At 35.8% G+C, this 72,089-nt stretch overlaps 4 protein-coding genes and 1 non-coding gene across 7 annotated transcripts; all 5 read left to right on the top strand.

Annotated features, from left to right (window-relative positions):
• The first annotated feature begins 31,137 nt into the window (after positions 1 to 31,137).
• On the top strand, positions 31,138 to 31,328 carry LOC128615224 (U2 spliceosomal RNA). The gene has a single exon (XR_008387161.1). It is a non-coding gene; the product is annotated as a U2 spliceosomal RNA (small nuclear RNA).
• Positions 31,329 to 37,611: 6,283 nt separating this feature from the next.
• On the top strand, positions 37,612 to 44,322 carry LOC128615186 (leucine-rich repeat-containing protein 15-like). 3 transcript variants are annotated; one of them, XM_053637060.1, is made up of 3 exons: positions 37,612 to 37,800; positions 40,559 to 41,708; positions 44,245 to 44,322. In XM_053637060.1, the coding sequence occupies exons 2-3, from the start codon at positions 40,565 to 40,567 to the stop codon at positions 44,304 to 44,306; spliced, it is 1,206 nt and encodes a 401-aa protein (XP_053493035.1). In that variant the 5' UTR covers positions 37,612 to 37,800; positions 40,559 to 40,564; the 3' UTR covers positions 44,307 to 44,322. The 3 variants fall into 3 exon arrangements, with proteins under 3 accessions (XP_053493035.1, XP_053493034.1, XP_053493033.1); XM_053637059.1 differs by lacking the exon at positions 44,245 to 44,322 and adding an exon at positions 39,728 to 39,851 and having other exon boundaries at positions 40,559 to 42,453; XM_053637058.1 differs by lacking the exon at positions 44,245 to 44,322 and having other exon boundaries at positions 40,559 to 42,453.
• Positions 44,323 to 44,825: 503 nt separating this feature from the next.
• LOC128615187 (leucine-rich repeat-containing protein 15) lies at positions 44,826 to 49,642 on the top strand. The gene is made up of 4 exons (XM_053637061.1): positions 44,826 to 45,099; positions 45,230 to 45,610; positions 45,955 to 46,045; positions 46,643 to 49,642. The coding sequence occupies exon 4, from the start codon at positions 46,651 to 46,653 to the stop codon at positions 48,061 to 48,063; it is 1,413 nt and encodes a 470-aa protein (XP_053493036.1). The 5' UTR covers positions 44,826 to 45,099; positions 45,230 to 45,610; positions 45,955 to 46,045; positions 46,643 to 46,650; the 3' UTR covers positions 48,064 to 49,642.
• Positions 49,643 to 50,797: 1,155 nt separating this feature from the next.
• Positions 50,798 to 54,222, top strand: LOC128615184 (leucine-rich repeat-containing protein 15-like). Its single transcript, XM_053637057.1, has one exon. The coding sequence runs from the start codon at positions 50,806 to 50,808 to the stop codon at positions 52,822 to 52,824; it is 2,019 nt and encodes a 672-aa protein (XP_053493032.1). The 5' UTR covers positions 50,798 to 50,805; the 3' UTR covers positions 52,825 to 54,222.
• A 3,118-nt stretch (positions 54,223 to 57,340) lies between these two features.
• On the top strand, positions 57,341 to 69,252 carry rtn4a (reticulon 4a). Its single transcript, XM_053637063.1, has 7 exons — positions 57,341 to 57,770; positions 61,714 to 61,921; positions 62,039 to 62,177; positions 62,268 to 62,337; positions 65,928 to 65,974; positions 66,553 to 66,611; positions 68,811 to 69,252. Exons 1-7 carry the CDS (start codon positions 57,491 to 57,493, stop codon positions 68,851 to 68,853), a joined length of 846 nt encoding a protein of 281 aa, XP_053493038.1. The 5' UTR covers positions 57,341 to 57,490; the 3' UTR covers positions 68,854 to 69,252.
• The last annotated feature ends 2,837 nt before the right edge of the window (positions 69,253 to 72,089 follow it).

The raw sequence follows: 72,089 nt of genomic DNA, 5'->3' as shown, positions 1-72,089 counted from the left end.
TGCATTAAAGCTTCTGTGCACTTCTTATGGCATTGTATTATAGTCCTTTTTTATTCTTTTTTTTTTTTTTAGGTTGGATTTGTTGCTGCATTAAAACTTTAAAATGAACCATTTCCACTTTTTGAAACCTTTGTAACCATTCCTTTTACCACAATTCAGATATAATGGAAATCTGATATTAGTTTGAAATTAACACGAATCCAATTTGCAGGCAGTAACCGCTAAAATGACAGACTAACCTGGCAGACAGTGTAAATCCAAATACTACTGCCACACATTGATAATGAACCTAATTAAACTCTTCATTACTGAAACATCATACATTATACCACATCCCTAGTATAATATGTATCTACTACTAAAAATGCTATTGCTATTTGTACAGCAATCAGAATCTAATTACTGATAATTCATTTTATTACTATTTTACATCAAGAGATCATATAAGACCTCAATGTAAACTGAAGAAAAAACAAAACAGTTCTTTCCTGTGGTTCTGGAGTAGAGCAAAACCCCACCCCATCCCTAATACACTCCATTGGGCAATGATAGAGAGATTCCTTAGCAACTATATCACTTTCTGGTTTGGGAATTGTAAAGTCTCAGACTGCATGACCCTGCTGCAGGTACTGAAAATGGCAGAGAACATCATTAGGCCTCCTTTCTCTTCCTTTCAGGACATTCACCACTGATACTGTATCCAAAAAGCCTCCAGCACTATAGACCCCGCTGTCCCTCAGCACTGAACAAAGGTTTAAAACCCACCATTACCACTTGCACCAGCACTTAATTATGCATTTCTGAATTCCTCATTTACCATTCATGACCATTCTTTACCCATGTTATCTTGCCAGGCCTCACTGAAGGATAATGCAGCAGTTGACGCATCAGGGAGAAGGGTTCAGCATCCAGAAAGAAGGCTTGACAAATCCACCTGCAGATTTATCGGTTCCAAAATGGTAGATTACAGTTAGCTAACCCAATTCCATACAGACTGAATCAGGATTATGCTTGTTGCCAGTAGAGTGCTGAAAATGTAATCAATTATGGCTTGCTGTAAAGAAACAATGCTTTGAAACAAGAGAATTTTAACAAGGACATATTTACAGTGAAATTTTATTAAAAATAAATATACATACAAACCTATTGGCATCAGCAAAAAAAAGTGAGATTGCATGGTTACAATGGTTGCATTGTTATTTCGTTTTCTTATTTCCCTAATTTGGGTGAAATCACAATGATATTGTAGACAGTTAATAGCTAATAAAAGTAAGATAAAGATACATCATCCAAACACCTTAGCTAATGTTTGATTTATGTAAAAGGTTTCCTGATTAATCATAAAGAAAGGTGAAGCATTTTTTTTTTAAACATTTTGTACCTATCATGATTTCTACCTCTCAATGCACAGTGAGGTTCTGAGTGCGGCAAGCATTGCTTGTGCTCGCTCTTTGATTTTAGTCCTGTCTACACCACTGTTTTGTCATTGGTTAATTTCCATATTGTGTTCACCAGTTCTCTGTTTAATCCTTGATTAGTTTGTCTGTTTATCTCCTTTTGCATCATAGTATCTTTGAAAAGTCTTATGCATTTATAGTCATTAAGTCAGAGCCTTCTTTTCCACCTTTTGTTTTCTTTGTACTTCCTGATGTTGACCTTTGCCTTTTTTGGCCTTTTGTGGAATTCAGATTATGGAATATCCTAGTTTGTTTCTGCATGCCTCTGTACTGAATCCTGTTATGTATCTTGACAACAATTGATGGATTACCTTAAATAAATATCACACTGTGCACTCACATTTGTGCCCTGCATATACAGTAGCCAAGAGGAAAAATAGCAGCATTCCACAATCAAGGTGTGTGCAAGGCCATTACCAATCCTGCCTGTTACTGAAGAAAATCTCACCCACTTCTGTAACATTTTTGACTACCCCACCCACTCCAGAAGAAAGTCTGACTTCTTCCACCCCCTACCACAGGCACGTTTGACCAATCCCTCCTGCTACTGAAGTTATTGTTTGTGTTTGTACTTGCTCAAGACTTTTTCTAAGAAACATAGTTGGGCATTTTTCCCAAAATATACACAAATTAGTAAATTAAATCACAGTGACCTTGTCTGGCATAAATAATTTATGAAAGACAAGAAGATGAATGAACACAGAAAACACATCATAACAGGACTGTGTCCAATACTATCCCTTGTTAATCAGCATGGCATTTCTTTTTCCCATGAGCTTCATATCTGACCTCCCATACCCACCCACATGGGAGTAAAAACTACCCACTCCTAGACATTTTTGTTGGGTCCAGCAGGATCTCAGTCTTGATGTACACCTCTAGTCCAGAGGACCATAAAATGTTGCCATGTTTTGCTCTCCTGAGGATAATTAAGGACAAATTATAGAAGGCTTTTCAAAGGCTTACTCATCAGCGCTACCCCAGAACATAAGAGCCTATGTAAAAATCTGATCTTTAAGGTTTAAAATAATGACTAATTCATGTCCAAAAACCAACAAAAATGTGCAAAAATATGTGTGCGTCTTCTAATGACCTGTCACACATTGTAAAATGTCCTGTAAAACAGTACAAAGCAGTGTTATAACCGATAATTGTTTATACTCCTGTAAATGCCATGAAAAGGAAATATAAATATTTTTTGTGTATTGCAAGCTAAATTACCCAGCTAATTTGCAAGTCCTGCTTTCTATAACGAACACTAGAACAGAGAAGGGTACCTCAATTGACAGACTGAACAGCTCGCCAAACAAAAACAATGCCACCTGCACATGAGAAAGAGAGCACATGGCTGGTGGGCAATTATTGCTCTCATTCTGTCTGGCTGGCTTGATCGGGATTGAATAAAAGGGCCGCATGCTGACTGCATTGGCATAACCATAGAAGACATTCACATTTACAGCTGTTGGCATTCTTTGCATTTGAATGTTCTCTCCTTTACCCCTTCTCAAGCTCTCTGAAGGAATTCTGACCTCCAGTCTGTCACTAAAGACTTACAGACATCAAGGTTCTCTCATAGGTCCTACATAAGCGCAAACTGCACTTCACCTTCAGCATCCACTTACACTTTTTATTTGCATGTGTAAATAAATCCACAACCCACAGGGTTACATCTGTACCTGAGTCACAAGTGTACATGTTTATGCTCAGCTCCATATCTTAAAAATGCTTTTCTTAGGAAATTTAAAGTCAATACAATTATTGAAGAAGTTGTAATGCCATGATTACATGGCTGTATTCAGTCAGCCAAAGTTATATCAATATTCATGCAGGGATAGTTACTCATATTTTCAGAACAGATTACGCATGGTTTTGGTCAATTTTCTGAGTGGCCCATTCACATAATGCCAATCAAGTTGCCAGATTTTTCTTGAGTAGAAGTGACAAAGTCAGGGTTTTCAATAACATCTAGACTACCACCTCTAAACACAACCACTGTCATTTAAGCCTGAAAAAATGGGGGATAGAAAATATAGACTAAAGAGGTAGACAGTACTATTATCTTTGTCAAATGTAATACAATGTACAAGCCCAAGATTATTTCAAATTGAATCAAGTTGAATTTAACAATCAGCTTTTAAAATAGCGCTTGATCTAGCCCATCCTATTATTTAGCATTTAAATTGTTGTTCATATTTTGTGCTTGCAGTTAATTGTGCACACAACATAATGTAGCTTCAAAATACTATATCAAGGTCATGAAATGTGTAATGTATTTGTGGGAAGTAAGCTATTCCTATTTGTATGTTTTGTTTAGTTTTTTGTTAATTCAGTGTGCTCTCCTGTAAATCTCTCAAATTCTATGCTTTAAGCTCTTTAAGTCATTTTACTTTTAATTAGTAGTCTCTAAAATAACTCTGATTAAGATATTGTCTCCTCCAACGACCTCTGTGTGAAAAAATACAGCCTTTTTGTTTTTAACTTAAACTTATTAAAGACATGAGTTTGGGTTAATAAACTAGTCAGTCAATTAATTAAGTAATTCATTGTGTCTTTTTATTTATTTAATATTGGCCTTAAGTGGCCTGCCATATTCTTTTGTTTATTTATAGTCCAAAACAAACGTAAATAAATTGTCAGACAGTGGCGCTGGACTTAATACCCAAGCTGATATTGTGCAATGTGCTTAAGTTCAAGTTCTAAATCATGTGTAACTTAGTCACAACTTTGTTTTACCAAGACCTACAAACTTCTGAATAGCAAAGTAGTCTGAATATTAATTTGTGCAATATTCAGGCATATAATATCTCAGGGTGAGATATGAAAAACCTTATGGAAGTCCTTAGAGCTTCTCAATCAGTCACCCTGGATGGAAATAACTGTGTCTCTGTGAGGCAGAGCAGAGACTTGTGACTGGCTGAAGTTCTCCCATGATGTAATTGTTACTCATTGTTTATTACATTGCATTGCATCAACACAGATGGCCTACAGGCATTACATAGCTTTAGTAAAAGTGTCCATGTTTGCTAGGTCATTAGACAGTTAGAGGTGTTTTGGGTAATTAACTAAATGAAAAATATGAATGAAATACCAAAAAAAAAAATTATAATAATTGTCATTTACACTTGATTGATGCTCGTGAATTGGAAACCGATAGAACTGCAGAGGTTTAATATAAAGATAATCAAAGTCTCCAAGCTATGAACTAATTAGTAGGCTAGTACAATACATTTCATTTAATAATATTTTTGCCAAACTTTGGACTAACACCAGGTCTACTGCAAAATTTTTGACACTTCATCAAAAAAGAAAATTAATATGGTGCACCACTTAGCGCTTGTTTTTATATATATATATATATATATATATATATATATATATATATATATATATATATATATATATATATATATATTTGCATTTAACAATACTGTACATTTTTTCATGCAATACTTTCATAAATTTCTCATCTAATGTCCCACATAGAAACCATGAAAAGTTTCGACATGGTTGACATTTCCACTGTTAATCTGCTAAAGCTGTTGAGCTCACACTTCTCTACTATTCAGCACAGGAGAGAAAAGGAAGCAAACAGTGGTTTTAATCACGTGCAAATGATCATCGCCATTAAAATTATTTGTATAGTGTTGGACCTAACACTTCGTGTATGCCTTTCGAATCTTTTCTTTTTGGTCAAATTTTCTGTCAGGGGTTATATCATTAAGGCAACTACTACAGTATATAGTGTACATTTGCATAATCAAATACATTACAATGATACATCATATCTACATTTTAATTAACACATTACCTGAAAATAGTGTAATCAAAAACAAGTTTGAAGATATAAATCTTATTGCGCTCTGTGGCTTGAGGCACTAAAAGGTGTCAATATAGAAAAATACGTTTAGAGAGAAAAAAATCAAGGGCTGAGAATAGCAAAAATATGTTTATTGATTAAGCATTAGACAGGGAATCCATCACTATTGGCAGATGGTGTTGATGATTCAAGAAAGCATGACAGTTTTATAGGTGCAGTATAAGTGGATTGTCGGGTCCTTTTTAAAGCCACATCACTCAGTGAGTGCAGGAGAATTAAACCTCATATGCATTAGTACTTGGCACAGGATTCGAGCGCTTACGGTTCTGAACTCCTATGGGAGAGGTACTGGAAGAGAATGAGAAAGCAATGTTAACCTATCTAATGCCAAGAAACATACTAGAGGTTGTGTAATGCCCCTAAAAATGGGGAGAGAATGTGAGAATTATTAGATAGAATCACACCCAGGACTCGCTGACTCACTGCTCACAGTCACATTGCTTTATGAATGATGCAAGCAAGGTGAGTTCTCAATTATTACTTTCAGCTTGGACCAATATGGTAATAATGTCACTCAAATAATACAGTGAATTCAAGTACAAATCCAAAATATTAACCATTATTATGGTTATTGTAATATTTATGTGATCCCCGTTCTTTCATGCATTACAGGTGCACAATTATCAATTTAAAAAAGTAGTCAACTAATCATATTTTACATAGACTGAGGACATCTCTATTTTAGCCTATTTTATCAGTGAATTTGAATGCTGATAAACAACAGAAAAGAACACTTAAATCCATACTTTAATACAGCCATTCTCAGGTTACAATTTATATTACCAGCTTCAATGCTGTTTGGGTTACATTGTTATGAACCAAAATAAATAAGTCATGGAAATAAAATAAAATGTATAATAACAAATTTGTTTATCATATTACACTATTTAAGGACATACCAATTCTTAAATAGCACTCATGTGGATGAGCTGGAAATGGTGATTATGGAACTGAGACTGCGCAGCATGGAAGCTCATGTCCATCAACAGAGTCCTTCTTAAAGATCAATGGCTGGTCTTCTTTGGATGGAAAATGCTGTCTACAGGATCGATCTGGGATGTTTTTCCACCGTTTTGATCTCTGAACTCAGTATGGTCTGAAATCAAGTCTGTATTGACCTCTGTCAGCTGGCATGCACTGCTCAAAACTAGCCGAGTGAGACTAGATAGTGACATGCAACCTGTGGCATTCAATTGTTTCTTTTGCACAGCAACAAAATTCCCTCTGTCACCGCAGAAAGATTTTATTTACATTTTATTTAGGTTCAAAGTACAACACAGAAACCTCGACTAATCTGTGCAATTTCCAGACAGGCTTGGGGATTAACGGAATATAGGTAATGGCATTAAGTAATCAGGATACAAAAAAAAACAACAACAACAAAAAAAAACTGGTAACCGTAATCCATTACAGTTACATCAAAAAACAAGTAATCAGATTACAGGTACATTTAGTAAAAAATGGGAATACTATCAGGATTACATTTTTTTTTTCCATTTAAAACCAAATAAATGAATCTTTTGATATAACACAATATAGACAGCTGCTTGATTATAGTTCTGATTCTGGTAGAAATTAACACAAATTGTTATGTTAAATGCTTTTGTTAGCATGATCATATATCCACTTTTTCAGACCTTAAAAAAGCATCCAGAGAGGATTTCTAAATTTGAGAAAATGTCAGGATTTGGCTTTAGTTTCATTATGATGCGGTTATGGTCCAATACTGCCTCATGTGTGTGCATATTTGCATTGCTTTAACCCCTCTCTGTAACTCCCGTCTTTTCACACACCAATTGGTTGATTATAAAAAGCTTACAGCAACTATTGGCCAAATTCCGGCCTCCCAAGCATTACGCTTAGGTGAAGCACTGTTATGTACTGCATCAAACAGTTGCTTGACAATAGCAGCAACACCCCCCCCCCCCCCCCCCCAACCCAACACACACACACACACACACACACACACACACACAAAAGGTGTTTTGTTCTGGAAGACCAGAATATGGTCTCCCCAGCTGTTGTGATGTAATGTTACCCACACCAGGGACTGTGATCTTTTTTTATTATTTATTTATTTATTTATTTATTTTATTAAAACAAATCCAAACATTGAAAATGTTTTTATGCTCTAAAATAAGCTCTAAAAGTATTTTAGATTATCTTGCTTTTCTCTTGACTTTATATACATATGACACCTTGACGTAATGCAAATATAATCAGATTACATTACTTTCATATTGTAATACTTGGATTATGTTACTGATTACATTTTTTATGAAGTAATTTGTAACTGTAACAGGATACATTTTTTAAAGTAACCCTCTTGTCATAATTTCTCACTCTGAAACCCGAACCGCGAGCTCGAAGTGCAAGTGCACGCTTCCGGGTTTTCAGTGATATTGACTTTGTTTACTTTCTACATGTGCATCTCTTATGCTTTCTGTCTTGTCTCTGCCCCTGTATTGTCACTGGTTGTTCCCTTATTTGTTATCATTAGTCTCAGCTGTTTTTTGTTCACCCTTGATCATGATTGTTATTTAAACCCCTTGTTTGTCTATATTTGGTACGAAGTATTAAGTGTTCTCACCATGCCAAGCCTGTGTTCCTCATGTTTTGTGACATAGTTTTGATCCTGTTTCTTGATTCCTATTTAGCCTTGCTCATGTTCATGCTATTGCTCATGCTCATGGTCATGCTTGATGTTTGCCGATCGCCTGACCTATTGCCTGTTTTTGACCACGCTATTGTCTCAAGTTTTGGAAGCTCTTATTTGCATTTGCATCCGCCTCAGCCCACATTAAGTGACACCTCCCAACCCTGTTCCTAAAGCACACAAACATCCACATCAAAACTGAAAATTGGTATTTTGAATAGTTAAAATAAAAACATAGTAAAATTAGTTTTAATGAAATATGCAGTTTTGTTTTCACCTATCCATTTATTTATTGTTTTATTTTTATTTTTTTTAACCATAGTTAGGGCAACAAAGTTGATTATTAGGGAGAGCAGGGCACAGTATAATACTTTTTTTTAACTAAATAATTTAACATATATTTAAGTTAATATGACAAATATGACAAATATAGTGTTTATACCCTTCCGTGCACAGTTTAATATATATATATATATATATGCCACAACAAGTAAGATAAATCTTGCGTGTTGTGCTACCTCTGTCCCTGGAGAGCAATGGGTGAAGTGTGTCTTCTGTGAGGGGTGTAATTATAAACTGAGAATTTGAGGGAGAATTCATTAGTTTTCATTGTTTATGAACGGCAGCTTAGTTACAACTACAAACTAACCCAGCAATATGGAAGTTGTACTTAAGCCTATCTAACACTTGCTGTGAGTTGGTCACATTTAAAAATTGTGCTACTTTGTAAGCAAGAAGATTGTGATTAAAGTTATATAAGGTTGGATTTTGTAATTTACACACATAGCTCAGAAACCAAAAATAAAATATGTGTGATGAAAAAAAAAAAAAAAAATTGCCCTGAAACTCTCCCCTTTAAAACAGATTTCTTGAAAACACTGGCACATCGTTCTGAAACTTGGCTGTAGACCATTGCTTGCAAATATGCTAATATGAGCAGAAGTACACATTGCTTGACATTGTGTAATACCATAAAAAGTCCATGTTACATTTTGCCCCACATTAGGTTGTTCCCTGTGCTCCCCTATTACAAATTCTGCCAGACTGAGTCAGGAACAAGGAGACGGGTGTTGATCTTCAGACTTCAGATGTTTATTTCCATGCTGAAAGCCCTCTCCCTTAGTGGTTAGCACTTTTGTCTCGAACCTTTAGGGTTGGGTGTTCGATTCCAGCCTCCACCCTGAGTGCACGGTGCATGTTCTCCCTGTGCTACAGGAGTTTCCTCCCCCAGTCCCACGATATGCATTGTAGGCTGACTGGCAGCTCTAAATTGTCCGTAGTGTGTGAATGTGTGTGTGTCCACGATTGTGCCCTGAGATGGATTGGCACCCTGTCCAGATTGTCCCCTGCCTTGTGCCCCAAGTTCCCTGGTATAGGTTCCAGGATCCCTGCGACCCTTTGTAGGATAAGCGGTACAGAAAATGGATGGATAGATAGTACAGGTTTCATGGTTCATGAAAGTAATCAGGGTTCATGAAAGTCTCTTAAACAATTACGGGTAAATTGACATGAGCCTGATCAAATTATCTCATGAATTAAGATCCCACTAACTGCATTGCATGTTTGTAAACTTGATTAGACAATCCAGCATTTACTTATCTTGGATAAGTGTGCACACTGGCTCTGTTTTAAGGGGAGGATGAATGACACACCAAAGTAGGACTGCATTCCATTTATGTTACATGTTTTTTAAAGGTTATACACTTATATACGTCCACAAAGCAGCAAAAGCAAGAAAATGGCCACATTGTAACTGCTAAATCAAAACATGCAAATGTTAGATAATATAAGTGCTTAAGTAATTTTTATTTAATCTAGCATTTTAAAATTGAGTGGGAGTTGAGACAGTAAAGTTGTATGTAAAGGTTTGCATAAGCCAGAGCGAACTAAAATTTTCTGCCAGGTTTACAAACGTTTTAGAATCTTGTACTCGCATATGTATGCTGATTACCTGAACCTGCAAAGTGCATTCCTAACACAGCTCATTTCCGTTCATGCCCACAAAACTAGCTGAAAGTTCAAACAGCTGGGAGCATGAAATGAACAATCAGAGTAAAGGCAAAACAGAATCGGAAGTTATTTGGCAAAATTGAATGTTTTATTTGTCTTAATTTATGGGTTTGAGTTGGCTCGCCTTCTATATGTTTTATATTCTTTAGTTAATACAAATAATATAAAATGACTGGTTTTCACAAAATGTTCTTAAAGGTATTCTCAATCCCTGACCTAGTGAACTAGGATGAGGATGTGTTTTTGATAGAGACTCCAGTGTTTGTCTGTAAATTGCTCAGGATAAGGGCATCTGCTAAATGCTGAAAAATAAGCAATTTAAACTCGACAGTATTATTCAGATATAAAAGTGCAGTAATCCCTGCAAATTACATGATTCGAAGTCAATCAAGTTGAGAATTACATGAATTAGTCTTTTTACGTATAAACACACACAAACACACTCCGAAGCATGAGTAGGATACAATTTTGTTTTTTTCTGAATGTACAGGATTTTCATGAATACCAAATATATTGTGTATTTTTATTATTATTATTATTATTTTTAATGATTTACACATAAATCTGTTTGTATCCAGCTTGATATGGCCAGAGCCACATGAAGCTAAGCAGGGTTGAGCCTTGCCAGTACCTGGATGAGAGAACTCCTGGGATAAACTAAGGTTGCTGCTAGAAGTGGTATTAGTGAGGCCAGCAGAGGGTGCTCACCCTGTGGCCTTTGTGGGTCCTAATGCCCCAGTACAGTCACGGGGATCACTCTCCTCTCCTCACCACCATTAGCTCGCACTATGGCTGCCATAGCATCATCCAGGTGGATGCTACACACTGGCGGTGGTTGAAGAGATTTCCCCCATACATTGTAAAATGCTTTGAGTGACTAGAAAAGGACTTAATATAGGCAATAGAAACAATTTTAATTTTTAATTTAACAATTTTAATATTTTAATATTTTGTTTTTACTTTGAAGGACAATAGTCCAAATTCCACAATTACTTAAAAATATGTATGCTACTAAGTATGCTAAACAGGCTACTGCAGAAATTAAAGAGAAAACTTCCAAAACGCCAATGATGAATATAGACAAATGAGTTCACAAGCTGTGCATTGCAAATACATGCACTCACATGTGTATTTCCCCATCTGCATGGTTTCCTACTATAAACCGTATAAATACAAGATTTATTGTGTTCTTCACACAAGTTTAAATGAAAACTTTAAGTTAAGCACAGCATATTAAAAAAGTAAACAAAGTGCATTAACTATATTAACTAAGTGAATATATTTAAAGATTGTTTCCTCCAAGTACACAATAAATGCTAAATTCTCACTAGATACCTGTTATGTATGACGGGCATTGCAAGCAAACACATGTTTAAAAGGCTGAATAAAAATAGTGATCTCTCTCTGTCTCTGTCTCTCTCTCTCTCTCTCTCTCTCTCTCTCTCTCTCTCTCTCTATATATATATATATATATATATATATATATATATATATATATATATATATTTAGCAGGGGAAATTAAAGTTCCATTAATCATCTCCTTCACTCCAGCTCAACAGAAAAAAAAAACAAACAAAAACAATTTCACACTATTATAGTTTTATATACAGTATGTATTATAGTAGATGTGTGTGTTCCTTGATTGATCTTTATGATGCTAAATATAATCTTTTTAAAAAAAAACAACTTTTAAAATCTTGCCTAAATAAGCATCAGAAAAGTTCATGCAAGAGAGAAAGTGAAAATGCAACAAAAAATTTAAGTGAAGTGCAAAATTGACAGATAATGCTACTGATATTCTAATAGCATTGCTATTGCAGACTATTATGTACTATAATTTTATTTTAATATAGTGACTTTATTTTGTACTTATTTTTTCTATGAGGTATACACTCTACGTACTGTATACTAAAAGAAAAATAACTCATTGGATGAACACAATTTAATTGAAGGCAGGATATCTATCCAATAAATATGTATAGCCCCAACTCATAAAAAACTGATTCCTGCAATGAAATTATAATAATTAAGTTGGTCCAAATTAATTTGATCAAATACAGTTAAATAAAATGGACACATTTATAAAGTGAACTTTTTTATGCTTATCAAATTTCTGGTAAATGGTCAGCACTTATATAGAGCTTTTAACCAAAGCGCTTTACACTGTGTCTCATTCACGCATTCACACACGAATGGTAGCGGAGCTGCATTGCAAGGCGCTAACTTACCATCGGGAGCAACTTGGGGTTCAGTGTCTTGCCCAAGGTCACTTTGGTATGTGGAGTCATGTGGGCCAGGAATTGAACCGCCAACCCTACAATTAGTGGAAAACCCGCTCTACCACCTGAGCCACAGCCGCCGGCTGGATTATTAAATTAAAATTTTCACATTGGAATTGGAAAATAAATTATTAGGTAGAAATCCTTCTAATTTTATTCCCCCTATATAGACACAGAACAGAGAGACAGAACTTGGTTCAGATGTTTTAATTTAAACACCTAAAAACAAGAATAAAATTTGTGTGCAATACAGGTATTTACTGTTAAACAACCATAATATTAGAAAAAAGGGGGAAAAAAGTCAATAAGCTAAATAAACATTTGCTGTTTGTTGGTGACTTATTGTATTTAGAACTTTGAAAAAAGTTTTAACCAAATAAGCTAGTAATTGTGACAGTGAAAACATACATTTTTAAAACTTTTTTTTTTGTTTGGAAATTTGCATTTGTCTGCATGAATGACACACAAACAGTCAGTGGAAAGCCAAAGTTAAAATAAACTTGACCATCAAGACTCTACTTGGTCATTTATTTATTAAGGAAAATGATCCAAAGTGGTAAAAGTATGTGAACCTCTAGGATAAGCAGCCAATTTAAAGGTCAAATTAGAGTCGGGTGATTTAAATCGATGCAATGACAATAAGGTGTCCGTGAGCACTTTTTTATTTAAAGAACAGTGATCTATCAAATTCTGAGATCATGAGTTCATAAGTTCACCATCAAGACAACACTGGACTATAATGGTGTGCATGACAGGTTTGCAAGGAGAAAGCCACTGCTCTCCAAAAAAACATTGCTGCTTTTCTGCAGTTAGAAAGTCAGAAGTCTATTGGAAAACTGTTTTGTGGATAGATGAGACCAAAATAGAATTTTTTATTTAAATGAGAATTGTTATGTTTGGAGAAAAGAAAACACTGCATTCCAGCATAAGAACCTTATCCCATCTGTGAAACATGTTAGTGGTAATATCATGGTTTGGACCTGTTTTGCTGCATCTGGACCAGGAAGGCTTGCCGTCATTGATGGAACAATGAATTCTGATGTATACCAGCAAATCCTAAAGGAAAATGTCAGGACATCTGTCCATGAACTGAATCTCAAGAGAAAGAAGGTCATGCAGAAGGACAACGACCCTAATCACACAAGACATTCTACCAAAGAATGGTTAAAGAAGAATAAAATTAATGTTTTGGAATGGCCAAGTCAAAGTCCTGACCTTAATCCAATAGAAATGTTGTGGAAGGACCCAAATCAAGCAGGTCATGTGAGGAAACCCACCAACATCCCAGAGTTGAAGCTGTTCTGTACTGAAGAATGGGCTAATTTGCACATTGTGTGAGTCTGAATTTAAACGAAGGGATGCTTGGAACAATTCACCTAGCACAATTTCAACACTATTGCATATTTGACTCAACATTATGATATATACATTCTTTGATATCGAGGTCAATTCTTAACTACAAAAATGAATACTTCCCAACAACAAACATGAAACATCAAGTGCATCAGCCACATCGGTCCTTGCAGAGCCAGCATGAGAAAATGCCGGTCACACACTTTGAGCACAATGTCTGAACTTGTTTCACACATGCTCAAATGGCGCTCCCCAAATAACACTAATTTGTGTTAATCAATTTGAAATAAATCTCGTAGATGACACTAAATACATTTTATGTTAGACTAGTTAAATATACATATGTATTACTCCTAATTTGATATGTTTGAAGAAAGTGAACAAAATTTAAATGTGTCATATCTATGAAGGGCCTGAATAATTTTTTGAGTGTATGTAAGTTGAGTGCGTACTTCACAGCAGGATGGAAAGGTTTGTGTTTTTTTTACTACACTAGTCACAGATGATGTGGTTTTACACTTCATGAAATCCATCAGTATAAATTTGCCTTTAAAAGTGACATGTTAGCTCTTAACCAAATGAAGTCTGATATATTTAGTTAATATTTGGGTAAAGTAAAGTGTTCTGGTGAAGTGGCGTGATATAAACAGTGACCATCCACAAGATCATGTTTTAAGAAATGGGACACATTTGTTAACATGAAGAAACCAAGAAACCATGGAATGAATATGCATTAATCATTAGCCATATGTATTTCATTATTTAAATAATTGTCAATTAATGTATTTTGTTACTTCAATTTTATTTATAATTTATTAAATGTTCTTGGTTAATTCATGTTAACTAAAACAATAAATAATTTTATTTATGGTAACACCAATGTAAAGACTCATGAAGTCAGGAAAATACCATTTTATACCTTTGTCTCTGATAAGACAGGGTCTTGGGAGACTGCAAAGCGCACTTTTTTATAAAACCAAAATAGGTCAGGAAGTCTCATTGTGTGTCAGATTTAGAATGTCACAAATTATTTTGTGCTGCCCAACCCATGTCAGGAACCGAATATGAATCCATCATTCGGATAGCAGATAGTATTCTAAACTGATTAAAAAAAAACATTTTTTTTTTTAAAGTGTGCCAGAAAGGTTTACAGGGCATCTTGTTGTGACTAGAGGTATTCATCAGACTGGGTTCCTTTGGGATGCAAGAAAAAATTCACACAAGAGGGAGGATTTTATGTTCATGTGGGCACAAGCAAGCGGTCAGATAAGAAGCTCATGGGACAAGAAAGACCACTGACATGAATGTGCAGCCCTGCATATTTTTATTACCTGCCTGCTCAGGGTTGCAGTGGTTTAATTTAGGCTACTACTTTGTTTATATATTGGATAAAAGAACCAACTAAATGTTTTATATATTTAGGATATTGCATGCATGTACAAATAAAAATAGTAACTCAAAAAAATGAAATAAATGAACATTTTTAAAATGCTCATGACCTTCTCTAGATGAGATCAATTTTGAAGTAGAGTGATATAGCTGAGGTTGAGTAACTGTCAGATCTAGAATTCACAGAACACGCTGACCATGCTGTTATTTCCATATCTAAGTATCCCCCCCAGTGTTTTCAGTGTTTCAGGGAGCATAGTGGTAGGATTCATATCTGTCTGTCTGTTTGTTTGTTTGTTTGTTTGTTTGTTTCCTGTATTTATTTATTTGTTTTTGTCCACCTCCCCCCAATATAGTTTGTGTCTTACAATCCCAAAATTTTTGAGCTGCACACCAATGAATGAAAAAAAAAAAAAAAAAAAAAAATATATATATATATATATATATATATATATATATATATATATATAGATAGATAGATAGATAGATAGATAGATCGATAGATAGATAGATAGATAGATATAATGTTTCATTTTACTAAATAAACAAAATAAACTATGGTATAACTGTTGTTTCTACCCATCAGGTGTATTTTATTGTTTCCTTGTTGGAACATGATTTTTTGATGATAAAAGTATTTGGTTTGTGATGTCCTAATTACTTGGCTACATTATGTAAACCAGTCCTGTGGAGACACGTTTGTCCAGTTATTGAGTGTTCCACAATAGAAAACAAGAGAAAGCTCAAATTTCACATTCAGATAAATAACTTATTACTTTGAAAGATGACATGCAGCTTTTGTTGTCACTGAACATCACTATTTTCTTTATTAAAAAAAGCTATTTTTGCACAGTAGTCAGACTGTAGACACCGGTGTCTACTGTACACCACTAGGAGGGCTGAACAAATAGGCTGCATACAGCATACATTACAATTCACAAGTCAGAGTGGACACCAATGACAATTATTATGTACAAAGAGGGTCTTAGACTTAAAAAAATATATATATAAATAAATAAATAATAAAAAAAAACTTTGGCAGCTGCTGCATTAAGTGACTAGAGAATTTATCATTCAAGTCATTAGCAGCTGAGCCAAAACAACCAGACATTGAACATGTCAGTGAAGGAAAACAACAGCAACTGATGACAAACATTGTAAGAGATGTGAAGAAAACCCCCAAAACAACAGTCACTGACCTAAGCAACAACATCCTCCACAGGGCAGGGGTGAAGGTATCACAATCCACTGTTCGAAGAAGACTTTGAGAGCAGAAATATAGAGGCCATACCACAAGATGCAAACCACTCATCAGCAATAAGATTCAGAAGGCCTAATTAGAAATTAGAAAGAAATACAGAGATGAGCAACAAAAATGAAACCAAGATTGAAGTGATGGAAAGTGTTGAGAAAGAAATTATCTGCTCATGATCCAAAACATACAAGCTCATCAGTCAAGCATGGTGGAGGTACTGCAGTGTCATGGCTTGGGGTTGCATGGCTGCTTCTGGAACAGGCTTACTAATCTTTGTTGATGATGTTACTCATGATGGTAGAAGCAGAATCAACTCAGAAGTCTACATTCTGTCTAACAATCATCATGTAGTAAGACAATGACCTAAAAAGCACTGCCAACACAACAAAGGACTTTATCTGGGGGGGGGGGGGGGGGGGGTGTAGAACATTTTAGACTGGTCAAGTCAATCTTCAGATACTAACCCAAATGAGCATGCATTTCACCTCCTGAAGAGGAGACTGAACAGAGAAGCCCCTCCAAAACAAACAACATCTGAATCAAGCCTGGAAAAGCATCACAAAAGAAGAATGCTACAGTTTGATGATGTCAGTTGGTCACAGGTTTGATGCAATTATTGAATTATTGCAAGGAAGGGATATTCAACCAAATAACAAGTGTTATATACTTTAATTTACTTCAAGACTATATGTTCCAATAATTTTCCTCACCTAAGGAATAGGTGGTCTGCCATTAAAGGTGCCATGTTCTAAGTTTAACATATCTAGATGTAAATATCAGGAAAGCTCAAATACTAATCTGTCATTTCATATTCATTTTTTGATCTCAAACCCAAATGTATTTAGTATATGGCAAAAAACAAACAAAACTAGACTTGCCATTCTAATACTTTCAGAAGGGACTGTAAATAACAAGATGTTTTTTTTTTTTTTAAAAAATGTGATTATTGGATACAAGTCCCTGTGAATCAGTGGTTACAATAGGAGCAATAACGTATTAGAAAGCATTAATATAAAAATGGGATTTGCCTGGCACAACTGTTATAGAAAATTAATCAATATCTTCTGACCAGTCAGATTCAATATTTCAGCAGCACTCTGGTTTAAAGGGAAATGTCAAAACTCAGTAGAAACTTAGAAAATAAAACTGAGTGATGCAGCAGTAGTGATTCAAGGGACAAGCAGTAGCCAGCTGTGCGCATTTACATGATAGTCATTGATTTGAAATACGTTCAGGTCCTAATTTTAGCCAGCCATAGTCTAGGACTCGAACAAGCTAGCGAGAGAGTGCCACACTGTGGTAAACATGACATAAACAAATACACACACACACACACACACACACACACACACACACACACACACGTCTTATTTGCCTTATGAGGAGCTTCCACTGACATAATTATTTAATAATTATAACCTTAATCTTAGTTACCTCTTCTATTTGTTTTTTTTAAATAACATATATATATATATATATAATATATATATTATAAAAGGTGCCAAGTGAAATGTACCCACAAATGTATACGATCTCATATACACCAATCAAACACCCCACAAGACCTATTGCTTTTGACACAGTCATCTAGGCATCACAATTTGGCCCTTGTCAAAGTTACTGAGATCCTTATGCTTGCCAATTATTCCTGCTTCCAAAACATGCACTTTGAGAACTGACTGTTCACTCACTGCCTAATATATTCCACCCCTTAACAGGTGCCTGTCATTGGTTTTAATGTTAAGGCTGATAACATTACCTGTGTGTGTGTGTGTGTGTGTGTATATATGTGTGTGTGTGTGTGTGTATATATATATATATATATATATATATATATATATTACATCTAAAAAATAATAATATTGTGAAAAAGCTCATTTTTTAAAATAATTGAATTAAAAAAGTGGAACTTTCATATATTCTATGCTCATTACACATAAAGTAAAATATTTCAAGCCTTTTTTGTTTTAATCTTGATGATTACAGCTTACAGCTTTATTGTAAAATATTACAATAAATACTTTATAATACAAAAATGTCAACCTTCTGAAAGTATGTTAATTTATTCTCCTTTTGCACAAATTACTGTGTCAATGCGGCGTGGCATGGAAGCAATCATCCTGTGGCACTGCTGAGGTGTTCTGGAAGCCCAGGTTGCTTTGATAGCGGCCTTCAGCTGCTCGTCTGTATTGTTGGGTCTGGTGTCTCTCACTGCTACTCTGCTGTTGCTGCTGAATGAGTACGAATACTTGCTCTGATAGACATGCACAGACATAGAAAAGAAGAGATGCATGCTGCTGCTGCAAAGTGTCCAAAAGGAGGAACCCCCCCCCAACACCCCTGTAGCAGATCTTGACAGTTGTGCTGGGGAGGAGGAGGGTATAGTGTGAAATTATAAAGGGATTAAAAAGGGTTATGTAGACAAAGAAGTGTGGCCGATTGGCTGCTATAGAGTTTCAAGGCTGAACTAGACATTATTGAGAGGTGATACAATTTTGAATCATTTGACATTTAAATGATATTACACAGGGGTGTACTTACTTCTGTTACATATTCTATCTATCTATCTATCTATCTATCTATTTATCTATCTATCATTAGATGATAATTCTTTTATGTCACTACTCATGTTCAGTCGTTAAATATGGCTCATATCCTAAATCTCATTTATCTGTTGGTGAACAGATGAAAACCAACTACACAATTCATTACAGAGTTCCCAGGTGTACTCATCTTAATTACAAAATGTAATTAAGAAATTAATTATTCTATTCCTCTGACTAATTCAGCTTTCTACCTTTTTACTCACAGCTTGGAAAAAAATCCTTGTGTTTTTATAAAGGATTCTACCGCATTATTTATTCAGTGTGTTCTCAGTGTTGCTTCAGTTATTTAAATCTGAGACAGACCAATGGTTCAATTCTCTGAACAACATAGCTCTGTAATGTTTTGCATCCTAATCTAACAGAGTTTCCTCCTCTCACTGTCACCTTGGTTTAAGAAATAAATATATCTCTAATAATGTACAGAGTTCTAACTGATGATACAAAGCATATGTCATAAAATATAAACTGAATAAATTTGTTTACAGGAAAAGACAGTTAACACATGAATTGGAGGAATTTGTGCTTGTGCTTGTTGGTTATTTACAATTATCTCATGACCTTCAAAAGCATTCACATTTTTAGCTTAAACTTGTTTTGCTGGCTCGAATCAAGCTTGGTGTAAAAGAGATGTGGGCAGGGTGACTCGGTCTACAGACAGACAGACAGACAGACAGACACACAGACACACACACACACACACACACACACACACACACCCACATAAATAAGCCATTCATTTAGTCAGCAGTTATGTTCTCAACCCATTCACAGACTTTCTGTCCTCTGAGTTGTGCTCCTCACATTTGTCCTTGAGTGTGATGGACTTGTAAAAAGGTTTGCCATGAAGCGGGTCAAACATCTTTAAGGTACTTCAAGGTTCCACTGCTTAAAAATAATAATAATAATAAAAAAAAACAATAAAAAAATAAAAAATGGCAGTGAAATAAAAAATAAAAAAAGGAAGAAATGTGTACTGCTTTAAGATTGGTTAATTTCCTCAGTGTCATACAGTAAATACAATCCTTAATAGTTTCACTGTAGATAATAAATAATAATGTATAGCAACAACTGAATATTGAAGGTTTAAGTAAATAATAAACCATAACAGGACATGTTGTTATAGGAAAATAATCAATTATGGAGTGGTGTGACACAGCCCAAGACAAAGTAAAGTTACATTTATCACCTTGAAGTTGATTATTTTCAATAACAGCATGCCCTGAAGTGTTTTATTCATGTTATTCCACATGTTTGGCACTTATTGCATGTTTTTATGTATTAAAGACCTACAGCACAGATAACTATTTATAGTTATATTTAATGTTGTAGTTGTCCAGAAAACCAGTTAATTCCTGTTAACTCTTATCATAATAGCAGCTATAAACTGTTGTTCTCTCACCAGATTCTCTGTTTTTTCTTTAAGTTAAAAAAAAAAAAAAAACAACGAAAATATAGCTTATCATGCTCCCAAGAAATCAGTGTCACAAAGCACTGATACAGAAATAAATCCATAAATGTTAAATAAAGCCATAAAATCCTTCCATAAATGTTAAATAAATGTCTCCTTACAACAACACATTTTTAAAATATTCCGTAGATTATTTGAATTAAAGTTAACACTATTGTGAGAGTTGCTATTATAGAAAATGAATCAACACGCTCTGACCAATCAGATTTTAGAATTCAGCAGCACTGTGTGATAATGATGCATAACATATATAATTAATTTTTACACTCCAACGATACTGGACTGCTATGTTTCATTTCTGTACACACTGGCAACAAATTAGTTCTGTTAATTCGCTTGCTAATGTGAGGTTACAAACTTGTGTTCCTGTATATCCCATTTACATGCAACCATCATAATCTTTGATAATGTGTTTCTGCCCGCTGTGGCCCTGTGCTAATTATGTTGTTTGTATACTAATATAATGACATCACTGCTGCTTTAAAAATATGAGCACCATGAGCTGTGGTAAAAATCAAATCTTCCTCGTACTTCCTATCTTGGCCATTTAGCTTCTTTTTTTTTTCTGCCCACAAGCAAAGAAACTCCATCTTGTGTACATCACCCTAGAGTCAAATATGATAACAGACTTTGCAACATGTTTATGTTCCATTTCAGAAAGAAATCTGTCACCTATCACAGCTTGCAAAAGCTTCATAAAATAATTGAATGACCATGATTTCTATTGCTATTTAACAGTTAAGATATTATTACAGAGGAAATGTAACATCAGCAGGCAATTTGAACAGAGATGCACCATAAGAGTTAGAGAAGTGGTTGTATTATGTCCCCAATTTAATCATGAACTTTTGTCCATTTCTCACAATTCTATCTCATTTTACCAGACGGTGACACAGTGGTACAGTTGGTAGCATTACCGTCACACCAGGGTCCCTAGTGTCTGTGTGGGTTTCCTCAGGGCTCTCTGTTTTCCTTCAACCTCCCAAAAACATGCCAGTAGGAGGATTGGCTATGTTCTACTGCGCCTAAATATAAATAAGTGTGTGTGCATTTGGCCCTGCAATGAACTGGCATCCCATCGAGGATGTATTCCCACCTCAAGCCCAGTATTCCCAGAAGAGGATCCTGATCCACCACAACCCTGACCAGGATAAAGCACTTACTGAAGTTGAATCATTTTGATTGAACAATGTCTTCACTTTTCACTGAAAGACATTTTGCATGCACTTTATGAAGTATACATGTCTTTTGTTTCTAATGCATACCACTCGTAGATTTTCCACAGAGATTTTCCTCTGTAGATTCCCCAGATATGTGAAAGAAAACTAGGAAAATGGGAAACAGGTTACCGTAGTGCACATTTAATCTTTCAGTGATTAGTGTCACTCTCCCCACTGTGATTTATGTAAAGCCATTAGCATGAGTAATGTCAGAGCAGACGCGTTTGTGTTTGTATGTTCTCCCAAATGACCACTGAAAAATTAGGCACCTGCACAGATCTATAACTAGGCTAAGTATTGTAGAAAGAAACAGCTGAGTACACCAAGGCCTGTGATAGCAATTTACAATTACAGTGGATTAGATATTCAGCCAGTTCCAAAATTGCAAAAGTTTAGAATCCCAGAAGGCAAAGCAATATAAATTTATGGCAGCAGAATATATTTCTGATTGTGGACTCTATTGGCACTTTCTCAGTGCTTAACAATAGTTGGCTATACAAACAATGGATATGGTTTCTAAGCGGCTTTAACAAACCATTTGAGAGCCTTATTGAGACTGAAAAACACAGGGTGCTGAAATTCAAAGCCCTGTAGCCTTATGATAACCAAATTATTTTAAAACACTTTGGTTACTCTGTATAATCACCAGAAACACATGTTACAAATGAGCTGACCTGCAGGACTGTTATTCGTGGCAGTCTGAAGTCATGTGTAGAGGCAAATACTATGATTTTGTGCTACTGATTAAAGGGAAGTAGACCAGTGGATTGTCTGCTAAACACAATGCACAGTGCCATTAAAATATATATATATATATATATATATATATATATATATATATATATATACATATACATATATATATATATATATATATATATATATATATATATATATGTGTGTGTATGTATGTATGTATAGCGTAGCTACTTATTTGTTAATGTGTTTACAGTATTTTCTCATTTGTAAGTTGCTTTGGATAAAAGCGTCTGCTAAATGAATAAATGTAAATGTAAATGTAATGTACTGATGATATACATATTAATGTATGGGAGGCACAGTGGTGTAGTGAGTATATTTTTCAATCCTGAGCTTGGGTTACTGACTGTGTATTTCCGTACATGTTCTGTGAGTTTCTGTGCATGTTCTTCAGTGTCCGTCTGGGTTTCCTTTGTGTTCTCTGGTTTCCTCCCAAAACCATGCCAGCAAGTGGATTGGGGATTGGTGTCACATTAGGCAAGTCAAGTGGCTTTATTGTCATTTCAAACATACAGCTGGTACAGTACGCGGTGAAACAAAACAACATTCCTCCAAGACCATGGTGCTACATAAAACGACACACTAACTACATGAGACAACAGAAATAAATAAGGCACACAGAACTAAATAAGATTAGTTGGTGTCCCTGTCTTGTGTTCCCAGGACAGGGTCTGGATCCACCACAACTCTGACCAGTATAAAGCACTTACTGAAGTTAAATGAATTATATATTTATGCTAGCTGAATCTCATGCAGACTATGATAAATTGCCCTTAGCTGTGAATCACTGTATGAATGTTTGTGCATGGTGTCCTGTGATGGACTGGTGGCCCATCAACCGTGTATTCCCCACTACATCCAGTGTTCCCAGGATATGCGCCAGATCCACCACAACTCTGACTAGCAGAGGGAGGTTACTGAAAGTTAGTGAGTGAGAGTGAGTAAACTCATGCAAGGATGGCAGTTCATCAAATCACTATTGTGCTAAAGGTCTTTTGCAATTGATTTCTAATTTATTTAAATTATATTGTAAGAAAATCTATGACTCTGAAAACCCACCCTTTTGCTAACGTTGTTGCTAAACATAACTTTTCATTTGTTTAAAATGAATTTGCAATCATGAGACAGTTATGATTCACATACAGCTAATAAAGAGCATTACATGATGTATGAGTGTCGCAAATATGAAACACAAGCCCTAGGTAAATAGTATGGTCCTTATACAACTATATGTATATTTATATGTATAACCATGATGTATATTTTGTCATCATGTATAACTTTCTCATTTTCTTTGCTTTCTTCTGCATAGCAAAGTAACATAACTGTATGTCTCATTTTCCTCATATAATACACTTATATATCATTGCACTTTTCATCAATGTGTCATCCCTAATTGCAAACCATTATCTCTTCATGTCCTTAATTGGTCCTTGTGGCTTAGGGGTGAAGTAAGAATTTAATCAGTTTATTTATTTATTTATTTTAATTGTTCTTGCTACGTCTTGCTCCATAATTATAATTCAGAACTTCTTCTCAACACAATCAGCAAAATCTCAGCTGAGGCCAAGGACTGTCTCTGTCAAACTTTACAACTCTTAATTTCCTATACTTACTGCAGAGGGAATCAGGACAGCCAGTTCTACTAGAAAACAGTTAACCATTCTTGGTAGTCCTAAGCTGAACCCTGTTCTTCAGTACATTTTTCAAGATGGATATGTGTGGATATATTTTGTAAATTAGTCCTAGGGGCATTTACACAAGAAATGTGATATTCACGAGAATGCCCTTAGTTTTGAAAAAAGAATCGTATCCTATAAGAGCTCCCAAGTGTAAATTTAAGTGTAAAGACACTCATTAATGATGATCAAATGATCAGCTTAAAATTGTGTAATTGCTAACAAGTGTAATTTCATATACGGATTACACTTGAAGTTTAAACCTCTTATTTATTTCAGTTACACACATGAATTCAGTGAGAATTTTATAAAAATTCACAATCATTTCACAATCAAATACAAATATATAAATGAAGACAGATAAGCCTAGCTATTCAATCAGGACAAAAGTAATGGTGAACTACAGTATTTAAAAAAAGGGGTGTGTTAGTGTGTGTCTGTAGTAGTCGACTCGCTGCAATGGCTGAGCTGCATTACTGGAAATTTAGCACACACCACACTTAGGTGTTCTTTGACCATATAGTCATTATTTTGTCCCTTTTATGTGAGCTTTACCTTTTATTGACTTTTGTGAGTGTGACTGAATGTAAATCAGCTGTGCCATGAACATGCCTGATACGTTACAGGTGATTGGCATTAAACAACAGAGAATCAGAGATCTGAAACTTTTGTTAAGCTGTCATGATTTTTTTTTTATTTTGATTTGACCTCTAAAAACATTTACACACAACTTCACTGTAACATTGATAACTGAGGCCTATGTTGCCATATGTTGTCTAGGTGATTCTTGCCACCCCTGTCAGTTTGGACAGGTGAAATACAGCACAATAGTTATGTGTATCACTGTGGATCTGTGAAACCTGAATAACTTCCAAGGCTCTTTGTCATTCAGAAGCTGCCCCTGACCTAGCAAAGACTCTCTGAGAAGTTTCCAGGGAAAGATGGCTTCCATGACAGCAGCATTTACTGCAAATCTTACTTCAGATGTCACAAGGTACATTTTTTGAAAGGTCTCAGCATGCATGTACTGTATATGTGTACAAGAAAGTATCCAGGTGGCTCTTCCCATGAGTGATGTATATATAGGGTTCATAGAACCACATATACTTGCATAACTACTGTTTTTAGTGTTCTCGTGCCCTGATGATGGCTTAAGATTTCATAAAGCATGAGGGAGAGTGCAGAATCATGTATTTTTGTGAATATTGACCAAGAATTTGTTATTAACCAGAAGGGTGCTTAGATTAGTACAGACACAGATATCAATGATAGGTCTTCATAAGCATTCCCATTTACTCCAAGACCAACCTTTTAGGTGTGTGTGTGCATCTTATGACTGTTTGTTTATAATGCCATGTCTTATCTGTTGGTGTTGATTTCATTTGAAAAAAGTGTTTTAACCTAGACATTTTGGTATAAAGTGAGATATCAGTTGAATCCCCATATACTCTATATCTTTCTTCAGAATAAGGAAATACCATTGTTGAGGCAAAATTATATATTTTTCGGATAGGTAGAAATATTCTTTAACCTTAGTCAAAATTCTTTCACATGCCCAGTGAAGGGCACAGAATATGTTTTAAACATTCTTCACCCATACCACTTAATAGCCTAAATTCAGCTGCTATCTTCCTACAGACCCTGGCATTTCTGAATGCCATTCACTGTGCTAACCCCTTATACTTTTGGGAGATTACTCTAATATTGTCCGTTTTTAAGCTGGCTGTGTACTTGAGACTATGCTGCTGCTGCCGGTGTGTTCTGGCTAACTTTCTATCGCACTGGTATGCATCACTCCCAGCGGGTGTTCTTAGCCTAAATGGATTCAGAACATTGAAGCTTGCTGTGTGCTGCAGGAACCTTTCCTTAAGTGCTATTTTTTATATTATATCCACAATGTTCTTTCTGACTACCTCCAGCAAGCTTTTGGTGTTTATCTGGATAAGCTTTCATGTGAAATGTTAACATTCTACCTCATTAATAGATTGAAACATTTGGCTGACTGCAATAAACTTTATAATTTACTACATGATCAACAGAACATGGCAACAGCTTGCTGTATCACATTATAATCCTGGCCCTGTCATCCAGGTCCAGTGAACTGCACTGCATAATGTAAATGCAAATAAGATTGAAAAATCAGCCCTGGGGAATGTGACTTGATTGTAGATATGGATTTGGTTTTGAGATTGCAATGTATCCGTCACTGAAGCATACATATGGTATACTGTATGTACGGGTCCCTCCATGAAAACCGCACCCATTCAAATATATATAAATCATTGGCAATAAAATTTAACATTGCAGTGAATTTTGTTAAATATCGTGATTACTGCAAGGTGAAACTTAATTTTGGAAATTTGTGGCATTATTTACCTTACCTAATAAAATAATTAGTTTTTGCTTTAATTCCTACACTTTCCTATAATTAAGTCTTTCTATTTTATTTGAGAGACTACATACTACTTATCTATGGGTCAGAGCCAATTTTGGGTGAGTGGTCTTGTAAAAGTCGTTGCGAACCATTGGCCTCTGCATGGGTTTTGATTATACTGTTTTAATAAAAACGAGGCCTCCATTAGTAACAGCAATATTTCTCTGTCGGTCAGTCAAGCACAATTTATGGTGGAGAAAAATTACCTTAAGATCATAGATAAAATCAACATTTTAAAGTTTGTAGTATTATCATGTTTTGACAATGTTCATGTCAAGGTAAGTTATACCATGTTACACGTGTCATGTTGTGTGCAGGGTAAAGTGAAGTCACTTAATTAATATACTGTATATTGCAACTATATTATCATTAAAAGTAAAATAACTGATATGGTCTTACCTTAACTTCCTAGAGATGCACTCTGTACTCAAGTGTTCTGAATCCTTCTTTTTGATTGGATCAAAAATAGACAAAAAAATTATCTTGAAATATTCAAGTTAACAGATATTGAGATCCATACTGTTGATTATTTCCAAACTTCTGTTAATGTTATTTATTGACTTGTCAAATGTTTTCCTATTTTTATTTTATTTTTTTTTTAAAACGAATGTTTATTGATACATTCATTGTTATTTTTGTGTCCTTGTTAAGTGCGCAACACATTAAATGTGATTCTTCATAACTCATGTTTAAGTTGTTTAAGTGGAAATATTATTTTTGACCTATATACCTTTATGTCTGATGGTAATGTCAGTGCAAGAGTGGGAATGTTCTTCAAAAAGAATTTTTCTGGAATTTTACCCTAGTGTCACAGTTTGGCTGCAGTTTTCATGGTGTGACCCATATATGTGTGTGTGTGGGAGGGGCATGATTTTATAACTTTTGTTTGTTTGCCGGTTTGTTTGTTATTTAAACAAAAGCTGCAGCTTTATATATATATATATATATAAAGAAAAAAAAAAACGGCCATTTCACATATGCTGGGGTGTGTGTGTGTGTGTGTGTGTGTGTGTGTGTGTGTGTGTGTGAGAGAGAGAGAGAGAGAGCGAGAGAATGAGAAAATACACTGAGAAAATGTACATGGTGCTTTCACAAGGTGAACATTTTCACAATCACATTCACTTTAGATTTTAGGTTTTAAATCATACTAATATGTATGTAAGGAATAAAACATTTTAGCTTGTGCTGTTATTGGAAAATAATAAATTATTGTGTGGTGTGAAGCAGAGTTACTGTTACTACCATGAATTTGATTATTTTCCTATAACATCACACCCCAAAGTGTTTTATCCCTCTGATACCACGGTTGTCTGACAATTACATCTTTTACATACATACACAGCAAAATCCCCAGTCTTGATTTAACATCCAGAGTGTTGAATGCACATTCTACAGTGTTTATATAAGTCCACTGGACACAAATGAACACTCTGGGTGTTAATTCAACACTAGGGATTTTACTATGTAGAGAAAAATGAAGGGATGTGCAAAAACTTTTTTTTTTCAACATAATTACTTGATGACAATGCATTGTATATTCTTTCTACATCAATTTTGCTCCCTTGAAGAAACACTGAGCTGATCGTGCTGTTAGTTTTTGTTTGTTTGTTTGTTTTTCCCTTTTCTTGTCTTGCCCTACATGTTTGACACAGGTCTCAGGAAACTCTGGATAAGCATTGCTTTGCTATCTCTGCACTCAGATCTTTGCACATCATTTACATATTTAAAAAAAAAAAAATCAAGCGATCATGTCACCGTATCATGTCACATTAAACCTTTTATGATTAAAAACATTGTGGGTGATTTATGTGAGTGTGGTGACTGATCAGTGGGTGTGTCACATTCTTTTATGACACAGGGTAGCTCGTTCATTTATCCATCTTTCATAACCATAACAGCCAGGCTTGGATGCTACTGTAGTCCATCTCAGGGCATCACATGGTGGAAAACTTCATGACACTATATACTCCTTCCATAAATGTTAAATAAACCTCTCCTTTAAGATCATTTCACCATACAATGATTATATAATTTTCACTTTTTTTTTTATTTGTTGCAGCTGGAACTACTTCAATTTATTATAAGCAGTTACTATAGACATAACATACTAGAGTGACTGCATTATTATAAATCTCTCATTTGAATTAAACACAGTACTACTGTCAGAGCTGTCAGTGTCACGTCAACCATGTGATGGAGGTTAAGGACAGATGCAAATGCAGATACAAACTTTATTAGAGAAAGGCAGACAAAACCAAATCGTCAAACAAAAGCGTGGTCAGAAACAGGCAATGGGTCAGACAATCCACAACTGGACACTAAACAGGCAAGGCAAAGCACGTAACGAGAGACGAGAAACAAGATCAAAAACTATGAAACAAAAGACGAGGAACAAGGTACAAAGGTTTGGTACAGTGGTAACTCTCACGCAAAACTTTGCCCCGAACAATGAGACACGAGGCTTTTAAACCTAATCAGGTGTGAAACACAAAACAGCTGAGAACAATGATACGTAAGGGAAACAACCAATGACAATACAGAGGCAGAGACAGGACATAAACCATAACAAAACACACATGTCAAGAGTAAACAAAGTCAATGTCACTGAAAAACCCGGAAGTGTACACTCACGCTTCTAGCTCGCGCTTCGGGTTTCAGAGCGCACTGCGAGTTCAGAGAGTCAGGAGGGCTGGAGTGTGACAAACACTCTAGAAAGCTGTAATTTAAGCCATGTTCTCCCACTGCAGTGACCATTACTCTAATTTAACGGGTTAAAGGCCTAAAGTGGGAAACCAGCTTTTTTTTTTCCTGCCACCAGTTCTGATTTAGTATATTTTTTATTTCCATGTGGAATTGGCATTCATAAATTTTCTTTTATTCTTTCTTTAATTGCACATAATTGATTTTCTGCTTCAAAATGTTTTACCCAAATTCATTTAATTTCACCCTGTATGACTGCTGGCTATGACACATTTAATTAATGATGGTCTCATTCCTTCACCAGGCATATACAGTATACAAAAATGGCCAAAAGGCTGTCTTATGCAGCCCTCTTCTGGTGAACATCAAATGTTGCATGTTTTCAAAATAAAAAGATTACAATAACAACATGCTATACCTGTGTTATGCAACGCACCCTGGTGGTTTTGCTGATTTTTAATCTGTGTGGTGTTATTCACTGGTAGTTGTGTAAAAATTGTTCACATTCTGATCCCAAATCTACATTTTGGCATAGTAAGCTAGCTTATGAACAACAATTGAAACTGGCATCATTCATTGTTTTTATTTGTTTATGTTTTGTTTGTTTGTTTGTTTCCAACACATGATTTTTCACTTGATTAATTTATTTCTCATCTTACTGTTTCATATGTAGGGCACATGATTACATATTATAGATCTAATCACATGTGAAATGTATGTACTTTTCCCATGAAGAAATACAATTGTGCAAATTCTTCCTACCCATCTAAGTTTAATATTAAGAGAAGTTATTAGCATGAACATCCATTAGAAGGAGTGGAGGTGATATGCATTCGTGTAACGGTGAAGATTTCAGCATAACATCGTGTCCTGCTTACTGTGTTTTATTCGTTTTTTGTAGCATCATTGATGTTAAATTATGCCACATGACACAAACTTTGTGTAATTGCAGTGTTTTTTCCTGTACAAATGTTTCCACTACAAACAATTTAAGGTTTTACACATCTTTAATCAGACTGACACATGTTAAATGACTGACTTATTATAAACTAGACTGCATGTGGCTATTTCAAGCAATGAATGTGATTTGGTCAGAAAGTTGTGATTATGAAGTTGTTTAAGCCGAGTTGACACTATGTGCCTATCTGCCATCTTGGAAGATTTACAATGCTGACTTCAGCAAAGTATTAGCATCTGTGCATCCAGCATTTTAATTGTAAATAGTGAATTGTCGTTTGATGACTAATGAGCCTAATGAGGAGCAGTTTTACAGTTCACATCAAGGCCTTTTAGAGTTCTTGCTGTTTGTAATTAACCTTGTCAGTAGGTGGACTGTCAAATTTTCCCTAGGTGTGTGTGTGTGTGCGCGTGTGTGGGGGGGATCCTGTTATTGCTTGGCATCCAATCCGTGATGTATTCCTGCCTCACATGCAGTGTTCCTGTCTAGGCTGCAGATCCACAATAACTCTGGCCATGATAAAGCAGTTACTAAATGATTAAATGAAGGAATGAAAGCATAAATGTTTGTCTGTGCCAGTCTCATAACAGAGCAGCACACCTTTGAACAGCGAACTTGGTGCAAAGATTATCCAAGACATTTCAGAGTTCTATTTAGATGCAAGCACAAGTTCTATTTAGATGCAAGCACAAATATTACTATTTCAACGTGTTAAATTATCCAACGTGTTAAAAAAAAAAAAAAAAAAGAAAAGAAAAATCACGAGTCACCAACGCAACATGTGTTAAATTATTGTCCAATCACTTCTTGCCAAATCCACCTGAACCAGAATAATTTTGCCAGTGCTGATACAGATCTGGTATTGGACTGCATTTTGCACAAAGGTAAGTGCTTTGTCAATGCTATTAAGGTTGTAATACAAGCAGGACCAATCTATCTCCTAGTTGGGAGATTAGGTTGCATGTGTAAAAATACACATACATACATATACAATATATATATGATTATACATCCTGGAAACAAATAAATAGGGATATTTGGTTATTTGCCTTTTGGTGAAGATCAAGTGTTGTATCTGTTTTTATCAGTTTAATAGCTGATACATCCCCCATACGAGGACTTTATATTAAACAGATTTTTAGAGCAGGGAGATGGAAGAGGGGCTTGCTCCACCTGCTCCAAACATCGACTTGGTATTACAGGACTTCCACGTTTCAAAAAGTAAATGGAAAAAAAAAAAAAAGAGAAAAAAATATTTCTCATTTGTAAGTTGCTTTGGATACAAGGATCTTCTAAATGCATAAATGTAATGTGAATTTTGCTTGAGCTTAATTTACAAAATGGTATTAAAAACAAAGAAAAACAAACAAACAATGAAGCAAAAGAAGGCCCTACACTGGGTACAATGCTAGAAACAGAAGCTCAGAAATGCACTCGAAAATGTGGCAAGATTTCGTAGACTAATACTAGATTTGCTGCTTATGTAGGGCAAACAATTAAATCCAAGTGAGCAATGATGAAATTCTCAGGAGATGGTGGTTGGAGGAGCGATTACAAGGTAGCGATGTGAGAATAAGCAACTTTGCATTCCATATTTTTGACTCATTAGATAGTAATTTGAGGAGATAATATGTACTGTAAATTATTACCATTTTTATATGATTAGTATTAATAATATTTTATGGTGTACACTGAACAAATGTGAGTGATGAAAGCTTGCACTGGTAAAACCGCTCTTTCTTCTGAGATTGGGTAAAACACAGATTCTGGCTAATTGCAATTTAATAAGGTACACCTCAGACCCAGGAAGCAGCTTCAACTCATCAGATGATAATTATTCCCTTCATGACTCAGGTGCTAGAGAGATAAACCACAGACATGTGCACTTCAAATCACCCACAGAACTGGAATTGAGAACCACTCTTAATTGTAGGCCTTACTTTTGATATGGTGTTTGCCAAAATATGACCAAATAATTTTTGATATTTAATTATCATGGAGAAAAATATACTGAATGTCTGAAATGTAGGAGTTACAGTGCATCTGGAAAGTATTCACAGTGCTTCACTTTTTCCGCATTTTGTTATGTTACAGGCTTATTCCAAAATGGATTCAATTCATTATTTTCCTCAAATTCTACAAACAATACCCCATAATGACAATGTGAAAAAAGTTTGTTTGAAATCTTTGCAAATTGATTAAAAATAAAAACTAAAAAAGCACATGTACATAAGTATTCACAGCCTTTGCTCAATACTTTGTTGAAGCACCTTTGGCAGAAATTACAGCCTCAAGTCTTTTTGAGAATGATGCTACAAGCTTGGCACACCTATTTTTTGGCAGTTTCTCCCATTCTTCTTTGCAGGACCTCTCAAGCTCCATCAGGTTGGATGGGGAGCGTCGGTGCACAGCCATTTTCAGATCTCTCCAGAGATGTTCAATCGGGTTCAAGTCTGGGCTCTGGCTGGGCCACTCAAAGACATTCACAGAGTTGTCCTGTAGCCAGTCCTTCGTTATCTTGGCTGTGTGCTTAGGGTCGTTGTCCTGTTGAAAGATGAACCCTCGCCCCAGTCTGAGGTCCAGAGCGCTCTGGAGCAGGTTTTCATCAAGGATGTCTCTGTACATTGCTGCATTAATCTTTCCCTCGATCCTGAGTAGTCTCGCAGCTCCTGCCGCTGAAAAACATCCCCACAGCATGGTGCTGCCACCACCATGCTTCACTGTAGGGATGGTATTGGCCAGGTGATGAGTGGTGCCTGGTTTCCTCCAGACATGACACTTGCCATTCAGGACAAAGAGTTCAATCTCTGAGAGTTCTCCTATTGGGCTGTCATGTGCCTTTTACTGAGGAGTGGCTTCCATCTGGCCACTCTATCATACAGGCCTGATTGGTTGAGTGCTGCAGAGATGGTTTTTCTTCTGGAAGGCTCTCCTCTCTACACAGAGACATGCCATCGGGTTTTTGGTCACCTCCCTGACTAAGACCCTTCTTCCCCGATCGCTCAGTTTGGCCGGGCAACCAGCTCTAGGAAGAGTCCTGCGGGTTGAAAACTTCTTCCATTTATGGATGATGGAGGCCACTGTGCTCACTGGGACCTTCAATGCTGCATAAATGTTTCTGTACCCTTCCCCAGATTTGTGCCTCGATACAATCCTGTCTCGGAGGTCTACAGACAATTCCTTGGACTTCATGGCTTGGTTTATGCTCTGACATGCATTGTTAACTGTGGGACCTTATATAGACAGGTGTGTGCCTTTCCAAATCATGTCCAATCTACTGAATTTACTACAGGTGGACTCCAATCAAGTTGTAGAAACATCTCAAGGATGATCAGTGGAAACAGGATGCACCTGAGCTCAATTTTGAGTGTCATGGCAAAGGCTTTGAATACTTATGTACATGTGCTTTTTTTGTTTTGTTTTTTTATTTTTAATAAATTTGCAGAGATTTCAAACAAACTTCTTTCATGTTGTCATTATGGGGTATTGTTTGTAGAATTTTAAGGAAAATAATTAATTTAATCCGTTTTGGAATAAGGCTGTAACATAACAAAATGTGGAAAAGTGAAGTGAATACTTTCCGGATGCACTGTATGTTAAAGATTCCACACACACACTTAATGAGATCGAATAAGTACAGCTACAATTTGTGAAGGTCTAGGTACGAAAAAAAATCCATTAGTATATTATTATTATAATGAAATTATAACCATGTTTGTTTTGTTTCAAACACTGAGAGAATAAACTCAACTCTCAATTCATTTTTAAACATTCTGTTTTCTGAGCTAGTTGACAAATATTTTAAACCTCTTATCTTTTTGACTCAATGACTATGTTTACATGGACAGCAGTAATCTAATTATTGACCTTATTCTGAATAAGACAATATTGTGATTAAGGTGTTTACATGAGTCGCTTTTAGAATATTCCCGTTTTACATGTTGCAGAACATAGAGCGATTAACAGCACACGTCATTATGTCACCGCGCCACGCCATCTGACGTTCCCTCCAGAATTTCACGTATCAACATACAGTTCGTCTTCGTTATGGTACCGTATACAGTTTTGGGTGTTTTTAATTTTTACGAACTCTTCAAGTGCGGTTAATTATTTGTCATGCTGTACGTGCTAATAGACTGCTTGAAGCCGTGGGCTGCGTCCCAAACCGCACACTTAGCTACTATTTAAAGTAGCCGAGATACATGTATTTCGCCTACTATATAGTAGGCAAGTATGCTCTCGTTTGCCGTTAAACGGTTGAGCTCTGCCGTGTGTGATCGTGTCCTGTCGCAAAATGTGGTGAAAACTCCCACACGAGGTTAATAGTGTGATTAAGGTGTGTACATGTCTGTAATACACATCGATAATGTGACTAAAACAGGAATACTCCACATGTCTTAATTCGATTTGTGTTTACTTCCAGTATGACTTTAGTCGGATTAATGTAATTAAAAATTGCTGTTTACATGGTAGTTTCTTAATCAGAGTATCGTCTTAATCGGGTTAATATTGGATTATTGTTGTCCATGTAAACGTACTGAATGTCTCTAGCACTGTAACTAGGCTCTGGTCAGATTAGCTGTATTTAGCTAAATAAATAACATTAATAAATTAATTGGTCACAACTGAGGATCCGCTATATAACATGTGCTGGTTTAATTTTTAAAGCTTGCACTGCAAAGCTAATTTTTTCTTCTGAAAAATTTATCAGCTCAGCTACAGTACTTTTTCCAAGTACTCGGTTTGGTCTGCCAAAATATTTTGTTGGGTCCAGACCAGCAGTCCATAATCTCTGACATAAAGCATACATTAAATATTTTTTGCAGTAATTTCCTTGAATTCTCTCATACACGTTGATAATGTTTTGCCTGAATGAAAATTAATATGAATATCAATAAGACATTATTATTTTTATTATTATTATTATTATTATTATTATTATTATTATTAACAGATCTATGTCTTTGCCTGATATTTTGCTCACTGATTTGAAGGAAAATTTAATCAGCTCACTTATAGAACCTTCTAGAAAGGTTCTGCTCCTAAAGTTAAGTTTCAAGATTCTTGTCATGACAAGCACCGTGTGTGATATGCTATGACATTCTTTGTTGACTTAGCAATGAAAGCCTAGAGACAACTGTCAGTGGTTATCAAGTTTACTAGGGAAAAAAGGAAATGTTGTTAAAGCCACATTTCTTAACAGTGTGATTAACAAACTTTGCATGTGCTAGTGGACAGTAGGTATGTTTGTAAGTTGTAGGAATGCAACAGGGCAGTGTGCTTAACCCTTTATGCATATACAGTATTTGCCTATTATATATATATATATATATATATATATATATATATATATATATATATATATATATGTTGTTTTTTTTTAGTCAATAAAATGGGCTGTTTTAACATAGAAGTGGTATTTTATATCTTTTTTTCAGCTTGACTGTAGCAAATTCAAGTGTGTCAACTGAAAATCTAAACCAATAAAATGCTGTTATGATGTTGCAGGGACATTCCGTACTATGAATAGAAAAGTTTGTCTATTAGTAATGCTTGATAAATGCTGAATATGTGTGCTTTTGGAATTCATGCTACCACAAGGAACCAGGCACCTATCTATATCCCCAAAGACACCCCAAATAAGATAAGACAGCATAAACACATACACACCCACACAGGATCCATATGAAGCAATGGAAAGAATTACTTCTGTTAAAACGTGTTCAGTTTGCGGTCTTCACCCTCCCTGTTTGTGCTGTATCATGATAAGGAGAGACAGACTACAGAATGTACAAACAGTTTTATTTTCACTGTATTGCTTTGAATATTCTATGGAATTAAATGAACTATAAAAATCCTACTAATACTGAATATATATTTTTTTATATGTGAACTTGCTATACACACACACACACGCAACCCCAAATCCAAAAAAAAGTTGTGATGCTGTGTAAAATGCAATGATATGCAAGTCTCACAAACCCATATATTATTCACTATAGAAAATGGAAAACATTTCAAATGTTTAAACTGAGTAAATGTACCAGTTTATTTTTAGTAACACTTACTTTTCCAGCCTTTAGTTGCCACATCCCAACTTTTTTGAGACGTGTTGTGGCCATCAAATTCAAAATTGCCTTATTTTGTTCTTACAACATTTTTTGGTACATTTCCTCAGTTTAAACATTTTATGTTTTCTATGTTCTGTTGTGAATAGCATGTGGGTTTATGAGATTTGCAAATCATTGCATTCTGTTTTTATTTACATTTTACAGAGCGTCCCAACTTTTTTTTGGAATTGGGGTTGTGTAATTTATATATATATATATATATCTTTATATATAAGTCAGCTTCTGCAATCATTCATGAAGTCAGCATTAATTCTCACACATATTAATGACTGATTATAGAATTCCATGATGATCAAAAGCACTTGATATATATACACAGTCAAATGAAGAACAATATAGTTTCAATTTGTTCCTAAGCTATTGTAAATGGCCATTTTTTTTTCAAATACATCAGACATTTTCCATATTTCCAATCATAAAGACAAAGTACTGCATATGTAATGAATAAAACTTAACAGGGCATGATGTTATTGGAAAATAATCAAGGACAGCCTAGTAAGAGGCATCTTAGAATTACTATTACCACCTCAAAGTTGATTCATTTCCAATAACAGCCAGTTCTGAAGTGTTTTATTCCTCAAACACCACATCAGTTTTCCAACAATTATAATTTTGCATTTATTACTGAATGGCATGGCACACTTTTATTATCCATTTACGGTAGAGTTATACTTATTGCTGTGGAACTTCTGCAAAGCAACTTAATTCATGCTACTGCTTACCTTATAGTAGCTATGAACAGTCAGTCTCCTTTTCTCTCTAAGATAAAAAAATACAGTGCAAAGTCAGAAAGCACACTGTGCACTGTCCTTAAGACTTACTGATGTCACAAAGTGTTGACACTAGAGACTACTTCCATAAAAGTGAAATAAACATCTCCTTACAGAACGCAACACCCATTTAATGACTTATCTTTATTAAAATGTTGCTTTCATCCATTAATTATTAGCAATAAATTATGTGAAATGTCCACCATACAAGTCCATTTGAAAGAGCTGTTACTATAGAAACATAAGAAACATATTAGAATGAGTGCACTTATATAAACCTGTGATTTGACGTCCAAACAGCACTACTGTTCAATCAGACCTGCTGTTACAGAAAAATAATCATCATCAAGCTAACCAATCAGACTTGAGTATTCAATGTCTAAATACATAGTGATATAAAAATGTTTATTAACTTGTTTACAAAGTGAATTTGAAGTAAATTTGAAGTCCCCCCCCCAAGTACAAGAAAAAGTCAAATTCTTCTCTGTGGTAATCACATATGCGCTACAGATGTGGTAGATAGTGAAAAAGATGGGAAAATGTTGACGAATCTTTAAAGAGCTTTCAAAAAGAAGAAGATCTCGATGTTGTGAGAGGGAGGAGTTTTAAACAGTCCAGCGTCCGCTACATCAAGCTGAGGAGCTAACATTGGAGGGAATTACTGGGTGGAGTGTTTGTTTGTTAACTTCAAAGTGAAGCAAACAACTAAACTGTTAAAAAGATAAGGGTGCAAACTGATTCAACAGGAGACAAAAGTGAAAAGAAGACAGCATATCTCTGAAAAGTCAACTGCCTAAGGTAAGGTTTCTTTGGATTTGTGAAGGTGAGACTACACTGAGCTAAAATAACATAAATTTACAGATTTAGATGAAACTTATTGGAATATATTTCAATATAAATATAAACTGGTCTTCATTAATTCAGTAACTGTTCATTTACTGAACTGTAAGACATCATTTGGAGGCAATGGGAGTAAAAGACAGAAATCCAAATTAATGTTATGATGGACATGCAGTAAAACCCAAAAGAATGCTGAAGTAGCAGTAGTTTGTTTTTATTTGAATATGTATAAAATAAAATGTCTGCTTCAGGAGACTGTAATATCACAACAGCTGTATATGAAGAGCCATCTGTACCTAGAACCAGACAGCCAACAAAATATGCTTGTATAGAAATGCAGAGAATTGATAAACACATTATTGATTCTAATAAGGTGCCCCAAGGTTTGGACACCAAATTACAGGTTTAGTTGATTTTTGAAGTTAAAAAGTAACACAACCTCTGCTGCAAACCGATTTTAAAAATAAAATTTTTCTACAAGTATTAAAGTTACTTCATATTTGATATTTGATGCATGTGCCAAGGTTTGGACACCCATCTAAGCCATCTAGTTTTGTGATATTCTTGGGATTTCTTACATGCACAGTATGTCAAAGATATACCTACATATTTCTATGATGTTGAAATCATTGAAAGTATGTAGGTAGATCTTATTCATGTAGATCTTTGAACTGTGAGGGCCATTCCAAATGCTTCAGCTTGCATTTGTACAGTTGCAGGAAACAACTCTGCTAACAACGTCTCCAAAGGCTAATTCTAGTCAACAGTCACAGGATGTTAGTAGCTACAAAAACATTTCTAAAGACCTGAGCTTTCATCAATTCACAGTAAGATAAATTGTCTACAATTGGAATAAATTCAGGACTGACTGTCCCTGGGAGTGGGTAACCTGCACACCAAAACCTCATCCCAGCTGTGAAGCATTTTCAGGTAGCATCCTGGTTTGTACTGTAGTTTCTTTGCTGCATTAGGGCCTGGACACCTTGTAATCATTAAGGGAAAAATTAATTTAAAACTGTTTCAAGACATTTTATGGGAGAATGTCAGGACAACAGCACATGACCTCAAGCTTAAGAGAGGTTGGGTGATGCAACAAGGCAATGACCCAAATCACACAAATAATTCAACTAAAGCTGAAAAAAGTGTTTTGAAATGACCGAGTCCTGACCTTAACCCAATTAAGATGCTGTGGCATGAACTGAAAATGGCTGTTCAATCAAGACAGCCCAAACATATTGATGAACTGTTTTGTTGGGAGGAATAGTCCAAAATTCCTCCTCAATTTTGTGCTAGTCTTATAAGCAACTACAGGAAATGTTTGTGGAGTTTGTTGCTGCTAAAGGAGGCTCTACAAGTTACTAAATTCAAGGGTTCACTTACTTGTTCCAGCCTGCATTGTGAATGATTATTCAGTGTGCTCAACGAAGACTTGAAAAGTACTACCGTTTGTGTGTTATTAGTTTATTCAGATTGTGTTTGTCTATAATTGTGACATAGATGAAGGTTGTTTTTGTCATGTTGTAGAAGGCAAACTTTTCAGTTCCTTGACTGACTATGTCACATTTGCTTCCAAAATTTGCTGATATTTGCTGGAATTCATTCTTCCATCAACCTGTGTGATGTTTTGTGTGCCACTGGCTGTCACACAACCCCAAAGAATAATAGATCCATCCCATACTTAACAGTGGGCAATGTGTTCTTTTCATCAAATGCTGTTTTTTCACCTTTGGTGATTCTGGCCAGAGGGTTTCATTTTAACTTTATCAGTCTACAGCACTTTTACAAAATGCCTCTGGCTTATCTAGATATTGTTTTGCATACATCAGATGTTGAAGTTTGTGAAGAGGTTCTGGTTAGGTTACCTTCTGATGATTCTTCCATGCAGATCATGTTTGTGCAAGCACCAGTCCACAGTAGAGCAGTGCACCACCACTCCTTTGCAAGATAAACCTTCCTGCTGATCCTTGTCATATGGGGGTTTCTGCTTTACCTTTCTAGCTAACATACAGGTAGTTCTATCTGTGTGGTGTTTTTTTTTTTGTTTGTTTGTTGTTTTATTTTTTAAGTGTGTGTGTGTGTGTGTGGGGGGGGGGGGGGTGCTTACAGATCTTTCCTTGACTTCTACATTTCCCCTTTACAGCCATTTTAATGACACATTGTACAGTGGAAATTGTGAGCTGAAAGGGCTTTGATGTCTTTTTATAGCCTTACGCTGCTCTGTGAATGACTTCTTGATCTGCTTAATGAGTCAATTAAGGCTTAACAAGTTAATTAAGTTCTGAGACTTTACAACTGGAATGGTGTCCAAACTTTTGCATACCCCACAATAACTATTCTTTTTTCCCCCTATAAATGAACTGTTATTAATGTTATTTTTTAAATATTTTACTGCAGTTTCTGTTTAATTATTTTCACTTCAAAAATCAATAAAACGTAATTTGGCAAAGGATGCCTGAACTTTGGCATACAATTGTACAGGCAAGAAATCTCATACCACCTAATATTTCTCCAGAATTTGTGGGGTTTTTTTATTATTTTATTTTTTTTATTGTGTTTTGAATAATAATTGTTTTGAAAAAATAATATTTAATTAAAACATGTAACTTGCATGTAACCTTCATAAGTGTTTTGTTTAGAATATAGTGTAAAAATTTAACACCAGGGGAACATATCGATAATAATCAGTCTTTTCAAATTGTTTCTTATTCCCTTTCAGGAGACCATGGAGCTGGGACCATATATAATTATTTGTATATGTGCTGTAAATGCTGTTGTTTGGGGATGCCCCCAGCAATGCAAGTGCAAGGACAACAATACTATTTGCAAGGGCTATGACATTAAAGACTTTCCATCCCATATTCCATCAACAACAAAGTCTATAAGCCTTTCATGTACCAACATTTCTTCACTGAAACCTGCTGATTTTGATGCATTTTCTGAGACTTTGACAAAAATTACAGTCAATAATTCAAGGATAAATGAGGTGCAACCTCACACATTTGACAAGATGCACAAACTCACCGCTTTAGTGTGTTCAGGAACTGAGCTGGTTTCTCTACCAGAGGACTTGTTTCAGAAACTACACTCACTCACCCTTCTGAGGCTGAGTAACAACAAGCTAAATAAACTCCCTTCATCCCTGCTAACATCTCTTCAGTCTCTGAAAATCTTAGACCTAAGCAAAAACAACTTGAGTTCTATTCCAGAGGATGCATTTCGGGGTCTCATTCACTTGGAGACGCTTATGCTGCAGAGGAATGTCATCAGAAAACTGCAGAATGGAACTTTCCATGGACTTAGAAAGCTTAAAAACTTATACCTTCAAAATAACAACCTAAAGGTGATCCCAGGCAATGCATTTGAGGATCTGGGTAATCTGGATACTTTGCATCTGCAAAACAATGTTATCACAAACTTACCAGCAGAACTTTTTGCACATAATCAACAGCTCCAGAAACTCTACCTTTCTAATAATCAGTTGTCTTTCCTTCCTGAAGGCATCTTCTTGAAGTTGCCTATTCTACAGCATATCTCACTTTATGACAACCAGCTGCAGAGTCTATCTATTAACACCTTTGGGCCCATGGTACTGCAGGACCTGTGGCTGTATGACAACATGTTATCCCATCTTGAGGAAAATGTATTTAGCAATTTAACTCATATGCAACTTCTGGTGCTGAGCAGAAACCGGATCTCACATATTTCTCCTGGTGCGTTCAATGGATTGAATGAGCTGAAAGAAATTTCTTTGCACACTAACTGCCTGACAAGCCTTGATGAAACAGTGTTCAGAGGCCTTCCAAAGTTGGTCAACATATCTTTGGAAAACAACAAAATTCAGTACATTCCAGAAAATCTTATTGAAGGTATTCCTTACTTATACCAGCTGGAGCTTCAAAACAACTCTCTATCCTCTTTACCACAGAAATTTCTAGATTCATTAACCAACATTGACAGTGTGGTGTTAACTGAAAATCCATGGAGGTGTGACCTTGACATTCTACCACTTCAAAACTGGTTAAAGAAATATCCATATAAAGTAAAAAATGTCGCATCTCTTGAGTGCTTTTGCCCTTTAGACTTGAGAAACATCAGCATAATAAACTTTCATTTCAATAATACCTTTCACATATCCCCTTTTACACCAGCAAATAACTCAACCATACTCTTAAAGAAAGGAGAGGTTATCATTGGTTCACAAGGAATGCATATGATCATCACTGCAGTAGTCTGCACTGTAGTCATTGTTAGTATTATAATCTTTATTGTCTGCTGGAGGAGGAACAAGCAAGACCGTCAAAAAACTAATAAAAAGTAAAGTTTCTAAAACAAATGTATGTGGTAACCACTGTAATGCTATCAAATAAGATATTGTGCTCAAAATAAAATAAGTACTCATTTAAAATTACTTGTACATTGACTCAAGTAAAAAATAAAAATATTAACTATATATTGAAAATAGGGGGGAAAAAACAACAACAACTAAACAAATGCTTCTGTTTACAATGACCTAAATTATAGGTATTAGCCAGCTAAGCTTATCATTTCCAGAATGCCAATTTCTTAATATCCTCAACAAAGTGTACCTCAGACCAGGGGTTCCCAAATTTTTCCAGGGCAAGGCCCCCCAAATGGCATTGACATTTGACCGAGGCCCCCCTTTTGCAAGATGTTTTTAAAACACATTAAAAATACAGACTTCTGAATATATCCCCCTTATATAACATGTTATAGTAATAAAAATAACAAAAAAAAAAACCCCTAAAAATAACATATTATAGTAATGCATATGTGCGCATATATATATAATCATTTATTTTTCACACCCCTCGGCGCCCCCTGGCGGCCCCCACTTTGAAAACCACTGCCTTAGACTACTGATGCAAAGGGTTGTCATGCCAAATATTGACTTTATTAGGTTTAGAGGTTTACTTTGTAAAAGCTTTCTTCCAAAACTTTTGCACAGTATATACTGTGTATAAACCTAATTCAGTTACATTACTTACTTATTTTGTATATACTTCAAAATTCATGTAAAGTGAGTATAATTTTATGGAAGAGAATACACGTGCAATGTTTTGGTTTGGTTTAATGAGTCTGTGAAATGATTAAGCTAATATGATGATAGTACTAACCTTATCAATACTCATGCTCTCATTTGTATTTACCCCATGAATTTGATATTGAAAGGAGTTCAAATGCTTTATAAAATGTAGATTTTTAAATACAGCCTTCTCATTTTATAATAGAATTCTGGGTAACACTTTGTTTTGTTGAAGATAGATACTCTATAAACAGTAAAAATAAATAAATAAATAAATAAATAAATAAATAAATAAAATCTATAGACTGTCAACAGCCTATTAGTTGACTATAAACAATATGGCAACAGTTTATGGTTGTGGATGTTAGAGATTGCATAATCATGTGGAATCTATTAAAACATTTAATGACATGTTGTTGAAAGGTATTGAAACATCATTTGATATGTTGTTGAGAATCAATTGATAGGATGTTTCATGATAACGTATAGCATTCCACCAAGAAACCCCTTTAATTGCATCTTCCATGTATTATATAAACATGGTCATGAGTAGCAATGTAAAAATTAATTAGTATAACAACAGTAAATTTATAAACAGAAAGTTATTTTTTTCAGAAGTCCAGTATACTACTCTATGAAAATATAGTCTGTTAATGCCCAGCACTTATCTCTGAAAACAGAAAATGACTGCCTACACTTCTTAGGGTGTTCATGTATGCTGGGACAAGAAGATAAACGCAATACACTGCAGTACATGTTGACATGAGTTAATATTTTGGAGCAACAAAGTATAAAGTAAATAATGTGTTACTGATAGACAAACAATATTTCCAATGACATGTTTAACTATCATAAAAAATAGATACAGTTAATAGGAGGTTATTATTATGAATAATTGTTTTAGGCTGTATCCACTTGGATTTGATTTATAGGTTTATTTTATATTACAAGAACACATAGTATGGGTAGTCAAATAGATAGGTCTATTTTATCATTTGCATGTACAAACTGTGACAAAAACACAATGTAAAAATGAAACATGCAGTATTATACATTGAAGCATTATATCTTGAAGAAATCTGCCAACAAATAAAAAAAAAGTATTAATTAATGAACAATGTGTTGTATGTTATCCATGTACATTTCCAGGGAATGTCTGCAAAACAAGGGTTAGTTCCTCTAGTTACATACATTATAACAGTTTTAGTGTAGTGAATTTCATCAAATAATAAAGTACTAATCAAGTTCAGTCATTTTCAATATTTGAACCCATCTAGGTTTTAAATGGCATGATTTTAATATTAGATTGGGGAAAAAACTCAGAAGGTTTCACTAAATTATTATTGGTTTATTTGCAGGTGCAACCATGACAATATTCCAAAACTTCCATCTCATCATACCTTTATTCAAAGATCAATAAGCTGAAAACATTTATCTTGTATAAGAACCAGCTGACATCAATACCTGATGGATAATCTACCAAATTTGAAGGAAATAGACATGAATGCCAACAGAATCCGTTTAAGATGAAGACTTCTTCTCCAGAGGTTTGTGAGCGTCCGGAAGACTTGAAAGGCCAATCAAGCACATCTTTAAAAGAAGACCAACTGATATGTCAAATATCTCTGCTAACCATTACAAACAATATGACTGTTCCAACAACTACCAGCACATTAGAAACCACTCAGCTTACAACTATACCATCAAATACTTCTTCTTCTCCTATTAACAGCCACAGTAATCCTTACAACAACCGCAACTTCAACTACAGTATACACCACTATTCATAGTTTTCAGTCATGTGACTGGCACGGGGACCTGGAGGGCAAAACACCATTCCACAATGTCAGCCAACACTGGACACTTCATGGAACTGCAGTATAGGCCTGTCAATTTTCCATCTATTTCAAACCACGAATATGTTGATGACATCTCAAAAGAAGAAAAACAAAGGTATTTGAACAAAGTACAAGTTTTAGGCACTTGCGATCCATATACAGCACCTGCCGCATGTATTTCAATCACTGAAAACAGCGAAGTCCCTGCCAGAGCTCCACTTTGGCAATATTGTGGAGAATCCATCCCCTTACACTGTCGCCAGGATGAAAGCGTACAAAAGTACAGACAGTCATCTGTATTTTCGATCTGGATGGGTCAATGATGCTGCTGTTTGGGACGTGAAGGAGAAGAAATTAATCACTGTCTGAACAAAGGTGAGTGCTAATTAGCTAACATTAGTTTCTGGTTCACTGTAGTCTGTGTTCTAGGGCAGTAATGTTTTGGTTAGGTTAACAAAATATCTAATGACATAAATCCAATCAAAACTTTTTTTTTCAATGTCAGGTAAACCATTCATACTGTTTAAACTGTTAGTGCACCCAACTGAACAACAACTATGTGACATTTTGGCAAAACAAATCTGGTAAATATAACTGGCAGGCAGCAGAAGAAAGCCGAGTTTGGCCCTCCAGGTGGCCGTTCCCATAAGAATGTGACGTCAGTTGAAAATTATGAATAACAGCAACCACACAACCAACTACTCCAACCGCAGAACCAACCACTGCATCTACAGCTTAAGAGATTCAGTTCCAACTCCAGAGGCCACAACTACTACACTCTTTACTACACACAAAATAAGGAAAACAACACCAGCCTCCACCACCCCTAGGACTTTTGTCTGTAGTAGTTACTCCAACTCTCAGCATCCTTCCAAGAACATTTATTGTGAGTACAAACAATTCCTTAATAGCTTGTTACTCTAAGTACATATCCAATGATGAGGTATTTTATTTTCTAAATTTCTAGGTAATACCTTGTCAAACATTTTAGTATGATTAAGGTAGTGCTTATTAGTGTATTGAAAAGGTTAGCTGTTTAACATATACAACATGTTTTTAATTTTGATGTACCAAATTTGAAGCATAATTGTAGCACATTACTATTATAATTCTATTATATTATATATATTTTATTTTTAAAAAGTCCAATATGCTGCTTTATGCAAGCAGGGTTTCTCAATGCCCAGCTCTTATCTCTGAAAACAGAAAATGACTGCCCACACTTCTTAGGGTGTTCATGTATGCTGGGGCAAGACGATAAACACACTACACTGCAGTATGTGCTGACACGATTCAATATTTTGGAGCAACATAGAATAAGGTAAATATTTTCTATGTCTTATTGGTAGACACATAATATTTCTATTGTTATGTTGATACTTATCATGCTAAATAGATACAAATATTAGGAGGTTAATATTTTGAATCATTGATAGTTAAGTGTTTTAGACTGTATCCACTTGGATCCGATTTTAAGCTTATATTACAAGAACACATAGTATGGGTGGTCAAATAGTTAGGTCTAGTCTCTCATTTGCATGTACAAACTATGACAACTTTATCTAAGAAAAGAACATCATAGTGCATGTTTTTTTTTTTTTATAGAAATAAAATAAAAATGAAAATCAACCATAAGGTGATATGATTCTGAAATTGATTATTTTCACATAATAGCAAGTCCTGATGTGTATTATTTGTCTTATATTATTAATGACCATGTGGTAATTTATTGATCCACAATGCTGTGGAATGTCTGTGAAACAAGATCCTGATATCATGTGCATTATAACATCTACAGACAGGCATTTTCTCACTTTCTCTAGAGTTTAATAAGACAAAAAATTCAGCTTGTTACAGAGAAACCTCACAACATTCTACATCCTTTAATGTTCACTCAGTGCTTATTATTTTAATGCAGGTACAACCATGCCAATATTCCTATATTTCTGCATTCTGCTCTATTTCATCTGCTGCTCTGCCACTGAGAAGAATGTGACTAAGGATCTTTATGGCAAAGATGTGACAGCAGTTCCAGAAACACTGAAAGATGGAGCCACAGAAGTCTATTTTGTTGGCAGTCAGATTGGTGTCATACCAAAAGGAGCATTTTCCAAAAACCCTCAGCTAGAGTTAATTGAGTTTTTTCAGACACCTACAACTTCTATAGAAGAAGGTGCATTTGAAGGTTTAGAACATCTGAAAACCATTGACATTTCAGAGACCGAAGTGACATCTTTACCTGTTGGTGTTTTTAAGGATCTGACCAGCCTTCATAAATTGATTCTGAAATCAAGCAACATTCAGAGGCTAGAAAAGGGACTGTTTCATGATACCAGGAATCTTGAAATACTCCGGATGCAAGACAACAAGATTTCAACAATTGAAGAGGGAACATTTGATCACTTGGAGAATCTCACAGAGCTTAATCTTGGAAAGAACAATCTTACTTCCATCTCATCATCCCTTTTTTCAAAGCTCAATAAGCTGAAAATAATTAGGTTGAATGAGATCCAGCTGACATCAATGCCTGATGGAATTTTTGATAATCTACCAAATCTGACGGAAATACAAATAAATGGCAACAGAATCACACGCATACAACCGAATTTGTTTCCACATAAAAACATATTGACAACGCTGTTATTAGACAATAATCTCTTAACTGAACTTCAACCTGAGCTATTTATGGGTTTCTCTGCACTTAGAAGGTTAAAGCTGAATCACAATCAGCTCACCGCTCTCCCCCCTCTACTTTTCACAGAAACGCATAATATGATTGAATTATTTCTGAACAACAACAATTTTACATCCTTACCTGCTGGGATTTTTCAGTCACTGAACCAGCTTAAGAAATTAGACCTGTCCTCAAATCGGTTTTCAACACTTTCTGGAAATTTTTTTGATGGACTTAAGAAACTTTCTGAGCTCAATCTTCAGAATAATCTCATTGAAGCACTGAAGTCTGAAGACTTCATAAACCTACAATCTGTTTCTACCCTCAAACTGGAAAACAATAAACTGAGAACAATTCCAAGATATGTCTTTGATTCTCTGCCAAAACTCAAAAAGATATATTTGAACAACAATGCATGGCACTGTGACTGTAACCTGCTGCCCATGTACAAGTGGATGAAGGAAAATCTGCCTAAGATAAAGTCTTCTTCTCTAGTGGTTTGTGAGTATCCTGAAGAGTTGAAAGGCCAATCAATCACATCTTTAAAAGAAGACCAACTGATATGTCCCCTAACTCTGCTAACCATTACAAACACTATGACCATTCCAACAACTACCATCGCATTAGAAACCACTCAGCCTACAACTACACCATCAACCACATAATCTTCTACAAAAGCTCCTCTGACAACCACAGGAATCCTTACAACAACCGCAACTTCAACTACACTATCCACCACTATAGCAACAACCACACCACCAACTACTCCGACCGCAGAACCAACAACAGCATCTACAGCTTTAACAGATTCAGTTCCAACTCCAGAGGCCACAACTACTACACTCTTTAACTGCACACAAAATAAGGAAAACAACACCAGCCTCCACCACCCCTAGGACTTTTGTCTGTAGTAGTTACTCCAACTCTCTGCATCCATCTCCTTGCATGTTTGCTGTATGTTACTGTATGTGGTAGCATATGGGGATACTATAAACTAAAAATCATTTATTTAACATAAAATATGTAAGTACGTATTGACAGTAGCCTTTCACAAAATGTTAAGATTGGCACATGTTAAAAAAAAGGTTTTGCTGTGTTAAGACAATAGGGGGAAAAACTAATGCTTTCTTTTAAAATGCCCTAAATTCTAGGTATTAGCCAGCTAAGCACAGGGGCTACTTATTTTAGGTAAAACAACAATGTAATTTGGCAAAACTGCCTAAGGGGTTATAAAGTATTTATGAAAAAAACAACAACAAAAAAAACAAACAAAAAAAAAAACAATAAAGTAAACCAGTAAACTGGAAAAGACTAAAAAAAACATGTTAAGTTATTTATCCTAATAAATTCACACAAGGCATAACTTCTTGTAGAACATTTATTGTGAGTACAATCAATTCCTTAATAGCTTGTTACTCTAAGTACATATCCAATGTTGAGGTATTTTATTTTCTACATTTCTACTTAATACCTTGTCAGGCATTTTAGTATGATTAAGGTAGTGCTTATTAGTGTATTGAAAAGGTTAGCTGTTTAACATATACAACATATCTTTACTTTTGAAGTACCAAATTTGAAGCATAATTGTAGCACATTCTTAACCAGTTAATACATAGAACCTAGTTAAAAACAACAACAACAGGCTTGTGTATGCTCCTGATTTAATGATACATACATTACATTCAGTAAAACAAACAAACAAACAAAAAAAACATTTTTAAATATTATTTCAGACAATTATTGGCTGTGTCAGGAATTAACTGCAAAAACTGAAGGAAGTGTGACAGTCAAAGTCTTCAGAAGAACTGTGTCAGGTTCTCCAAGATGTTTTAACAAAACTTGCCAGTCAATTTCCTTATAAAACTGCACAAAGTGTACCTGACACTACTCAGACATTTTTAAAAAACAAAGGCTTGTCATGCTAAATATTGACTTTGTTTAGTTGAAGCTGTTTGCTGCTTTATTTTTGTCAAAAACATTTAATTGCATTATTTTTAAGGCATCTTTATAGCATTTCTTTACATCTGCCTATGAGTTTGGCACAGTATTGAACATAAGAAACTAGATGCAGTTACGTTACCTTTGTATTTTTTATATAATTCATAATACATATAAACTGTGTATATTTCTTTGTAGGATGCTTAAGCTTGTTTGCATGAGTCATTGAAAGGGATTAAAGAAACTGACATGATAATTGTACTAATCCTTATAAATAAACATGCCTTTTGTCTTATTTCCCTTTCACATTTGATGGTAGAAGTTATTTTTGTGAATCTACTTATCAAAGCGAAAAAGAACACTAGTAATGTAACTTTAAATATGGTTTAGGATTATTATTATGTGTCTTATTTTCTCTAATCCTTCTTTTAACTGATCCGAGTGGGAAATGATAACCAGGCAGTAAGCAGAGTTCAGGATGAACCAGGGTCCCTAGAACCACCATGCCACGCAAAAGAAGAAGACCAAGAAGAAGAAGAGAAAGAAGACGAAGAAGAAGAGTTTACATGCTTTATAAAATTTAGTGTTATAAAGTTTTTATTGTAAAATGTATTTGTATTTAGAAAATGCACATTTCATTAAATATTTCTATTATAATTCTATTATATTATATATATTTTATTTTTAAAAAGTCCAATATGCTGCTTTATGCAAGCAGGGTTTCTCAATGCCCAGCTCTTATCTCTGAAAACAGAAAATGACTGCCCACACTTCTTAGGGTGTTCATGTATGCTGCGGCAAGAAGATAAACACATTACACTGCAGTATGTGCTGACACAAGTCAATATTTTGGAGCAACGTAGTATGAGGTAAATATCTTCTATGCCTTATTGGTAGACACATAATATTTCTATTGTTATGTTGATAATTATCATGCTAAATAGATACAAATATTAGGAGGTTAATATTTTGAATCATTGATAGTTAAGTGTTTTAGACTGTATCCACTTGGATCCGATTTTTAAGCTTATATTACAAGAACACATAGTATGGGTGGTCAAATAGTTTGGTCATTTGCTTGTACAAACTATGACAACATTATCTAAGAAAAGAACATCATAGTGCATGTTTGTTTATAGAGATAAAATAAAAATTAAAATCGACCATAAGGTGATATGATTCTGAAATTTATTATTTTCACATAATAGCAAGTCCTGATGTGTATTATTTGTCTTATATTATTAATGACCATGTGGTAATTTATTGATCCACAATGCTGTGGAATGTCTGTGAAACAAGATCCTGTTATCATGTACATTATAACATCTACAGACAGTCATTTTCTCACTTTCTCTAGAGTTTAATAAGACAAAAAAAAAATCAGCTTGTTACAGAGAAATCACACAGGGCAACATTCTACATCCTTTAATGTTCACTCAGTGCTTATTATTTTATTTGCAGGTATAACCATGGCAATATTCCTATATTTCTGCATTCTGCTCTATTTCATCTGCTGCTCTGCCACTGAGAAGAATGTGAATAAGGATCTTTATGGCAAAGATGTGACAGCAGTTCCAGAAACACTGAAAGATGGAGCCACAGAATTGTCCTTTGTTGGCAGTCAGATTGGTGTCATACCAAAAGGAGCATTTTCCCAAAACCCTCAACTAGAGTTAATTGAGTTTTTTCAGACACCTACAACTTCTATAGAAGAAGGTGCATTTGAAGGTTTAGAACATCTGAAAACCATTGACATTTCAGAGACCCAAGTGACATCTTTACCTGTTGGTGTTTTTAAGGATCTGACCAGCCTTCATAAATTGATTCTGAAATCAAGCAACATTCAGAGGCTAGAAAAGGGACTGTTTCATGATACCAGGAATCTTGAAATACTCCGGATGCAAGACAACAAGATTTCAACAATTGAAGAGGGAACATTTGATCACTTGGAGAATCTCTCAGAGCTTAATCTTGGAAAGAACAATCTTACTTCCATCTCATCATCCCTTTTTTCAAAGCTCAATAAGCTGAAAATAATTAGGTTGAATGAGATCCAGCTGACATCAATGCCTGATGGAATTTTTGATAATCTACCAAATCTGACGGAAATACAAATAAATGGCAACAGAATCACACGCATACAACCGAATTTGTTTCCACATAAAAACATATTGACAACGCTGTTATTAGACAATAATCTCTTAACTGAACTTCAACCTGAGCTATTTATGGGTTTCTCTGCACTTAAAAAGTTAAAGCTGAATCACAATCAGCTCACCGCTCTCCCCCCTCTACTTTTCACAGAAACGCATAATATGACTGAATTATTTCTGAACAACAACAATTTTACATCCTTACCTGCTGGGATTTTTCAGTCACTGAACCAGCTTAAGAAATTAGACCTGTCCTCAAATCGGTTTTCAACACTTTCTGGAGATTTTTTTGATGGACTTAAGAAACTTTCTGAGCTCAATCTTCAGAATAATCTCATTGAAGCACTGAAGTCTAAAGACTTCACAAACCTACAATCTGTTTCTACCCTCAAACTGGAAAACAATAAACTGAGAACAATTCCAAGATATGTCTTTGATTCTCTGCCAAAACTCAAAAAGATACATTTGAACAACAATACATGGCACTGTGACTGTAACCTGCTGCCCATGTACAAGTGGATGAAGGAAAATCTGCCTAAGATAAAGTCTTCTTCTCTAGTGGTTTGTGTGTATCCTGAAGAGTTGAAAGACCAATTAATCACATCTTTAAAAGAAGACCAACTGATATGTCCCACGACTCCAACTGTTCCAACAACTCTGTCACCAACCACATCTGCCCTAATAAGAACTACCACTTCTGAAGCCACTACAAGTACAGCACCAACTTTACTGACTAGAACAACACAGATCACCACTCAAACATCAACATTCACCACTCGTTCCCCTACCACTGCATTAGAAACCACTCAGTCTACAACTACACCATCTACCACTTCTTTTCCTATAACTGCTCTTATGACAACCACAGAAATCCTTACAACAACTGCAACTTCAACTACAGTATCCACCACTATAGCAACAACCACACCACCAACTACTCCAACCACAGAACAAACCACAGCATGTACAGCTTTAACAACTTCAGTTACCACAGTTACAAGTCCAGAGGCCACATCAACTATAGCACCAGTGTCCACCAGACTCAAGACATTTGGGTGTACTAGTTTCTCGGACTTTCAGGATCCATCTTCTGACATGTTTTCCTCCTCACCAGCAGACAGAGTCTTATCATGCAAAGTTTTGATGATTTCCTACACAACAATGTTGATAATAGAGATCTGCTGTACAGTGGTACTCGTTAAGTTCACATACTCACTGTATTGTTTTCTCCAGGAAAGAGAAAAGCTTTATTGCACTGTCAACCTCACACACTTTTCCTACACTAAATCTATTACACTCAGACCTCTTCAAGAAACTGAGACTGTGGCTCTATGAGACTGTGGTTATGTGGTTAAGTATTCATCATATTGGACTTTACCAGATTTAATAGTCTTAGAAAATGAAATTGATTTAATTGGTCCATAATATTCAAGTGTGTGTGTGTGTGTGTGCGTGTATGCCTTTTGCATAAAACCCAGCTTTGTTGTGTGTTCAGGCTATCATTGTCCTGTAAAGAGCTTATTCCATCTGAGCTGTGGAATTCTCAATTTCCTTCAGACTTATCTTTTTGCCTCTTGTTTGCTTCTCTGACTAATGCATCCTTATGTGGTCACTGATGCTTGGTGGACAGCCTCCACTAGGCAGAGTTTGTAAATAATTTGCAAACTATATATTGATTTCCTCCCAATTTAATTTTATGGGTTTTAATCAACATTAGAATAGAGCCTTTGTTATGCTTATTTATCTTTTTTTTATTATTATTGATCTTTTCCCCCCTTAGCATTCATTTCTATTTTTTGTAATTATATAAAAATAGTTGAATGTGTGCTACACTTTATGGCCAAAAGTATGTGGACACCTGACCATCACACACCTATGTGGACCTGTTGCAACAAAGTTGAAAGCAAACATTTGTCCACAATGTGTTTGCCTGCCATAGCTTTAAGATTTCATTTTACTTGAATTAAGAAGCCCACGCCTATTCCAGCATGACAGTGCCCATGGGCACAAAGCAAGCTGTATGAAGAGATGGTTTGCCAAGTTTGGAGTGGGAAGAACTCAAGTGGCCTGCACAGAGTCCTGATCTCAACCCCACTGAACACCTCTGGGATGAAGTGGAACTTTGACTGCACCCCAGGAATCCTCAACCAACATCAGTGCCCAACCTCACTAATGATCTTGTAGGTGAATGGGCAGAAATTCCCACAGCTACGCTCCAAAATCTAGTGGAAAGGCTTCCCAGAAGAGTGGAGGTTATTGTAACAGCAAAGAGGAGACCAACTTTGAACTTGGATATTCAACAAGTATTTTATGGGTATGATCAACAGGTGTCCACATACATTTGGACATTTAGTGTTCATTGCATCGACTTTCCATCCTGTTCTGCATGGCATGGTTGCAATTTTAACAGACTGAAAAACATTATTAATGTATGTGCTTTATACAAGGTTACTGTGTGACCACACAAATCACGGCATATGCAACCGTAAAAATTGTAATATTTTATAGAATCAGTTAACACTTAAGGACACACAAAGTAATGAATTCATCTATGGTTTATAATAACTTTATTGTCACTATTCAAGTACAATACAGTTGGGCATACTGCATATACGGTACTGTGCTAAACACCTGTACAGTATCTTAAACACCATGATTTATATATAATTTGGTACATGTTTGTATGTCATTAAATAAAGTAATATTTTGAAGGCAAAGGGTGGTTAATCATTTAATCAATTTCAGTAAGCACTTTGTTGTGGTCAGGGTCATGATGGACCCAGAGTCCATTGTCCATACATACACACACACACACACACACACACACACACTGACTGGAGTTGTGAGGTGGCAATGCTACTTATACATCATGCCACACATTATGATGAATTTATAATTAAAGTATTATTCCTGGTGAGTGATTGAATAAATGAATAAACAAACAAACAAGTAAATAAACACAACTCTGAGACAATCTGTGCTGTATAAGAATCTATGTTCATTCATTATGATCATATAATTAGTAACCTTTTAAAGCCTCAGTCTCAGTCACTGCAATTTCTTTTACAATAACTATGAATTCTCCACTCCCTATGTAATATAATATAATTACCTAACTAAGAATACAGTCAGTCTCCATTTACAGATTTATTTTTACTGAAACCCCACCTGAAGCTCAATTGAAGCCCATGTATCTGGAGTTTACTTTATTTTTAATTACACCATATTTGCCACTTGGTGTCAGTGTTGCAAAACACATTCGAAGTCCGACTACCCATGTGGTGTCTAAAGCTGAATATGATTGTTTTTGAGGAGTGATGTGATGCCATTCAATAGTCGCTATTGTTGGCATCACATCATATATATCATATATATATATATATTGAACACCGTTCAATAGCCGCTATGGTGATGTGGTGGTATTTTGATATCATTGGGGTGGCTATTGCATATTTGTTAATAACCTTAGCAAAATCTGAAAAATCTAAATTTTAACCTCAGCTGCAAAAAAAAACAAAAAACAAAAAAAAAACAGTTTCCTCCTCCAATTTAAAGACATGCGCTGTAGACTGACTGGCATTTCCAAATTGTTCATAGTGTGTGAATGGGTGTGTGAATGTATGTGTGTGACTTGAGCCCTGCAATGTATTGGCACCCTGTCCAGAGTGCCCCTCTCTTTGTGCCCCAAGTCCTCTGGGATAGGCTCCAAGCTCCCCCGTGACCCTGCGTAGGATAAGTGGTACAGAAAATGAATGGATGGATAAATCTGAACAAATTTTCAGTTTATTAAACAATTTCTTCATTTTAGGAGTAATTGTAAAGCATTGTATCAAGACTGCATCCACAGTTCAGTGTCTGGTGTGTTTTAGATGAGGAAGCTATTTAATGGCAACCCAATTTACCAATTTTCAATAACTAACTGTTATCACCTGTAAGGAATCTAAGGAGCTGAAGCAGGACCTCCCTGTGCTGCATTAGCTCTCTGCCACAGCATCTTACAGCCTGATCTGGTGAATCTCTCACCAAGGGCCCGTGCCTGACACCAGCAGAGAGAGAAGCCAGCAGTAGGGCACTGGAGCTAAGCAGAATGAGCATTAATGATATAACTTTTCATCTCTGTTGTTTTATACACAAACCTATATAGATTTCAAATGTCCTACTCTGTTACAGCTGCTTGAACAATGTCAGTGGCATTCGAGTCATCGTGGCTCTATAAAACATGTGCTATATTTTCATTATATAACTGATTAATCTGGATTTTGTAATGGATGTAATCATAAATCAAAATTCAGGATATCCCATAAGTCCAGCATAATAGGAAACAAATAATAATAAAACATGGTGAAACAAAAATGTTTATTTACAGAACATGCTCAACATGTGCACCATTTTTCTCAATACACGAATTCCTATAAGGATTGAATTATTTGGATTATTCTTCAGTGAACAAATACATAAAAATATAATCATATACATTGAATATACAGTGCTCTCCTATTGGCACCCTTGGTAAATATTTGCAAAGAAGGCTGTGAAAAATTGTCTTTATTGTTTAAACTTTTGATGTTTTATTTAAAAATCACAAAAATTCTCTGCTCTCATGGAGCTCAAACAATTTCAAGCACAACACAGGTTTATACTATATATATATATATATATATATATATATATATATATATATATATATATATATATATATATATATATATATATATATCTTTGTTAAATATAGGTGTCCAACAATTATCGGCATCCCTATGAATTCACATGAGAAAAAATATATTTGATGAAAATCAATTTGATATTTATATGTTTTTTTAGTACACCTGGGTGATTAGGAACTGGAAATTGTTCAACCATGTCTTCCTGTTTCACAGGGGTATAAATTTGAGGTAACACATAGGCCAAATTCCCTTAGTCATTCATAACAATGGGTAAGACCAAGGAATATAGCTGTGATGTGTGGCAAAAGGATGCTGAGCTTCACAAAATGAGAAGTGGCTATAAGAAAACAGTACAAGCATAGAACATGTCCGGTCTTCAGTCTGTAAATTGAAGGAAAAAAAAAGAAACTGGATTAAGCACAAAGCATAGGAGTAAGTCCACCTCTAAATGGCTCTAAAAGATAAGTTAAACTTTTGGAGAGGCCTAGTCAAAGTCCTGACTTGAACCGATTGAGATGCTGTGCCAGGAACTTAAACAGGCACTTCAGGCTCGAAAACCCTAAAGTGTGGCTGACCTAAAGCAATTCTGCAAAGAAGAGTGGGCAAAAATTCCACCACAGTGCTGTGAAAGACTGATCTCCGGTTATCAGAAGCGTTTGGTTGCAGTTATTGCTGCTAAAGATGGCACATTCAGCTTTTAAGTTTAAGCGAGCAATTTGTTGTTCACATGGGTGATAGGTGTTTGATCACTTTTTTTGCTTCAATAATACAAATAAATAAATAAATAAAAATTCTATTGTGTGTTCACTCAGGTTGCCTTTGTTTTATGTTGTATTTCACTTAAGATCTAAAACTATTTTGTATGATATATACACAAAAACAGAAGAAATCAGACTATTTATTTTTTTTTTTTTTACAGCGCTGTAAATTAACATGATGGTACATATTTGCTCTTTTATGATTCTTAAAGTGAAATCTGAAATGTGATTCTTATTATTATTATACCTCTGGAAGGGGTCCCTGGCTGCAAAAAAATGAAGCCCACGAAATGAAAAAAGACAAACAACAAAAAAAACATGATATACCTCACACATGCATGGCATTTAACAGTTAACCACGCCCCTTGAGTAAGCATGGACCGCTAAGCCCCTCCCCCTGGTGTTGCGTTGTTACCGACGAGTTGAGTAACTTCCGGCTTAACTTAAAAAAAAAAAAAAACCTGTTTCAGCTGGAATGGTTAGTTCGATCATGTACAACAAACTAATAAGCAGATACTTTTGCTGAAGATCTGAGAGTTATCCTGTAAGCTTGGTACTAATTTCAGAGCAGTTTCCGCTATGGATGATCAGATCAGTTCCACTACAGAGCATCAGAAGTACCTGCAGCAGGCAGGAGAGGAACTCGCCCCCGGTGAGTTTATGGAGGAGGTGTCAGATTTCTCCGACTGTAAAAACTTCGACATGGATGATATTTTGGATTTGGCCGGAGGCGCAAAAGACGCCATCGAGAGACACCGATCGGAAGATCCGATCATGGACATAAAAAACGTAAAGATCATAAACTCCCGACCGGAAAAAGAGGAAGCACATGCGGAAGCTAAAGCACCATCGTCTCAGTGTAAGTAGTGACCGTTAACTACCGTTTTTCCGACCCATTTCTCACATAATTTTTATCATGAATGCATACAGCATTTATATATAACGATAAAGTAGTTCTAGGACTAGTTCTTTCTGTATAAGTCCCGTACACCAACGGACCAATCAGATGCCTCTTTCTCATCCGGGTCTTCAGGCAGCAACCTAGAGGGCACCTTGCTCTCTGGGTGATTCCAATCCACTATTGGGGTGCCATTTGTTTCCCACTGATAATGCATTTAAAATCTGTCTGTAGCGTAAAGGTAAATATGTTATAAACATGAGTAAAGTGTACTCAACAACAACCCACGTGTGTAGTTCAGATATATAACTTAAAACATTAATAAAACCTATCACTTAGTGAACAGCATTTTCATATCCCACCATAACTAACTTGGAATATAATAATTAAAATACTTCAAAGTGCTATTAGTTTGCATTAATGTCTGAATTCTGTACATTGAAAGATAATTTTCCATGGGGGGGCACAATACACATACTGGGTGTATGATTGATCTATCCTTACTTGTATTTATACAGTTACAGACTATGTCTTGTTTTTTTTTGTTTTTTTCCATTCACAGTATCTGACCTCAGGACTGCTCTTTAAGTCTTTTACTTTCACACTAGGCTTTCACCCCTTTTTTTTTTTTTAACTGAAACAAAGGCGCTGACTGAGACTGTTTTTGTGCTGACATGTGCTGACATGTGCTGACAAAAAAAGTCACAAAAGAATGCTTAAAGGACATGGTTACTTACACGTAAAACGAATGCATAAAATATCGAACACACTTCAAACACAATCCATGATGCAACAAAGACATACATACATACATACACACATGCATACATAAGTATGTGGTAAGCAATGGTTTTCAGATCTCTTAAATTAACAGGAAGTTCATTCTAATCATGTGATGTGTGACAAGAAACTGCAAATTGACCAAAAACAAGATATTACACAATCACCACTTGTAAAGGCTGTTAGTCAACATATTTGTGGCTTTATATATAAATTCCCCAAGATATGGAGAAAATAATTTAGCAGTACATACAGAATTTCGCAGAGATTTTTTTTTTTTTGAGGTAATTGTTACAGCCAAAAATGCTTGATTATGTTGCATGCTTTGTTCAAAATTTGCGATGCAGTTTGCAGAGTTTTTTGTGCTTTATTTTTTAATAGAAAACTACTTGAATTGCAATTGTATGAAATTGTTTGTCTTTCGCAGTGATGTTTGTTGGTAAATAAGCTGTACTCATTCGACACATATGAATCAATCAGGGCGTTGGCTGAATGCACATTGTGATGACGTCACATGATGTGTTGTGATGACGCATCTTGGCCCAAATCTGTGGAAAATCTTCAGTAATTGTGAAAAATTGCAAGCTCCTCCAAATGTTGTGGAGTTTCCTTGCTTTTGCGTTAATTTTCTGCGATCGCAAAATCCTGGAGGGACTGATTTAGGATTTTAAAAACTAATATTACATTTGAGAATTTCATTAACTTTTCCCAGCTTAAAAAATTATCTAAAACCTTTTAAAGCTTGTTTATATGGTGTCTCTGCTGAGGCTATAGTCAGATTATCTCGAATAAACCTGAACTTAAACCAGTTAGGCCTAAATTACACCATATTCTCATTTTATTCATTTATTCATTTTTTTTTTACTATATGAGAGGGCTTTCAGTTATATGCCCTAGATATTTAAATGCGTGTACTAGCAATGCTAGTAGTATTATATTATAATATAATATAATACATTATAATATTGGTAATGAACTATTTTCAATTCAACATGTCTTAATTCTCTTTGTATTTGCTTACCAAATATTTTCACTGGCACTCTGTGTGTTTGACTTTCTCACCAACTTGTGACCTGATTGATCGGGAGGTTAAAAGCACTTGACATCACTTAGTGCTTTTCTGAAAATGTGAACATTTCTAAAATGTGAAAGCTCAGCCAGCAGCAGCGCCTTTTAAAAGTGGCTGCATTCAGCCTGTCTTACAACTGCTAGAGGTTAAGAAATATAACCGCCCAGTGTAAAAGCATGGTAATGGATCCCTTTGGATGGATGATTGTTCTCAGCCTGATTCATGAACCTGTAACCTGAGAATGAGCCACCAGCAAAATAATACCAGTGGTCAGACATGGTTCCATGATGTTTTGTGTCTGAAGGGTGGGGTAGAGAGTGTGCAAGGATGTGTGTATACCGACCAAGTGACCTGAAAAACTGGAGACTGTGTGCCGGTATTCAGAGGTTTGTGCTGCCATCTAGTGGCTCAAATGGAACTTTGCACTCAAGAAAATTAATGCTTAGATACACAACTGTCACACTGATGTGACAACAAACATGGTGGATGGGGACAGCTAAAGTTGGGCTAACTGTAATTACAACACAGCTCCATAAAAAACATGATATGACATGAGACCGTGATACTTTTCCTGGATGACTTTGTCCTGGTTGAGCTATCATGAAAGTGTTCAGAGCATAATGAAAGGATGATTTAAATAGATTTTGATATAGTTTACATTTTACTTTTGTGTGTAAAACAGAAGACACCTGAAACAAGCACATAATTAACCCATAGTTAAGGACACAAAAGTGGCAACATTCATTCATATGTGTTTTTTTTCTCTACAACTCAGAGTCACAGTCGGCACTTGGCTACGCCTTCATGGCCACACAAGTGCAGCGATACATGCAGGATTCTTATTTCAGCATGTAACACCTGATGTTGGATTGAAACATTTGTTAAAATTGATGCAGGAATTTTAAACAAGAGCTTCAGAAATGTGAACTGGGACACTGCTAACTCAATTTCTGGTGACATGACTGTACTCGCATTCTAAAACGCTACCAAAAATTTCATATAAATTTGTTAGCTTAATCACACACATTTCTGTCATGGTACATGAAGCAGTATTGTACTAGCTAGTGGATTAAAAAAAAAAAAAAAATCATTCAACATTTAAAAGTTGTTAGACTAAAACAGACCATATATAGAAAGTCAAAAAAAAAAATTGCTTATCATATGATGTCATTTCCAGTAAGGAAACATAGTGAGCATCGATGCTCCCTGGTTTTTGCTGTGCACTGTGGGAGTTTTTTTTCATGGAGCAAACGTTCTAGTACACTGGAAGGATTTTGCGATTGAGACAGCCCTTAAAATGGCCGACTCCCTGATTAGTGCATTGACTGCTGAACTACGGAGCTGATTGAGACACACCCCTTGATTTTGGCTGTATGTGAGTCTCCAGTGTCGGTCAGTGATTTTCCAAGAAATTTAAAAAAGAGAGGCTGGTGTGGGAACTGGTTATAGCTTTTATCACTTTGGAGTGGTTACTATGGAGATTTTGAGCCAGAGTGAAATGCAATCACACTGCTATTAAAAAAGATGGAATACAATACGCAAACAGTATTCCTTTTCATTAATAACATTCATAAAACATTACATGCTTAAATTCTTTTTAAAGTGGTTCAATATTTTATTTATTTAATCAGTTATAAATTTTCTAAAACAGCCTCATATTATTCTAGAAGATTATGTTGCATATTTGTATGTCAAGTATTTTAATTAGTTAATTAAGTGTTTTAATTTAACCAACATCTCTGTGCATCAACATGAAAGCGTGTTCTCACTGATCAGTACATAGTGAATGCTTTTAGGGATAAAGTCATAGTATTCAGTTTGAGACACCGCTTAGGACAGCCGAGCTTGTCTGCGTTTGTACTGTGCCGTACAAGTCAGAAATTAAAGACAAAACTGGCAGCCAGAGAAGGTTTTTGTTCTCACCTGCTCAAATAGTCGGCATGTGTGCAGTCGTACTTCTAGTTAAGCGTCGGGTATAATTCTGGCTTATGTTTTTTCAATAAGAGATCTGCTGTGTCACCCTGTAAATAGTTTGTGTGTGTGTTCGTGTTTCAGTGTGGGATCTGCTTTACTGGCGTGATGTACAGAAGACAGCGTGTGTGTTCGGAGCGACGCTGTCACTGTTGATCTCTCTGAGTCTGCTCAGCATCATCAGTGTGTGTTCATACATTGCTCTGGCTCTGTTATCTGTCACCATCTGCTTCCGAATCTACAGAGGAATCACAGATGCCCTACAGAAGAGCGAGAACACACACCCGTTTAAGTGAGAAACATGCACATACACACAACCTGTAAGTGTCATTTAGAGCAATGAAGCAGTTAAATACTGACTTTGGCTTTGTGTGTGTGTGTGTGTGTGTGTGTGTGTGTGTGTGTTCAGGTTGTATCTGGACCAGGATGTTACTCTACCAGCTGATGTGATTTATAAACACAGTGATATGCTGTTGAAACAGACCAATGCCACTGTTAATGAGCTGAAGCGTCTCTTCCTGGTGGAGGATCTGACTGACTCTCTGAAGGTATTTAGTAATAATGATAATAATAATAATAATATTAATAACGGCAACAATAATAATAGAGTTTTGTTTCTGTGTGTTAATTGTGTACAGTTAGCAGTGCTGCTGTGGGTTCTGACCTACGTCGGTTCTGTGTTTAATGGACTCACCCTTCTCATTATCGGTAAGTGTTCATCTTAGCAGTGTTAAAAAGGGAAGGCTATTTTCACAAAAATGCAAACACACCAGTGATCAAATGTGAAATATAATACACAAACTTTATTGTTTTTCATTAGTGACCTTCAGATAGTGTGTTACAGTGAAAAGCAAAACCTCCATTGCATTGCTCTTACATTGCTTGATCTCTTCAGCAGGGCATTGTTTTTTTTTTTTTCCTTCTTTCTTTTAAGAATTAAACACTGACATTTGGAAGTGAATGAATGTAGTTCTTATTTCATCATTGTGTTGCAATCAGGCCACACTGAAAAGCAATCACGGTCCAATCATAGCCAGTACATTCACTTCAGACTGAAGTCTGATACCAGAGCTAGTCCTTCTTCTGGCCCCTGGCTCTAAGCTCTCCCTAAGAAAAGTTCGTAAACAGTTCAGCTTTCATAAAATCTGATTTGTACGTCACATAAACAACCCTGGAATTTAGGATCAAATCAGTTTTGTGATGTTCCTGGCTTTGATCCACATTTATCTCACAAACTATGGGCTTGTTTCTAATCTCCCATTTCTGTTGAAACAGCTAGAAAGGTTGGTATCCATTCAGCTACAGAATGACCTTGCTATAACAACCCCTTTGAGCTTTTCCAGTCTGGTTTCCTTTCACTGCACAGCACTGACACAGCTCTTGTAAGACTCACTAATGCTCTTCTCTTGTCTGCTGACTCTTGTACCCTCAATATTCTTCTTCTTTAAGACCTCGGTGCAGCCTTTGATGGAGTGAAATTGTTCTCACTCGCCAGGAAATGTTTGGCATGGTTTACATTCCTCTCTATGGCAGACTCCACTTTTTATCTATTGACAAACATAAATCCTTTACTGTCCCTGTCACAAAGATTTCCTCATGGTTCAGATTGCAGGCTGCATCCTATATTTTCTCCTCTTCTTTCGGACAATTTGACGACACTGTCTTCCACTGTTATGCAAAATGTCACTCAGATTTACAATGGCACTCGGTCCACCACATTAATGCATCTTAAATAATTGACCACATGTATACATGATTCAGAATAACGGTTCAACTTGAAATCTGCAATTTTACCTGTCGATTTCAAAGCCCTGCTTAATAGAGCCTCTGCATTTTCTATTGGCATGGTATCACTGTTAAGCCTATTTTTAGTTTTCCCAGTCAGTAAAACTGTTTCATCTGGCATAAAGTATAATAAACTGCAACTTATTCAAATTCATCTCACACCCACCAAGTGCTCAGCTCAGATAACACCTGTGGCTGGCTGGGGCATCTTGAGTTAAGCACAAATTACTGATACTTAGATTTTAAGTTCTTTATAGCCGCATTCCACTTTATGTCTTTGAGTATTTACACCCTTACAACCAAGCTTGCATACTCAGCACCTCCTTTAAAGGTTTACTGGTAGCTTATAAAGCCTGACTTGTTTATCATCTATGGAGGTAGATCTTGGCCCACATTCTCTAGAATTTTATCTCGAGGTGTATGTTCCTGTTTTCCCTGTAAAATCTCAGATGCCTGAGAAAGTTTGCTATTTTTTCAGCACTGTTGGCCATACCTTTTGACATATTAAAGCAGGTTTTGAGGAACAAAGCCTACAGTAACAAAGCAGAAATTAACAGAAGGTTCAGAAAGGTTAGTTTGTTACCAGTTTAGCCATAGCATTGATATTTATTCTTCACTGTAAAAAAAAAAAGGAACACTCAGAAAGAGCTCCAGAAACACTTGGAGGTAGCAGGTGCCATCGTCACAGAGAAAACAATAGGCAATGCACTCCACTGCTCATGCTCACCCCACAAGACTCCATTACTAAAGAAAAGGCATGTCAAAGCTTGCTTAAAGTTTGCTACAACTTATTTGATCAAATCTATGAAATACTGGGAGAGTGTAGAGTGCACACCATGTTTGGAGATGAAATGACACTGCACATCTCCCTTAAAACACTATATCAACAGTGAAGTTTGGAGGTGGAAGCATCATGGTGTGGGGCTGTTTTTCATTGCATGGTACTGGTAGACTTCATATGAACAATGAATGAATGGAGCCCTTTACCAGGAAATTCTTGAGAAGAATCTGCTGCCATCCACCAGAATGATGATGAGACGTTGTTACGATCCAAAGCATACAGCAAAGGAAACTCTCAATTTCAGAGAAAAAAAATACAGGTGTTAGAATGGCCCAGTCAGTCACCTGACTTGAATCCAATTGAACAAGATTTAAAGACAATATGTTTAGAAGAACGGGACAAAATCACATCTGAATACTGCAGTTGATTAATTTCTTCATACAGGAAGCGTCTTGAAGCTGTCATTACAAACAAAGGCTTCTCCACTAAGTATTAAATCAATTTCAGTTAGTGTGTTCAATACTTTTTTCCTGTGTCTTTATTACACAACTTTATTTATGGACTTTAATGTTGTGAATTCTTTATATTTCTGGATTTCTTTAGTTAATACTGATGTCTGGTGAAAATTTCATGTGAATAGCCATTGGAAATATATTTACTGAAAAAAAATGTTGACACGTCCAATACTTATTTCCCCCACTGTATATAGACACCTTAAAACTTTACTTTCTCAGCTAAAGCAGCGGTCAAACCAAACGTGAATAAAAGCCAATTCCCTGAGAGGAAAGGATGCGGGATGAAAAACCTTTGCGTCATGCCAAGTATTTAGGGGAACCTGTGAAGTGGTGAACCTTGGTTTTGTGAGGCAGTAGAAAATCAGAAGGTGAGACTTTGGTCGGTCATTTTCCTTGACGTTTTCTTACTTTTGCTTGAGCGTTATTAGAAAATATATAGCTGTTGAGGGAATCAACTGATGAACAAAAAGTTTGATTTATGGACAGTCATCAAAATTCACACGCCAAAGTTGTTTTGTTTTGTTTTTTTTAATAGAAAAAAAAATCAGGGTAAACACTAAGTTGCATTGAGCATTGCAATCAGCAATCAGCTATTTGAAAATCAGTTTCCAATGTTCACCTAAAACAGTGGACTTGTTCTCGAACAACACTTCACTACATTGTTCTTGTTACTTTACTCGTGGCTTCAGCATACAGGTCAACTCTCCCAATGGCCATTCTGGGCTTGCTTGTCAGCTACTGTTGTTGTTGTTGGTAGTAGTAGTAGTAGTAGGAGGAGGAGGAGGAGGAGGAGGGTTAATTGTGTCCTGAGAATAGTTGGTTTTACCAGTTGTGATGCTATAAGAGGAGGTGGCTCTGACTCACACACTCCTCTTCAGATGGGTTTGGAGTTTACTCTGTGACCTGATCTAAAAGAGAAAGCACAGAGGGTACAGAGACAAGTAGTTAACATGAAGCAAAGGTTATCAGTGGCTTTTTTTTTTTTTTTTTACTCCAAGAAAGCACTCATTTGTAAGCAAGAAAACCGAGAAAGTCAGTGAGCAGTTGTACGTTGAGGAGCAGGGAATGTTCGGTTCAGGGATGGAAGCAAGCACTCTTACTCCTCAAGTCTGATCTGCTCAGTGATGAATATTGGCACATCCTTACTTCTATCATGCTTAAGAGAAACTGACTGGTAGTTTGGAATAGTGATCATTGATTTCTCTCTCCTCTTGTAGGTGAAGTTGCAGCATTCACCTGTCCAGTACTCTATGAAAAACACAAGGTGAGTCTGAAGACAATGAAAACACATAATGATTAGACCATGACAGGGCATGTTATTATAGAAAAATCATCACTGACTGGGTGGTCTGATGAGGCCTGAGGCGCAGGTCCTATAAGAGCACGTTGTGTTTTATTCCTCTTGTACTACAACAATTTGTCCCTGTTATTTATTTATATATAATGTGTGTGTGTGTGTGTGTGTGTGTGTGTGTGTGTATATATGTGTGTGTGTGTGTGTGTATGTATATATACATATATATATATATATATATATATATATATATATATATATATATATATATATATATAATATAATATAATACTTTTATTGTTAATGAAGGACGCATGATGTTTTATCCATTTATAGTCACATTTAATGATGTGGAAAAACAAGTTAAGCCCTTGTCACCGCCTTGAGGTATCATTTAACCTGTTTTATTTAAGAGGAATTTCTTTAAATTGTTTCACTAGTAATATCACATAGTTCGTATGTTGTGTATGAGTAATAAAATCAGGAACTGTTTGGTTGAGCTTGTGTAAATTGAATTTTAATTCAATTTCATGTTTTATCTCACGTAGACGCAGATTGATCATTACTATGGACTGGTGAACAGCCACCTCCAAGACGTAGTGAAAAAGTAAGAGCGAAGACCAATTGGTGCTTTAGTTTATTTTCTTTTAAGCATTAGAAGACATTTATGCAGATTGATACAGTTAGACAGAATACACGGATTAAAGTTCTCTCTCTAAATCATCACATTAATCTTATAGAGGTCATTTCTGAGTTTAACGGACAGTATATTTGCAAAAATATTTCTTTTCCACAGGGATGGGTTTGTTCATACATTTCACATTATTTGCTAAAAATGAACCACTGCACTGTCAATTATTTTAAGTTCAATGGTTTTTGTGGTACAGACACACATGATGTCAAACAGCAGGGGAAGTTCTACAGCATGGCAGCTGGTGCCTCCTCTGTGGCACTTGACACTCTAATTAGCGAGCTACTTCTGTACCCCCTAAAGTAATTTTATTAAGCACAAATTGACAGTACTGTCAGAGCCTCTAAATTTGCAAACCACATGAGGATTCTATTATATGTGCATTCAAACTAGGGGAAAAGTGTTCTCCATTGAATTCCATAATAGCAACCAAAACAACAAGAAAAAGATCCATTTGCATACTTATGACAAATTAAAGGAAAAACAGTGCATGTATTATGCTGGCACAGTTTAAGTATATAGTACATGTTTGGATCCATTCACAGGGCATGAGGGCTCACTGAATGATTTGTTGAAGGTGAAAATGATGTAAATCATATTGCTATGGCGTTCACACTCACCAGATCTCAACCAAATACCTATGGGAGATTTTGAAATGTTAAGCTACGTTCACACATACATCGATTTTATCGCTGCAAGTCGCCAATAGGCGTTCCTTCTACTCATTGCCATAGTAACATGTGTGGCGCAACAAACATTTCCACTTTTGACAACAAACCAGTGTTATTGCTGCTAAAATGAAACATTCTGGAGGGAGAGGATCTATAAAATTCACCGATGTATATATGCATCATATCCTACGAGATGAAGGAGAAGCAGTGTGTGCTCAGCCATCTACAAAAGCACAAGTGTCAATTAGCTTAGCTTAGTTTATGGCCTTAGCACTTTTAAAGCAAAATAATAATGAAACACCTTCCCTGTTTGTTGCAATTGAGCAAAATCCCAGTGTAGCTCCTATCTCAGTAAGTGAGCGTCACCATCAGGGTGTCATTCACGATATGTTAGATGGTGACCAGAAGCCGGACTGGCTTGGTGCTGCTTGGTCCCAGGTGCCGAAGCAGCAACAAGCTGCACCAAAGATAGGCGCTACACTGTGATTTTGCTCAATTGCAACAAAAAGTGAGTGTTTCATTATTATTATTTATTTATTATTTATTTATTTATTTTTGCTTCAATCCTGCTAAGATCCTAAATTAAGCTACACTAAGCTAAGCTAATTGGCTTCTGCCACAATGGCACTGCTTCTGCTAGTGAGCAGGGGGTGGCCAGGGATGATGTGCGCTCTACTGTCTTCACTCCCATTGGTAGTCGTTGCACCAAGTAGCTCAAGATTTGCATAAAGGTAAACTTTTCTCAACTTCCTAAGTCACTGGACACGCCCACATATAGTCGCTGTCGCTCATGTCGCCGGAAGTCACCAGCTCTGAATGGCCTCCAGTCACATTTTCGCTGCGAGTCGCTCTATGTGTGAAAGTACTTTTGGCCATCACTCTACACCACCATCAAAGCATCAATCAATTCAGTAGAAGAAAGGTGTTTGTCACTCTAGTACAGATCCAGAGACTTGTAGAATTATTGCAAAAATGCACTGAAGCTGCTCTGGTGTCTCGTGGTGGCCCAACATCTCAATAAAACACTTTATAATGTTTTTTTTTTTTTTTCCTTTAATATGTCACCTGTCTGTATACCAAATGTAGTTAAGAAAAAAGGCAAGTGCAGGCTTGCCACTGGCTGTCACTTGGCATCCTTGTCAGCTTGCAAGTTAAATGAATAGTCCTAGTGTAGTGGCCAAGTGAAATATTGGGCTTTTAATGTAGGTCTGACTCGGAAAAGATATTTTCATTTTATGCTTTTGCACAGATAACATTCACAGAGGAACTGAAACATTCAGTATATGTATTTTGTATTATATAAAACCATTCACTTCAATTATTCATACACGGAGAAACTGAAAGAAACTTATATGAATAGGTGAGTGTGTGTGTGTGTGTGTGTGTGTGTGTGTGTGTGTTTATTCTTCAGTGTTAATTTTATTGCTGTAACGTTATTTTGCAGGATTCAGGCAAAGATTCATGGAGTGAAGAATAAAGCTGAATAAAGAGCAGCAGTGTTTGAATGCAAGTGAATAAACAGCGTGGAGTGTGTGTTTACGCAAAGCTGTTGTGTTACTGCAGTGTGTGTTAAATCAATTGTGTTAAGGAAAAAATCCACTTAAAAATAAATGGATTTTGTATTTTCATTTTCCCCTGCTTTATTAGTTCTCATTGCTGCAGTGTTTATTTCATTGATTTGTGTCTGTGTAAATGAAAATGAGATTATAAAAGAATAAAATGAGTGTATTTTTCTGCATCTTTATCGTTAATGTGAATAGCATTAGTTATAGTGTATATTGAATCTTATGACTGTGAAGCTCAATGTACATCATTTTTCATATAGCTTTATTTTTCTTTACACTGCTGCCTGTCTGTGAAAATAAAATAAATGTGAATAAATCATAGATGACTTCAGTGATGTTCCTAACACATTGTAGTTTATCATCTGTTTAAATCTTTCTGTGTGTGAGAGAGAGAGTGAGTGTGTGTATGTGTGTGTGAGAGTGAGTGCGTGTGTGTGTGTGTGTGTGTGTGAGAGAGAGTGAGTGTGTGTGTGTGTGAGAGAGAGTGAGTGTGTGTGTGTGTGAGAGAGAGTGAGTGTGTGTGTGTGAGAGTGAGTGTGTGTGTGTGAGAGTGAGTGTGTGTGTGTGTGTGTGTGAGACTGAGTGTGTGTGTGAGAGTGTGTGTGTGTGTGTGAGTGTGTGTGAGATTGAGTGGGTGTGTGTGTGTGTGAGAGAGAGAGAGAGAGAGAGAGAGAGAGAGAGAGAACGAACGAACCAGAGTGACCAGCAAACTCAATAGTTAAAACCTACAGGATGTGAGATTATAGAACAATAATCAACTTCAGGGTAGTAAAAGAAACTCTGCTGCACTGACTATTTTCCTAAAACAACATGCTCTCAAGCATTTTTATTCCTGGTCAGTCTTTGGCCTTTATAACATGGATGTCCAGTGTCTTTTGTTTCCTAACTTGTGGGTGTGATCTCATTCATCTTAACACATCTGCTCCAACTGCCTTCTTCCATCAGGTCTCACTAAGAGAAAGTGGGTCCATGACTTATTTATTTTATTATTTTTAATAATTTAAAATGTGTTGTATTATGGTGTTACTGCACTAAACTATTGGTTTTATTCCTTTTATATCACAGTAATTTTCAACTAGGACATAATTTTTTATTCATTAAAAAATGAACACAGAGCCGTACTCTCCCTTGTAAAAAAAAAAAAGTTACAGCTTTATTTCTGACTGTTACAGATAACCGACACTGGAGGCTCCTTCCATAAATACTAAATAACCCTAAAAAAAAAAAATCACTATTGTTCACCATATCAATAATTACGTATTATATGAAGTCTAATACACTAAATGTTTGTGGGAATAAATATACATTTGTTTATCATTTTTTTCCATGTATGCAAATCCATTATAATAATCTGTAACCATGCCTCCAGTGTAACATAGTGAATAGCAGTAAATCTCATTTTATGATTCAAACAACATCAATATTTTTATCTTGCACTCAGTCAGCGAGTAAACTGTGCTAGAATATTGTATTTCATGGATTTCACAGATACGTCCACTTGGTGTTGCTGTTGCACTTTTGAAAATAGGCTCAGCTGGCTTGTCTGTGTGTGTGTGTGTGTGTGTGTGTGTGTGTGTGTTTCTCCTCTGGATCCATCCTGTAAAATAAAGGCACCCATAGTAGATATTCCTTGAGAGAGAGTGGGAGAGATCAGCTCCCGTCCTTCTGTGGTTTGTTATTTGTTAAAAAATGTGAATTTTACACTGAACAATTGCAAGCTAAATCGAAAAGTTTGTGTGAGTAAATATAATGAGTTAATATTGTACGTCACTGCTGACATGTTTAATTCATTTTTGGATGTGAAGAGCCTCATTGACCTGGTTTACTCCCTCATCTACTACATACTCATTGACTCGCTGATTCTCTCACTCGCTCACTCATTCATTCACCCAGTGTGTACACTCTCATTCACCAACTTGCTAACTCACGCACTCATTCACTCACTCACTGATCAAATACATCTACAACCCTTCTGTACAGTTAGCGGAACACCAAAGTAGTAGAATGTCAGAATTATAAAACAGTATGCGAAAAATACATATATGAAAATACCTAGACCTACAGCTTCAGCCGAGATTCTGTAGTATGGAACCAACGTGGACACTGTGGATACTGTGCCATCCCATAAGGCAGTGGGCTGGCACGGAAGAGCTATCAGAATCAAAAACGGTGTGTCGGCTTTCAGTACCAACATGGCGGCTGTAGTACGTCCAGACTGTATTCATGCTTACCATTTATACTGATCAGTACATACTATGTCAATGGTCAAGCAGTAGGTACTGTCACAGTATGCGATTTCAGATGCAGCCAATGCCTCATTTACTCACTCACTCACTGATTCACTCACTCACCTACTCAAATATTAACTTACTCACCAACTGTGTTCACACACTCACTTGTTGTCTCACTCACACTCACTCACTCTCACTGACTCACTCATGTTTATCAGGCTGACGATTTTTCATAAGACCGAGCTATTGAAGTTCAAGTTCAAGTTCTCATTCAAGTATAGAGAGCTGCACAGATTTTCACTTATATCCAATGGAATGAGGTCAACTTTTTTTATTATTATTATTCTGTGGTCAAAGCAGAACCAGGGTTAACTTTTCAATATTTTTAAAGGAATGCTACCACCATAGCAGTGGTAGTGAAATGATGAATATGTGTTCAGTGAGGCACATTTTACACCAGACAAGAATCATATATTATAGTTTGTTTGATATTTATACAATCACTTCGCAGCATTGCAATAAATAAATAAATAAATAAAAAGACAATACCAGCATGTTTTTAGAAGGTTGGATGAAGCTGGGGAACCCAGTGGAAACAAAAGCAGGCATGGGGAGAACATGTGGGTTTCCACTGGGTCTCTGGTTTCCTCCTACATCAATAAAAGTGGGCTTTAAGACATTTTGTTAAAAGCTGCTCGCTGAATCTGATAACAACGGCGAGACTGTTGCACAGTGTAAGGGTAATATATAAACGGCCATAAATACTATTCACATGTGCAAAGTAGATTTCATAAATCCTCGTGTGTATGTGTGCATGGCATTGCTAATCAGATCCACTAAAATATTTCAGCTCAGACACTCATTTTATTTCCCCATGTTTCATGAACTGTTATTTACAGACAGAATAAGTAAATGATAATTCACATG

The sequence above is a fragment of the Ictalurus furcatus genome, chromosome 11, assembly GCF_023375685.1.
Source record: "Ictalurus furcatus strain D&B chromosome 11, Billie_1.0, whole genome shotgun sequence".
Taxonomy (NCBI): Eukaryota; Metazoa; Chordata; class Actinopteri; order Siluriformes; family Ictaluridae; genus Ictalurus; species Ictalurus furcatus.
This window is presented reverse-complemented; position numbering and strand designations above follow the sequence as displayed.

Excerpts from the sequence above, each read along its gene's own strand:
- LOC128615186 (XM_053637058.1), top strand. The coding sequence starts at position 40,565 with ATGGAGCTGGGACCATATATAATTATTTGTATATGTGCTGTAAATGCT.
- LOC128615187 (XM_053637061.1), top strand. The coding sequence starts at position 46,651 with ATGCCAATATTCCTATATTTCTGCATTCTGCTCTATTTCATCTGCTGC.
- LOC128615184 (XM_053637057.1), top strand. The coding sequence starts at position 50,806 with ATGGCAATATTCCTATATTTCTGCATTCTGCTCTATTTCATCTGCTGC.
- rtn4a (XM_053637063.1), top strand. The coding sequence starts at position 57,491 with ATGGATGATCAGATCAGTTCCACTACAGAGCATCAGAAGTACCTGCAG. Across the intron at positions 62,338-65,927 it reads ACTCACCCTTCTCATTATCG|GTGAAGTTGCAGCATTCACC; the intron begins GTAAGTGTTCAT and ends CTCCTCTTGTAG. Across the intron at positions 65,975-66,552 it reads TACTCTATGAAAAACACAAG|ACGCAGATTGATCATTACTA; the intron begins GTGAGTCTGAAG and ends TATCTCACGTAG.